This window comes from Rosa rugosa, chromosome 7, assembly GCF_958449725.1.
Source record: "Rosa rugosa chromosome 7, drRosRugo1.1, whole genome shotgun sequence".
Taxonomy (NCBI): domain Eukaryota; kingdom Viridiplantae; phylum Streptophyta; class Magnoliopsida; order Rosales; family Rosaceae; genus Rosa; species Rosa rugosa.
Genome location: NC_084826.1, coordinates 22,001,443 through 22,064,014, shown reverse-complemented (window position 1 = coordinate 22,064,014; position 62,572 = coordinate 22,001,443). Strand labels below are relative to the sequence as shown.

At 38.5% G+C, this 62,572-nt stretch overlaps 6 protein-coding genes, 3 long non-coding RNA genes and 1 pseudogene across 11 annotated transcripts; 1 reads left to right on the top strand and 9 right to left on the bottom strand.

The window, feature by feature from the left end:
* Window positions 1-6,590: 6,590 nt before the first annotated feature.
* LOC133720302 (uncharacterized) lies at window positions 6,591-7,770 on the bottom strand. The gene is made up of 3 exons (XR_009851794.1): window positions 7,541-7,770; window positions 7,380-7,408; window positions 6,591-6,804 (listed from the first exon to the last, which is right to left on the bottom strand). It is a non-coding gene; the product is annotated as an uncharacterized LOC133720302 (long non-coding RNA).
* Window positions 7,771-8,615: 845 nt separating this feature from the next.
* LOC133723050 (uncharacterized) lies at window positions 8,616-11,127 on the top strand (annotated as a pseudogene).
* A 307-nt stretch (window positions 11,128-11,434) lies between these two features.
* On the bottom strand, window positions 11,435-15,030 carry LOC133721866 (uncharacterized). Its single transcript, XR_009852369.1, has 3 exons — window positions 14,683-15,030; window positions 12,485-13,667; window positions 11,435-11,449 (listed from the first exon to the last, which is right to left on the bottom strand). It is a non-coding gene; the product is annotated as an uncharacterized LOC133721866 (long non-coding RNA).
* Window positions 15,031-23,025: 7,995 nt separating this feature from the next.
* Window positions 23,026-25,407, bottom strand: LOC133721865 (transcription termination factor MTEF18, mitochondrial-like). The gene has a single exon (XM_062148609.1). It carries the CDS (start codon window positions 25,381-25,383, stop codon window positions 23,611-23,613), a length of 1,773 nt encoding a protein of 590 aa, XP_062004593.1. The 5' UTR covers window positions 25,384-25,407; the 3' UTR covers window positions 23,026-23,610.
* A 4,728-nt stretch (window positions 25,408-30,135) lies between these two features.
* On the bottom strand, window positions 30,136-31,897 carry LOC133720213 (uncharacterized). The gene is made up of 3 exons (XR_009851758.1): window positions 31,796-31,897; window positions 31,471-31,553; window positions 30,136-30,395 (listed from the first exon to the last, which is right to left on the bottom strand). It is a non-coding gene; the product is annotated as an uncharacterized LOC133720213 (long non-coding RNA).
* A 5,342-nt stretch (window positions 31,898-37,239) lies between these two features.
* Window positions 37,240-40,732, bottom strand: LOC133723846 (transcription termination factor MTEF18, mitochondrial-like). The gene is made up of 2 exons (XM_062150713.1): window positions 40,579-40,732; window positions 37,240-40,494 (listed from the first exon to the last, which is right to left on the bottom strand). Exon 2 carries the CDS (start codon window positions 40,464-40,466, stop codon window positions 38,706-38,708), a length of 1,761 nt encoding a protein of 586 aa, XP_062006697.1. The 5' UTR covers window positions 40,467-40,494; window positions 40,579-40,732; the 3' UTR covers window positions 37,240-38,705.
* Window positions 40,733-42,744: 2,012 nt separating this feature from the next.
* On the bottom strand, window positions 42,745-44,778 carry LOC133721235 (transcription termination factor MTEF18, mitochondrial-like). Its single transcript, XM_062147791.1, has one exon. The coding sequence runs from the start codon at window positions 44,505-44,507 to the stop codon at window positions 42,759-42,761; it is 1,749 nt and encodes a 582-aa protein (XP_062003775.1). The 5' UTR covers window positions 44,508-44,778; the 3' UTR covers window positions 42,745-42,758.
* Window positions 44,779-45,188: 410 nt separating this feature from the next.
* LOC133721398 (uncharacterized) lies at window positions 45,189-47,757 on the bottom strand. The gene is made up of 8 exons (XM_062148000.1): window positions 47,601-47,757; window positions 47,025-47,180; window positions 46,662-46,765; window positions 46,469-46,513; window positions 46,290-46,377; window positions 45,874-45,970; window positions 45,676-45,785; window positions 45,189-45,566 (listed from the first exon to the last, which is right to left on the bottom strand). Exons 2-8 carry the CDS (start codon window positions 47,153-47,155, stop codon window positions 45,443-45,445), a joined length of 699 nt encoding a protein of 232 aa, XP_062003984.1. The 5' UTR covers window positions 47,156-47,180; window positions 47,601-47,757; the 3' UTR covers window positions 45,189-45,442.
* A 726-nt stretch (window positions 47,758-48,483) lies between these two features.
* Window positions 48,484-52,904, bottom strand: LOC133721397 (UBP1-associated protein 2C-like). 3 transcript variants are annotated; one of them, XR_009852184.1, is made up of 8 exons: window positions 52,719-52,904; window positions 52,424-52,544; window positions 52,119-52,262; window positions 50,588-50,784; window positions 50,401-50,476; window positions 49,305-49,598; window positions 49,047-49,214; window positions 48,484-48,844 (listed from the first exon to the last, which is right to left on the bottom strand). XR_009852184.1 is itself a non-coding variant. In XM_062147999.1 (7 exons), the coding sequence occupies exons 1-6, from the start codon at window positions 52,841-52,843 to the stop codon at window positions 49,332-49,334; spliced, it is 930 nt and encodes a 309-aa protein (XP_062003983.1). In that variant the 5' UTR covers window positions 52,844-52,904; the 3' UTR covers window positions 48,484-48,844; window positions 49,305-49,331. The 3 variants fall into 3 exon arrangements, 2 of the variants coding, with proteins under 2 accessions (XP_062003983.1, XP_062003982.1); XM_062147999.1 differs by lacking the exon at window positions 49,047-49,214; XM_062147998.1 differs by lacking the exon at window positions 48,484-48,844 and having other exon boundaries at window positions 48,869-49,214.
* A 763-nt stretch (window positions 52,905-53,667) lies between these two features.
* LOC133723049 (uncharacterized) lies at window positions 53,668-54,906 on the bottom strand. The gene is made up of 4 exons (XM_062149885.1): window positions 54,834-54,906; window positions 53,979-54,745; window positions 53,803-53,880; window positions 53,668-53,724 (listed from the first exon to the last, which is right to left on the bottom strand). The coding sequence occupies exons 1-4, from the start codon at window positions 54,904-54,906 to the stop codon at window positions 53,668-53,670; spliced, it is 975 nt and encodes a 324-aa protein (XP_062005869.1).
* Window positions 54,907-62,572: the final 7,666 nt, after the last annotated feature.

Genomic DNA, 62,572 nt, shown 5'->3' with positions numbered 1-62,572 from the left:
AAAATTTCCTTTATGAAAGTCGTAGAGCACGTCGATACGAGTTCGTGGATATGTGGAACGCAGAAATCGGAGTTTGTATGTGAAAGTTATGGTCATTGGAAGTTTCTGCCATTTTTGGAAAACCACTATAAATAGAAATTTCTATTTTTGAAAATTTACTATTTTCATTTTGGAAGTTTCCTTTTCCTGAAAATTAAAAACCTCCCTTCTCTCTCGTAAAACGCGACTGACCCGACTCGTATTCGGGTTTCAGACCCGATCCGAATTCCATTTTCTGGCGACCTCTACTAGTGATACCAACCCAGATCGTTTCGCCCCTTCCTTCCGGTCCTCCCTACGGTGGTCTCTCTCTAGAGACGATTCTCACCCACGGTGGCGCAGCAAGGCAGCGGAGATTGGTGTTGTCGGACCCAACTGGTTCTCACAGCTCCGGCGACGGCAAGACTTGAAACCAAGTTGGTTGAACTCGCAGAAGTCTCCTCCGTCGATCCTTGGTGGTGGCTTTGAGCGATTTTCACCGAAGAAAGATCAACTCACTATGAACAATGCGTGGGAGCTTGCGACGACCATCGGCGGCGATCTAGGCCGAGTTGGCTTGAATCCCAGGTATTAAATTTGCTCTACTTGGTATTCTTGACATTTAGAACGGATGGATTGTGGTGGTTTTAAGTTTGGCCTGCGGCGGTGTGCCACCGTCTGTGGTGGCGCTTGGCGGCGTTTCCGGCCATGTTAGGGACAGCTTCTGGTTTTATATATCATCTATTCGTCAATACGAACGTTTTGATATATAATACGTAATTTTTGGAGATCGTATGAAATTGTTAGGGTTTTTACAGTTTTTGATTGTCTCGGTTTTCTATCCGTGAGGATCCAATCATTCGATTGACTTGTAGCTTTGGCATATCGATCGTAGGAGTGTTCTGAAGACTTTGGATGGTCTCGGATGAGGTTTTGCCTCGTTTGGTGTTACTTTCGGGTTATAGTTTGATTGGGGGTTTCGAACTTTAATCACTTTGTGATTCGTGTACTGAATCGAGATTGTATTTTCCTTAGGTGCTTGACAGAGTGCGTTATGTAAGTTATCTAGTTGTGTGAAGACACAGCAGGAATATCAAGGTGAGGATCCAATCATTCGATTGACTTGTAGCTTTGGCATATCGATCGTAGGAGTGTTGTAAAGACTTTGGATGGTCTCGGATGAGGTTTTGCCTCGTTTGGTGTTACTTTCGGGTTGTAGTTTGATTGGGGGTTTCGAACTTTAATCACTTTGTGATTCGTGTACTGAATCAAGATTGTATTTTCCTTAGGTGCTTGACAGAGTGCGTTATGTAAGTTATCTAGTTGTGTGAAGACACAGCAGGAATATCAAGGTGAGTAATCTCACAATGTTCATTTACGAACAAAGTTATCTTTATTGTTTTGAGAGTTATTTAGTTAACTCCAAACTATAGATGATATTAGTGGCATTCCTGAGCGAATGACTACGTGTGTGTGTGTGTGTGTATATATATATATATATTTACGTGAAATATATATATCCTTGTGAGTGTGATGAAACAATATGCATGATTATGTTCATATTATTGTTTGAATGTGACTTTTTGAAAAACAATATTATAGAAAAAGACGCTTTCTATTGTTTGAAAAGTGAGGAGTTTGATGTTACATTTTTGAGTCAAGCGTGACTTATTTTAAATATATTGGTTTTTGTACCAAGAGTCACAGATGGTGATTAGGGAAGGGGAAATCTTTTAGGAGATTTATGTAACATTTTTAGGTCGAGTGCGACATATTTAAATGTTTGATTCGAAGATCTGATGGGTTTGAAAATCATAAGTCACAGATGGTGACCAAGGAAAAAAATCGGGAACCACGCCTTTGGCCGGGTGAGTGGTTACAATCAGTTAGAGCTTTAGTCTGTCTGCCATTATAGCTTATGGGAGTAACGGTCGAGGTTGCTCGAGATTCATAAGTGTGTAGTTAAAAGAGAGTCTCGAGAGTATTTTTTTTTTATTGTCCATGTGGGACTTGAATGTTCATATTGATTTGTTGAGTTATCAATTAATATGTTTTTGTCACGGTGGTGACTTATGTTGTCCCTATGGTGGAAATGACATGGAATGTTGGAAGGAGTCATGGTGGTGTTGTTCCTTAAGTTGATTGGTGTGAGTTGTTGATTGATGTTTTTGAGTTACTCATACAAGCTTTCATAAGCTTACTAGGTTTGTTGTGGAGCAACCTGGTACACTATTCGAAGGTGTAGGGATTAATCCTGCAAATCAGGGTAACCATGGCTGAAGCTGAGGTAGCTTGTTGGCAGCAGTACGGGTAGGAAGCAAATTTTGTTGGCTTTGTCATTGTTATGACTTCCGCTATGTAGTATGTTTTGAGGAGCATTTACGTTTATTTTGTTGTGACAATTTAATTCGTACACTTGTGTAATATATGACTCTGCAGAGCGAGTATATATTGACATTGTGGGTTCAGGGCATCAGTATGTACTTGGGTTAAAAGGAAAAAGTTTTCCAGATATTTTGTATTGATAGCTGAACCATCACGCATGTATAATTATGAGATTATATATTGATTTTTAATTGTGTTTAAAAAAATCGGGACCTGACAAACCAAGTCTTGATGAACTATGCAAAAAACATAAACAAAAAATCTCAACCTTAAACAAAAACCAATCCATAAACCCAGGAAAAAAAAAAACAGAAAAGCATAAACATGAAATTGATCACAATTCTTACTAGCTCAGGCTACCGACTCCAAATTAATCAAAATTCTTAGCAGATCAAGCTATCTAGACACCAAATCTTTAAAATAATTACAACCCATAAACAAATCATCTATTGTAGATAGAGAAAGAAGAAAGTAGAGGGTTGAAGGGGAGATTGAAAAATAATCACTGTAAGAGAGAGAGAGAGAGCACGACATTGAACCCAAAGAAGAGCTGTTGAAGGAGGCTGAAGCAAAAGAATGGCACGACGTGAGAGAGAATGGTGAGGTTGAGGCGAAGAGCATGACCAGCAAGAATAGGTTTCAGCATTTATAACACCAGCTTCCACAATCCTATGATTTTTGGCATCGCTCTCGTAGAAGGTGTTGGTTGTGTTTTGGGAATTGTAGAGTCTCATTTAACATAGTCTCAGTTGTTGCCAAACACAGATTCCCTCATGTTATAGTACCCAGTCCTATTCAATCCCGTCCAATCCCCTCGTAACAAACACACCCTAAGTGATCCCGAAAAAACAAAAAAAAAAATTTGCCGACATGATTTAATTATCCTTATATATATATACAGTCCTGATCACCTGGTCAGCAACTGACCAGGGATCATTTGCTCAATCACCGTCCGATTTCAATCGGACGGTTCACAGCTAAGTGATGAGAGAGAATAAGAGAGTTGTGAACCGTCCGATTTCAATCGGACGGTGATTGAGCAAATGATCCCTGATCAGTTGCTGACCAAGTGATCAGGATCATATATATATATATATATAATGAAGACAATTTCATTAATGTAGAAAGAAAAGTTACTAGCAAGATTATAATGAAAAGCAAAAGTGATAATGACCCACTTCTAACTCAAAGTTATATCAACGGACCTGAATGGCTAGACATTCCTCCTAGGTCTAATAATATATATAAAAATAAAATAAAAAATAAAAAAAGGGAGTTAAAGGTCTCCAGTACACCGTGATTTAATTATCCTTATATTTACCGGTAGGTCAGCATTTAAACCCTCTGCAATTAAACCCACACAAATTTTCGTCGCGAGTTTTACACTTATACTAGAAATTAAGAACATCAAAAGTTACAACATTCCTCATTCTTGAGTTGAGTGTATATACAGTAACCCCATAAATCTGCAAGTTTACTGGTGACTTACTCAACTGTCTCTTTGAGTATTATTCCATTTGAACCTTGACATTCATTGGAATCTGAAGATCGAGTTAGAGCTGGAGTCGAGAAGGAAGGATGTGACCTTCATGGGTGCGGGCATGTGAGACACACAGTACTTTTGATTCTGTTTAAGATTTCATAATATTCTGGAGACAGATACAACAGTACGTACCTGCTTCTTTTGCATATTTCATGGCAAGAACAAGAATCTTACTCTGCACCAACACCATGATGATTTTGTTAGATATTGTTCTCTCCTGAATTGTTTGATTATCCTTTTGCAGTGACAGATTACTTGAAACAAGAAAGTATAGGGTTTGGAAAAGTGGAAACTTGATGGCCTAAAAGGGGTAACTGTGGTTGCAGTTCCAACACTTCGGTTACAATCTATTGGTTGGATTTGAAACTAAGGAAATGAGTGAATAACCTCAACCCATTAATGAATTCTCTTCTGTTTCCGTTAAAAGAAGGTTTCCGTTAAAAGAAGAAAAAGTTTTAAAAAAGCTACCAGAGTCATCATCAGAAAAAATGACCCACCTCAACTCAAGTTTCACCTTCTGGTTTATATGAGGCTATGAGTCAGCTACCTTGTTTGTTTCACTTTCACGTACCTAAAAAGTAAAAGCTAGCTAGGTTAGCTGGTGACTTTTTGGTTTTGCATTAGTGGTGGCTAACTTTCACTCAACACTGCAGTAATGACTATCCTTGCAGGTCATGGACCTTAGCCTATTAGGGTAATAAATATGATAGCAGAATTATTAGTCCCTTGACTCCCTTCTATTATCAGCGCAGTTAATAAGCAGGCCTCCATTAATTAACTTTTTCTTTTCTTTATTCACATAATTTTTTTATTATTGTACAGCGATTCGAATTGCGCAATAATTAATATAGGAGAAAAATTCATCTACCGTCTCCAAACTATTCTACCAATGTCAATTTGATACCCGAACTCTCAAAAGTATCAATGTGATACCCAAAGACCTAAATTAACATCAACGTGATACTTCCGTCCAAAATTTTTTACGGCGCCGTTTGTTTGCTGACGTGGTAAGCACGTGGGTAAAAAAAAAAAAAGTGAAATGACCCATTTACCCTTCTTTTTTTTGGAGAAAAATTCAGCTATCGTCCTCAAACTATTCTGCCAAGGCCAATTTGATACCCGAACTCTCAAAAGTATCAATATGATACCCAATGACCTAAATTGGCATCAATGTGATACTTCCGTCTAAAATTTCTGACGGCACCGTTTGTGTTGTTGACGTGGCAAGCACGTGGGTCAAAAAAAAAAGGTGAAATGACCCATTTACCCAAATCGAGCAATTGACAGTGTGTGGGAGAAGCCAAAGGTACCAAGTACCAGCTGCCAAGTCTTTTTCTTGATCTAATTGTGCTCAAATGCTATCTGGGTTGGTTTTGCTTTTTTGGTTTATGCTGGGTTTGTTTTTAGTTCTTGTATACATGAATTCATTGTTATATGTTGCTTTGACCTTGTGATTGTGATTTTGATCGGAGTATCTGATATCTGTTGTTACTGACATGACGGTGGAGGAAGATGACGCTGAGATTGTGGCGGTGGAGGAGGGTGTTTGATGAACGGAGGTTCTATTAGCGAATGGGTGACGGTCTTTGCGAAGAAAGAAGATGGTTGGTGGAGCTAAGGTTCACCAGAATTTGGTGTGCAGCGAACCAGTTTCCCAGTTGGTTGTCCCGAAAGAGGAAAGTTGCTGGGCGGAGAAGAAGGAAATCGGTTTTGGCGGAGAAGAAGACATGGGCGTCTCTGGGTGCCCAGAGCAGTTTTCTGGGTGCAGAAAGATTTGATTTTTTTTTTTTTTGGTTAATCGTGTCACCCAACTTTGGTTTTGGGTCCGTCCGCTGAGAGTTGAGTGCGAAGAACATGAATTTGTAGCAAGAATTGGAGAGGATGATGGCAGTGTTGGTGATGGTTTGGGCGGAGGGGAAGGAGATGAGAAAGAAGAGGAGGCGAGAGAAGAAGAAGAGGACTGAGGTTGAAGAAGAAGCATAAGACATTTTTCTTTGATTCTTGGGTGGAGGAGAAGGAGCGGAGCTTGCGGCGGTTTGGCTAGAACAATATCCCAGAAGAACAAGAACAAGAAGAAGAAAAATAAATGAAAAGAAAAAAAAAAGAATTAACAAAAAAAAGAAGGGTAAGTTGGTCATTTCACTTTTTTTAAGGGCCCACGTGCTTGCCACGTTAGTAAACAGATACCGCCGTTAGAGATTTTTGACGGAAGTATCACGTTGATGTCAAAATACGTCTTTGGGTATCACATTGATATTTTTGAGAGTTCGGGTATCAAATTGGCCTTGGCACCATAGTTTGGGAACGGTAGCTGAAATTTTTTCAAAAAAAAAAAAAAAAAATTAACAAAAAAAGAGTAAAAAGTAGGGCTGGGCACGGGCTGGGCCCAACTATAATTTTACTGGGCCCGGACCCGGCCCGTTTTTCATTAGGCCCGGACCCGGCCCGTGTTGACAAAAACAGGGACCGGCCCGGAACCGGCCCGTTTCATTTCGGGCCGGGCTTGCGGGCTTTCGAGCCCAAAAACCTGTATTTGACCATTTGCTTATGCCTATATATATATATATCCAGATTTCATTCATATATAGCTGCAAATTTCAAGCTGTTGAAGATTTGAATCAAAACACAATATCAAGATACAAAGTTCAAGCTGCAAATTCGAATTCAAAGTGTCCACATTCAAATACTCATCAAGAACAATTGAAGGTACAATTCAAATTCAAAGTGTCCAGATTCAAATACAAATATCCAATGAAATATAAAGTCCTAATTCAGATGCAGTAATTTAGCAAGCCATTTTTCCAGTCTCCTATCCAGCAGCAATGCGGCCATCCATCAATTGGCTTCCATAGTTTTCCCTACAATAGCCATCATAAATAGATTTAGATAACAAAGAACCATTCAAGCTGCAACTTTACCATTAATAGCACTACACAGAGAACCTACTTCAATAACAAAGAACCATTCAAGAGCCAAAACTTTACTCAACTAGGAGTACACACAGAAGCTACTTCATACCAATATTCAAGATTATCAACAAGTCAATATACAAAAATACCAGAAACTGCAAATCTCTTAATATATAAACAAATACCAAAAACTGCAACTCAACATAATCAACTTTACTCATTCATTTCAGAAACTGCAGGTAGCAAATAAAATAGCAATATGCAGCAAGCAAGTAAAAATTAATGCAGTAGACAATAAATCAAATACCAGGAACCACAACTCACAAGCATATTTGCAGTCACTAAAAATCAAAAATTTAAATTTAGGATGCAACAATTCCATCACATTTCAGCCTCATTTTATCAGCAAACATAAACTGACAAACACAAACACAATAACTCAATCAGACGCAAAAACAATCACTGTATCAGAATATCACAACAACTGAACAAAGAGTTGCAAAAACCCAGAAAAAGAAACTCACAGATCGTTGTGTTCAGCAGTGGTACAAGCCTACAATCACCTAGTACAAGCTACATTAAAACCCATTTTCAGGAACCACAACTCACAAGCATATAAGCACATAAAGAGATCAAATTTATCAATAAACTGAGGAACCCATGAAGCTAAAACGAGATGGCAGACCTGAAGAACAACGAGCTCCTATTTTGGTGTCTCGGCCTCACAGCTATGGCGGAGGAGAGGGAGAAACTGAGAGACGGAGGCGGCCTCTGGTGCGATGTGAACTCTCCGGTGAAGGAGGCGGCCGACTCTCGGGCCTACAGCTCCGCAGGTGAAGTAGGGAGAGAGAGAGAGAGAGAGAGCAGCGGCGGGGGTCTGAGCGTCTCAGCGGAGGAGAAGGAGGTGGCCGCCTCTCATTGCTATTTGGTTCAGATCGGGCTACACGAAGGAAATGAAGGCTGAGGAGTGAGGAATGAGGATTAGGTTTAGGTTATTAGGTATTTGAGTGAGAATGCAATCCTGTGTGTATGATCCTATTATAAAAATTTTGAGGCTTATATGAGGACCAATACTACGTGAACATCTGTCCTCTTTAATATATGACGGGCCTGACGGGCTTTGACAGCTTTGAAATACAAGGCCCGGCCCGAACCGTTTGTCTGAAGATCAAGGCCCGGGCCCGAACCGTTTGGTTAAAAAAAAAATTGGGCCCGGCCCGTTCGGGTCGGGCTTTGACGGTTCGGTCTGGGTTTACAGGTTTTCGGGCTTAAATGCCCAGCCCTAGTAAAAAGTCAATTTTGCCCCCTTTTTTTTTTACCCACGTGCTTGTCACGTCAGCAAACAAACGACGCCGTTAGAAATTTTGGACGGAAGTATCACGTTGATGCCAATTTAGGTCTTTAGATATCACATCGATACTTTTGAGAGTTCGGGTATTAAATTGACCTTGGCTAAATAGTTTGGGGACGGTAGCTGAACTTTTCTCATTTTTTTTTATTTAATCTTCTCTCAAAATTATCTAATGTAATTGGATTGTCATTGTTCGCCTTAAGTCTCAATTGTTCCCTTTAATTGAAGTCGTCAATCTATATGGCAGAATATAGATAAAATCCAGCCTATATATGCAAAATTAAATGAGTTTAAACAATGTCAATTAATCTCTCCAGCTGCTTGCTTGCTTTGTGTACAAGTAGAGTTGATTTTTATGTGTGTATACGGAATTAAATACAGATTGGTGCCAAGTTGAGAGAAATCAGAAATGGATCAGCTTCAACATTTCAATCACGTCCATCCATTGATGTTTAAGGAAGGGAAGCAGAAAAATCAAGACGGTGCAGCAGTAGTTTGCTCTGCATGTGGAGACCCAGTGCTTGGTCCTAGCTACAGTTGCAGCCAGTGTTCCAAATTATTCATTCTCCACAAGTCATGCGCGGAGCTTCCCCGTGAGATGCACCACCCAATACACCGCAAACATCCACTTATTCTCCTCTCAGGTAGATATTATAGTTGTGATGTATGTCGCAAATCTCATTCCGGCTTATTCTCTTACAATTGTAAGCCATGTGACTTTGACATTGACCTCCAATGTGCTTCCAATTTGAGCAATATAAAATGCTTGGAACACTTCAGTCATGAGCATGAACTGATCTTTATGGAAGAGCCTAAAAGGAAAGGCAAGGATTCACTAGTTGTTTGTGATGGGTGCCGAGAGCAAGTGTTTGGTCCAAGCTACTGTTGCAGCCATTATCATTGCTACTACACTTTGCACAAGTCATGCACGGAGCTTCCCCAGGAGTTTCGTCACCCGATGCATACCCAACATCCACTTATTCTAAACAAAGATAGAGGACGAGAATACCAATGTGATGCGTGTAACCAAGATTGCAGCGGCAGATTCACTTATAGTTGCTTCCAATGTGACTTTAACCTAGACCAAAACTGTGCTTTCAATTGGACCGGTTTTAAGCATTTCAGCCATGATCATCCATTATTGTTCGAAAAAGAACCAAAAAAGGAATACATTGGTCTTCTACTCTGTGATGGCTGCCAAGACCCAATACTCGGCCCTAGTTACACATGCATCAATACCTTCCGACGTCGCAAATGTGGCTTCAATCTCCATCAAAAATGTGCACAGCTGCCCCATGAAATTGAGCACCCGATGCACCGTCAACACCCGCTTTTTCTCCTCAGCATAATTCAAGATATCAGGGTACGCTGCCTTTGTAACGCCTGCAAGCAACTTTGCAAATTCCGATACAACTGTTCCATATGTGACTTCAACCTCCACCTCAAGTGTGCCTCTGATTGGCAAAATATTATTGCAAGTGACTCTCACGAGCATCAGTTCACAATTCTCCGGAAGGAAATGTCTGACCTCCAAGTTAACTGTGACGTTTGTGGTGAGTACTGGACTGGCACCGTCTACTACATGTGTAGCATTTGCCAGCTCTTGGTTCATAAGGAATGCACTTCATTACCACGTAACATCAAAATACGTGGCCACCAACACCACCTGAAGCTGACTTGGTTCCTTGAAGACATTTACCCCAACCGTCTGTCATGGAAAGTCTGCTCTATAAGCATTGATAAATGTCGCGCTGTTTACTGTTGCAGTGAATGTAGCAGTTATGTTGCCCATGTTGCATGTACGACAGGTGAGTACTCTCGAGAAGAAAGCTTTTTGGACATAGCCCTGAATGATGATGAGTCTGTTGATGCTCCAGAGATCAAACACTTCAGTCACCAACATTTATTAGCCGCTAATGATCCTTGTGAGGTAGTTAAATATGATCACAGAGAAATTACTTGTAAGGGATGCATCCGCCCCATAACTGCCATCAAAGATTCCTTTTACAGCTGCACCAAACAAGAAGACGAGTTATGCACTTTCTTTCTCCATAAGATATGTGCTCAATTACCAAAAAAGATGCTTCTCCCTCTACTTCACCAACACCAGTTCACACTCGTCGCAAGGGCACTTCTATTGGTGGCGTGTTCCAGTGTTATATGTGTGGCACTTTTAACCAAGGCTTTACATATACTTGTGAGGAATGTGCCTTACCAACAGGTGAAACTGTTTTCTACCTTGACCTTCAATGCAGTACTTACTGGGAAAACAAGGCTCTTAAACATGAGTCTCATGTTCACCGACTCCTCCTCAACACAGAATGGGAGGACGTCTACTGCAACAGTTGTGGGTGTGATATATTTTTCTGCTTTAGTTGTAAGAGATGTGAATTTCATCTCTGTATACCATGTGTCAGATTACCTCTTACTGCTATGCACCGATACGACGATCATCCTCTCAAGCTCACATATGCTAGTGTTGAAGATGAGCTGGGTTACTATTGTGAAATATGCGAAGGAAAACGAGATCCAACACATTGGTTCTACCGCTGCAACGATTGTGACTTTGATTGCCATACTCATTGCATTTTGGGGAGGTATCAGCAAGTCAAGCTAGGGAGTACTTACAAGCACGATGCTCATGGTCAACACCTCGTCACCCTTGTTGATAAGTCAAAGAGCCCCATTCCTTTCGATAAGAGAGAAAACATTCTTCCCTGCCAGAAGTGTGGAAAACCTTGTGAAGGATTGGTGTTTGAATGTGAAGAGTGCAATATAAATATCCACCGAGAAGGATGTTGTCAGGTAACAGATTTGGAGAGTTCTGTCAAGTCTCCAAAGAAGAGCTCAGGCAAATGATTCATTCTGATTTCGTACACGTCAATTCACTAGTACGAGAATGTGATCGACCGATTACATGTTCTGCAATCCAATTTGTTTTGTTTTTCGTCTGTTTTCATTACTATTCTTTTCTCTGTCTATCTAATGTGTTGAAGTTTGTGGCTTCTGTTTGAACTGAAAGCTCATGTAACATGACTATTTCTGGCATCTATTTTCATTTGTACGTCTTGTGAAAATGAATGTTAAAATTCCACTAGTTGAAAACAAAACAGTCAACATATAATGCGAAGTGATACAACAGATCGAGTTCAATTTAATTTCATAATCTCCACCATATCCCTCTCAGTTGTTCGCCCTAGCTGTAAGAACCAGTAACTTTGTTCATATAGTCACATAGAGTGCCTGGATGTACAATTAAGTTAGTTCAGTTGGCTGGCCATGCAAAATTAGAGTTGATAAGTATTGATGCTATTGATAATGCATGGATAAACGACAGTGGTCTTATTGATCATATCATTAATAACAGAATATGAGTGCATATCAAGAAGACTCAAGGTATCACAAGTACTTTATCAAAAGGAAAAGGGAATTATATTCTCTTTCTCGGGCTAAAGCCAACTTCTCTCTACAAATGGAGAGAATGAAAAAGAACAAAAAGCAAATGAAGAAGTACAGTAATAGGTGAATAATAACTTAATACTTGCATAACTTGCATTAAAGAATATTGTCGGACAATAGATCTGGAAAATTCTCTCCAAGTCTCCACAGATGAGCTGGGTAGGTAACTGTCTATGAATTTTCAAATTGCTTCATTCTGACATACGTTTGAGATTGCGCTCCTAATGAAGAGAAGATCATGATGACTTCTGCCACCCTTTTTTCCTTTTTGCTATCTCTATATCTGTTATAATTTGTGTGTACAGTTTGGACTGATGGATTATTAAGATACGTGTGCTTGTTATAAAGTGATTAATTCTGGCATTAATTTTTAATAGTAATATGTATGTATGTATATATACAGATGTATAACTTGCAGATCAGGGCACTTACATCTGAATTCTATAATGAACTAAAAGAAGAGACAAACACAGATTTGGTGACTCAAAACTGAAACCCATGAAATCTCTCAGTGCATGTGGTCTGATTTGCAAAGTTTTATACGTACACGCTCGGAGATATACATAATTAAGGACCATAAAGCATGGCTGAAGAAATCAAACAGGAAATGCATGTACTAGTTATCTACTTAACCAACCTTCAATTGTTTACAAAAGGCAAGCATATATATTCTAGGAGAAATGGTAGTTGCAACATATGCATCAAAAGATATTTTGAACCATCTCCACCAAGCAAATTTCATTCATGAATCTAGTGCTAGCACCGTAACTGCGAAGAGTTAGCATGGAACTGAAGTCTGTAATCCAGAGCATAACTTACCTGCTTAACTTTTGTTGAGTATTTGAGTACCTTGATTATCAACTGCAATAACTGCCAATACCCAAACACCTCTGTTCACATGCTGATAACAAGTTTTCAGTGTCTGATAATATTCAGATGATGTTAAAGAGTTCAAGATCATACCAGGTAAATCAATTATGAGGACAAAATCTTTAGTTCACATATTCAAGGAATGTTTTAAAAGGAAAAAAAAAATACATTCAAGAATTGTAATGCATTTCCAGTCTATTCACAGCTATAAGTCTCTGTTTCATTCTTTGAGCAGCCTGCCATTACAAATGCACTGCTGCTTGATTTTGGATAAATATGGGTCCCTATTATAAATTCCTCCCTCCCTAGCTATTAATCTAACCAAGCATATGCTCACATTCATCAGATATGTGATTAAGCTACGGGAAAACATATGCCTTTTGGGAACGAAAAATAATGAACACAAAAACAAGAAAAATTGAAGGGATTTCATCTAAATTTGAGTAAGCTAAGGCAAAACATGTCTGGCAACTAATAAAATAAAGAGAACGATACAAGAAATAATTTTCCAAAACCTCACTACCAAGGAAAGTAACTCAGAAATTACTGGTAAAACAAAACATATACCAAACAAAATTTAAGGGATGATAGGTGAACCAGAAAGGCCTCTCTTATGCTTTTGAATTAGCCTCATTGATGGAAACGAAGGTAGGCAAGCATCAGAATAGCTAAACTGAACTATTTGCACTGAACACCAGCTTCAGCAGCTCGGTGAGGCTTGTTTTTCCGCCTACTCCCACTTTGTCGGAATCCAACAGACTCTGTAGGATCATCAAGGCTTGACTTTATTTCCATGCTGTTCTCCTCTTGGATGGAGTTCAAATTTTCATTGACATGAGCGTCTCTCTTCCTTTTTGTGCCATTCTCTATACTAGAGTGGTCTTTCACGTCTTCGCGAGAAATATGACTTTTCTCATCCTCATCTTGTATCTTCTGAGTTTTTCCGTCTCCAATATCATCCTTCAAAGGCTTTTGTGGCCTTCCTCTTCTCCTGTTTGGTGGAATCTTATGCGCTTCTGAGCTCCCAGGATCCTCACGAGCAGTGATAATGTTTTGTTTCTTCCCTTTTACTCTACCTCTAACCATAGTGAAAAAATTGTATCAAAAGTTTTTTGAAAACCTAAAGAAACTTCTGCAAAAAGAAAAAAAAGACTTCAGAAGTAAGAATTGATTAACTGAATGAGATCCACAATGCAACCTGCGAAGTCAATAACGCAGAACCATATAAGGCATATCCACAAGCAGAAGAAGTTGGAGCATATGCATATCAGACCAATGATGTAAGAAGGAGAAAAAAAACACCAGTTTAGATATATGAAAAGTGAAAACTTTAAGGAACAGGACACAAATCTTAGACCTTACTACGAAAAGCAAGAACTACAAACAAAACAAAGCCAAAAAGATAAAAACGAACATCCAAAGCTTCAAAGCTTTCATTCCTTACACTCAATTTGGTTTTTAGGAATTCAACTGAGAAGAAACGAAAATTCAGGTTCAAATCCTTTGGCTCTATAGTTTTCAATAACACAATAATGCATCTTAACCATACCAACAGATTCTAGTATGAAGTGGGTGTACTGACTCAATTATTACATAAATTGATCAAATCAGTACAAAGAATTGAAAATTCAAATCAAAGGATACAGAACAATACGAAGTGGTCGTATGAGGCAAATACCAAAAGTAATAGTAAAAAATAAAATAAAAACTAGTATGATATCAGTATTACAAACCAGATATACCCATTTGTACACAATTTTTCAAACTAAAGATCTGCAGAGAAATAAGAAACACCAATCTGTTTGGCAAGTAAAACCAAAGGAAAACAATTGTGCCTACACTTGTACAATATCTCCAAGTTTGGGTGCTCAAAGCATGCAAGAAACAAACCAAAAAGATAAATTTGAATCTTAGAATTCATGAAGTTTTCAGATATGGTGAACTAATCCAACCAAACTCTCATTGAAGTAAGCACTTTGATTTTTCATGTCTCAGACATTGAGAAATCCATGACTGCAAAAGCAACTTAAATCATTTTCCAACCATTTCGTTTCACAAAACTAAAAGGCAGTAATACGAGAAAACAAAGCATTACAGAGTAGATGTGCAACAAAAGTAAGAGAGCAGCAAAGAAAACTGAAGCTGACCTCGAAGTAAATATATACTTTCTGCATCTCATTGATAAAGCCCATTTCTCACCATCTGATCAGACCTATCAAGAAACTGACAGAAACCCAAGAACCAACTGAGCTTGTTTCTGTAATACTGGTTTCCAACAGTGAAGTAGCAGAGGCCAAAAAAAAAATAAAAACAAATTGAGAACTATGATCTGAATAAGAAATAATGAAGAAACAGATCAGAAAATGACGAGATTAAAGAGAAACGCTAGCATAAAGTTTGGGACCTCAAGAGCTTCATCAAAAGAAATACTAAGCTCTTGAGTCTTGAGAGCTTAGCTAAAGTGAGGAGGCAGAGAGAAACAACTTGAATGGAGGATGGGAGGAGAAGGGAATTGGTCAGAAATATATTAGTGTTTATGTTTTTTTTACCTCCTGTTAAAAAGGGTTGTATGGGAAATTAACAAATTGGTAATTTTTTTTTTTTATCAAGAAGAACTTCATTAATAATGAATTGCTAACTGCTTACAACGAGTTTTAGACAACATTTCTAACACAGAAATGACAACATTTCTAACAAATTGGTAATTATGTGTTCAGTAATAAATCATGAATGATAATGAGTAGATTTTTAAAAATAACCTAACTATTTTGGATTATTTAGCCATTTTCTTGTGATCTATAGTTAGAACCTCAAGAGCAACGAGAGTCATTATAAGTATGCCCCCATACTAATAACAACTACAAGAGGTTTATGGTTTGATAATTCGATATGGTTGCAACAGTTGTAACTCAAGTTCGATTTCACCGACTCTAAAATGGTTAATTCTTGTGCTGCTACTACGGATTGCGTGAGGGTTCAAAGTAAGAGGGGGAATTTATCTTCTACATCCAAAGAGAATGCTGAAATGAGAAGAAAGTTCACCTAATACAAAGTTTACACATCAATGTTAAGCTACTGTCAAAATTAGACTTGACATTTATCGGATCCATTTATTTGTTGGTAGAACAAAAGCTTGCCCCCTTTTTAACCTCTACTGTCACTCAAAACTCTTCTCAACTACCATGTAGTTTCTTGTTATGGTAACACTGACAGCAGAAACAAAGATAAAGGCGACAACGTTTATAAATGACAAAAAAAAAAACCATCTTTTTGAAGTGTTTGTTTTGGAGTTGGAAGGCGCCCTTTAGGTTTGAGCTTAATTCCAATGCCACTGACCTCTTTCCTTTGTCAAATCTCAGATTCAGGCTTTGAGCTTCAAGTCAAGTTGGGTCACAAGGCCATATAAATAAGAGTGGCCACTGTCATGGATTGCTCTTAATCCAATGGGAAGTTATGGAACAAAATAGAGATGACACAACTGATAAGAAGATACGAATGCTTAAAATTGTTGCGAGTGTTGTAATTATTATGTTGGCCATATCATGTTAATAGGTTGTTGTAATGAGTTGTATGCAGATCTAGATCTAGATCGGAATGATTATGTCTACTAACAACCAATCTACAACTAGGGCTAATGATTCAGTGAGCTGTATGCTCTACCTTTGTAATCCTATTTATACTTCAATGTAATATGAATATAGAGAGACTACACTCCTTCTCTGCATCTAATCTCTCTCTCTCTCAAGTTCTTTGAAGCATAGCTCTCTCCATTTTCTGAAACATTTTTATGTTCGTTTTACAACACGTTATCAGCACGAATAGCTCTACGATTTGGATTGCAGATTGACAAGAGGAGAGGTGAATAACTATTGGGTTGCAGAGAAGAGGCAGTTCATCATTCAATCAACTTCACTCTACCAGCTCTACAACCAAGTAGGTTTTTCCAAACAAAAACCGATTTTGCTGTTTCATTTTACCTACTGTTCTCTGTGTTCCAGTATTTATTTGAAATAGTAAATCAACTCCAAAACTCACCAAATTTTGTATGCTGGAGCCCCTGTGTGTTTACTGCATCTCTGTAAATTTTCATATTTTTCTGGGTAGTTTTGCTTAGTGTTTCAGTTCGTCTTTCGACTGTTGTTCAGTAGGAACTGCATTCATGATTTATGACTTTTGTTGAAGCATCTAGTTTAACCTAATCCTCTATGAGAGATACTTATTTCTCTTGCACTAATTGGCATAATTGAATGAGAAAAAGGAAAATCAGTAGCTTTTAATTTAGCTATCAACTTCTTCAGTTCATGTATATTGTGGCAAATATTTATATATACTTGTTTGGACTTTGTGATAATGATACATCTTTCCTTCATTATTTATTATGATAATGTTTTGTGGTGTTACCTGCTCATATTAAATTTAAATATTTTACCCGCTTAAATTCTTTGCATTAGAATATATATGTGCGGAATGCAGGTACTTAATGAACCAGAAGTTCACACATAACTATTGAACCAGAAGTTCACACATAACTATTGAACCAGAAGTTCATACATAAATATTGAACCAGAAGTTCACACGTATCGAACCCGTAGTTTTGATAACATTGAAAGGTTATGAATCTTTCCAAGTAGGCGCACCCAATTCGATGCGATGTCTAGGCAAGATACAATGAGGCTGTGTACTTAAGAGAGCCTCGCTCCACCCAAACCTCATACTCTTACCTAGTCGTATTTAATTGGAGTTACCAAAAGGGTTGAGTAATAACTTTTCATTCATTGGCAGACCAGCTTGAGCCCAGCAGGCCCACTCTCCCTCTGCGGGACCTAGCAGCCCAGCAGGCCTCATACACCATTTGAATTACGCATGAAAGGCCGGGTCACAAGCCCGCAGACTAAGCTCGATAGGCTTCACTATCAAGCCCACTCCTTTGGTCCAACAGAATCAAATAAAAAGGAAAAATGATTTGATATTGTAAATAGATTCACCATATTTAATGTGTAATTAATTGCCATTTATTCACATAATTGTGTGATAATTAATATGCTATTTTACTAGCATGCAATTAATATCTCAATTGATTTGTGATTTTTATTTATCCAATTTGTGAGATTATTTCAATTTGCTCAATTCAATATTATTGTGTTACTTGTCTAAATTTTTGCACTAGAATATATGTGTAGAAAATGCAGGTACCCAATGAACTAGAAGTTCTAAATGAACCAGTAGTTCATACATATATCGAACTTGTAGTTTCGATAAGTTTCGATAATGCCGTTTACGAAACTTGAAGTTTCCTTCATAAATTCACTACACACGATAAAACCAGTAGATTTTACATGTCTAATCCAATTTTTCATATCATGTTATAGAACCTGAAGTTCTCATTACTTGCTTATGGATGATATTACCCAAAGCACTAATATTATTTGTTCCTTTCCTGTAAGAAAGGTCAAATCTCAACATGTTTGACTTTGTTGCTTTGGAGGTCTCCAGAAGAAACTATCTAAAGTGAATCTGATTGCAAAGAAGATGAGATCAACAATCAATGCTAACAATGTCGTCATTGAGGCTTTTAATATGAGTGCCATAATTTTCAAAGGAAACATAGGGAGAAAACACTCCAAGTTGAGTATCCGATGAAGAGGATACACAGACTCTTTGGGTCGCTCTAGAAGAGCACTTTCACCATCAAATGACCATTTTCTTGCTTGAAGCAAGACATGATTGGCAGAACGAAATTAGCCCAAGAGGCCATGTAATCAGGCTCCACGTGGCCAAGGCCCACGTGGTAGGAACCATGATGTCATAACTCAGCAAGCCCGAGTTGAAAGGAACACTGGTTCGGCCCACTACCACCAGAATCAGCATGATCTTTGTTATCAATGTGGAGGAATTGACTGCTGGTCCCGCACCTGTTGTGCGATAGCCTAAGCAGTAGATGAGTATTACGCCGGTCGCGGAACTCGAAATACCAACTTTATTAAAAGGTCATTTCCTATCGATTCCACACTAGAGATCACAGATTTTCAGGCAGTTACTGAACATACCGAGGATTAGAACTCGAAGACATGGGTATAATTGGCCCCTTGTGCCATATCTATTTCATCTTAATGAATGAAACATTTTTGGATTTTGGTGATTTATGTTTTCAATTATTTTGGATTATAGAAATGTGGTTATGTTCGAATATATTTAATTCAATAAACTTATTCATACATGTGATCCATTGAATTAAATAAATGAATAGGCATATTCTGTGGGGAAGTTTGTTGTCTGGTTAAAAATGCTATTACGCACACCATACTCCCAGATCGGAGATGTTTTTCAAACTTATTGTCTATTCATACCTCTGTGACAACCGTATCAGGCCAATCCAACCTGATACAGGGTTATGGCAAAACCCACTATATGTTGTCCAATGGTACTGAACCTACCATTAATGAGGCCTTATAATCTCCACGTTCCAGAAGAACGTTATTGAGTATTAAGGATATTCGAACCAACGGTTATCACGCTGAAACCACTGAGAAAAATGAGTGTAATATCTTTGCATAACCTCCAAAGTGTGTGGCCAGAAGCGTACATTGGAGAAATTGGAATCTGTTAGCTAGAAGCTAACTAATTCAAGCAACTACTTGCTATGGCATGACCGTTTGGGACACCCAGGTCAAAGTATGATGCACCGTATCCTCAATTCATCGCAGGGCATCCCCTTCTGAATAAGGGACTTGTATATAATGACACGCTATGCCATAGTAGACCATCATATGCAAAGACTAGTACATACACCACCATTTTTCTGCACAGAATGCAAGGGAAATTTGTGGACATATATATCCAACCACCATGTGGACCAGTTAAATATTAATGGTTTTGGTTGATGCATGTATCGACAAAGTGATCACATGTTACACTATTGTCCACAAGAAAACGCTGCTTTTGCTAAACTCTCACCCAGATCATGAAATTGAGGGTTCACCACTCGGATTATCCCATAAAGTCTATAAGACTTGATAATACCGGAGAGTTTACATCGAAGTCTTTCGATAATTATTGCATATCCCTTGGGATTGATGCTGAACATATAGTTCCCTATGTTCACACCCAAGATGGTCTCGCAAATAGAATCTTGGTAATGCGCACCAAGCTTCTAGTTTTTGCGTGGGGCTATGCAATCTTGCATGCAGCTATGTTGGTCCCGTTGAGGCCCACTGCTACCCAACCTTACTCCGCGTTACAGTTGGCGACTGGGTACGAACCTGATGTTTCGCACTTACGCGCGTTTGAGTATGCAGTCCGCGTGCCAATTGTGCCGTCACAACGTACAAAATTGGGTCCTCAACAAAGGATGGGCATGTATGTCGATTATGAATCCCATCCATTATGTCCTCTTTAGAGCCCTTGACAGGCGATCTCTTTACCGCTAGATTTGAGGATTGTCACTTTGATGAGATAGTCTTCCCGCCGTTAGGGGGAGATATAAGAACGTCACCGTTCCTGATGAACGGCGTGAATTAACATGGAATGTCCCCACAATGTCTCATCTTGATCCCCAAACCGCATGAAAATACTGAAGTGCGGACAATTCTAGGTCTATAGAGACACTTTCTCTGATCTAGCTAAAGTGACGAGATCACATATACCTGCTGCAAATGTGCCTGCAAGGATAGATGTCCCTGTAGGACGCGTCGCCCCAGATGGACGAGGTACGACCATGGCGGCTAACCAGTCACATGTCCCTGCCCAGAAGCGAGGTAGACCACTAGGTTCGAAGGATTCTTATCCCCGGAAGAGGGTAAAACTGGCACCAACGAATCCACTAGACATCGCGATCTCAACTGATCCATCTCACGAGACAATTCCGGATTATGGGTCCGTCCTAGAAGAGACGACGTTGGGGGACGCTCCAACGTCTGAACCCACTCCCGAGAATAGAGAAATCTCGGTAAATTATGCATGCTTAAGTGAGATCTGGAATCGGAATGAGATTATCATTGATGATATATTTTTATTCGCAGTAGCTACCGAAATTATAAATAGCGATGACATCGAACCTCGCTCCGTTGATGAATGTCAACGTAGAGACGACTAGCCAAAATGGAAAAAAGCAATCCAGGTCGAATTAGATTCCTTGACAAAGAGAAAGGTGTTTGGGCCTGTCGTTCCCACATCTCCCCATGTTAAACCTGTAGAATTTGAATGGATATTTGTAAGGAAGCGTAATGAGAAAAACGAGATTGTGATACACAAGGCTCGTCTAGTGGCGCAAGAATTTTCTCAACTCCCTGTGATTGATTACGAGGAGGCGTATTCTCCCGTAATGGACGTCATAACGTTCCGCTACCTTATCAGTTTGGTAGTTTCCGAAAAACTGAATATGCAGCTTATGAATGTGGTCACAGCTTATCTCTATGGGGATCACGATACAGAGATATACATAAAAGTTCCTGAAGGACTTAATATACCCGATGCAAATAAGTTCTAGACCACGGAACACGCTCTTCATTAGTTTTGCAGCGTTCACTTGATGGATTGAAACAATCTAGACGGAGGTGGTATAACCGTCTAAGTGAATATTTGGTCGGGATGAGATATGTGAATAATAAACTATGCCCATGCGTGTTTATTAAGGAAGCAAGTTCCTCGTTTGGAATTGTGGCGGTCTATGTCAATGACATAAATTTGACTGATACTCCTGAAGAGATCAAGGAAACCGCAAAACACCTGAAGTCGGAATTTGAGATGAAAGGCCTTGGGAAACAAATTATTGTCTCGACCTGAAGTCTGAGGACAGTGCAGATGAAATTTTGGTCCATCAACCAAATTACATCTAGAAGATGTTAAGATGCTTTAATGAAGATAAAAGCAAGCACACCCATGGTCGTCTGAAGTCTAGAGAGAACCGTATCGTCCTGCAGATGATAACGAATAGATATTGGTGCCAGAAGTCTCATATCTAAGTGCAATAGGCGCATTATTGTACTTGGCTCAATGCCCTAGATAGGACATCTCATTTAAAGTGAACTTGTTAGCTAGATATAGCTCTGCGCCAACATGCCGCCACTGGAATGGCATAAAAGACATTTTTCGCTACCTTAGAGGTACGGCGGATATGAGCTTATCCTATCCCTACGCATCAAGGAATGGATCACCCCCTTGATCCTCAGAATGATGCTTACCTTGTTGGATATGCTGATATAGACTATCTATCAGACCCGCACAAGGCACGTTCCCAAACTGGTTATGTCTTTACCATTGGGAATACCGCAATTTCTTGGAGGTCTACAAAACAGACCCTTGTTGCTACCTCTTCGAATCATGCTGAGATTCTAGCTCTTCACGAAGCAGTACGTGAATGTATATGGTTGAGAGCCATCACAAAGCATGTTTAAAGCACATGTGGCCTGCATTCCACCACTGATGAACCAACCACTATCCACGAGGATAATGCTGCTTGCATCGAGCAAATGAAGACAGGTTTCATCAAAGGAGACAACACCAAACATATTGCACCAAAGTTTTTCTTCAATCAGCAACAACAAGAGCATCAGAAGATTGAGGTCAAGCAGATTCGATCTGAAGACAATCGTGCAGACCTCTTCACTAAGTCACTACCAAAGTCTACATTCCAGAAGCATGTACAAGGTATTGGTCTACGTAAATTATCTGAATTACCTAACATGTAATTTTCAGGGGGAGTTGAAATCAGGGGGAGTATCCAGAAGCATACCCACTTGACCATCGTGTACTCTTTTGTCCTTCGTCCAGGGTTATTTTGTCCCACTGGGTTTTATTACCTGGCAAGGTTTTAACGAGGCACATCTTTAGCATGGTCGCTCCATCCTGAAGATGTTTTTGATTCAACATATATGCATTTGCTCATCTTTTCCCTTCGACCACGGGTTTTTCCCACTGGGTTTACCGGGCAAGGTTTTGGTGTAGCAAATCTAAATGCATCCCTCTCGTAGACATACTACCTACTTATGATGCTGATAAGAAGACTCCACTTATCTCCGAAGCTATGATATTGCTACTCCACACTCATGCGCGTTGTGCTCTTTTTCTCCTTCGACCAAGGTTGTTTTTCCCACAGAGTTTTTATTACTTGGCAAGGTTTTTGACGAGACAACTTAAAAGCACACAGCCTAGGCAACACTATTGACATAAAATATCCAAGGGGGAGTGTTGTAATTATTATGTTGGCCATATCATGTTAATAGGTTGTTGTAATGAGTTGTATGCAGATCTAGATCTAGATCGGAATGATTATGTCTACTAACAACCAATCTACAACTAGGGCTAATGATTCAGTGAGCTGTATGCTCTACCTTTGTAATCCTATTTATACTTCAATGTAATATGAATATAGAGAGACTACACTCCTTCTCTGCATCTAATCTCTCTCTCTCTCAAGTTCTTTGAAGCATAGCTCTCTCCATTTTCTGAAACATTTTTATGTTCGTTTTACAACAGCGAGGCAATATAATAGGAGGAACAGCAAGGTTATTGTAGTGCTTCATCCATACCTTTCCATCTTATTCTAGTCAATTACCCTGGAATAAAGTTTCAGCAAGAGCAAGAGCACATAAGCAAGGTCATTGCTTTACCTTTTCATCTGCTTTGCATCAATTTCCAGAATTCTTCAACATTCTCTGGCAACTCATGGCCGAAGAAAAACAAAGGTGCTGAGTAACTTGACTGATAATAGCTGATATGTGATTCTAACAATGCATCTTGTTTCCATTACTCAGAAAATATTTCTTTAGGCAAAAACCTTGGGTGAAAACGGCGCAACTTATATCAGTGTTTTTCAAGTTAAATCAGATAATGTCATGCTATGATACACAGGTCAATTATGTATTAAGTTATAGATAAAACTATCATTTTTCTCATTATAAGAAAAAGAGACTCTTCTATAACATGGTGTTAACTGAACCTTGCTTCTTTGTACTCTTTATGTGTGATCTTGCCTGTTATCCAAATCTTGTCATGTAAAAGAAACTTGAAAAAGTAGGTTAGTGCCAACTTAGGAAATGCAGCAGTGCAGACATTTAAAAGGAGAAGCAACTAATGTTTTAGCAATTGAATTCAATTTCATTCTTCAGATCGTGCCAAACTTGAGGACCAGCAGGATGACGATGTACATAAGTCTTTATAAAATAACTATCTGAGCAAGAAATAAGAGTGCTCAAGGAAAGCCCAGGAGCAGCTATTCCATGATCTTTGAGCCAATTGAACATGCGTACCCTAAGCTTCACCCTTTCCATTTTATGGGAAAGATATCTTGTGGCAGTCAACAAGGATGATATGGGATAACCCAATTCATTTACAAGACAGTCGATCTTCATTTCAATCACATCTGTTGTCTGGTTAAGATTTTGAGGGCATGATTGAATCAGTTCACAGACATCCTTCCAATCCAAACCAGCTTTTACTATACAATCAAATCTTTCCTGAAGCTCCTCTCCATTGCCTCGACATGCCTTCAGCGCTGCTTTCATTTTGCTGGAGTTTTCTACAAATCCTATGTCTAGCAAGAACTTAGTCTTTTCAGCCTTTGATCTAACTTCATCTCCTGAATCTGGAAATGACTCAATTTTTCTACCCCAAACCCAATTCTTTAATTCTTGTGGGTTCTCCTGGATGTACTGAGACAATCGTTTCTTCCCGACATTCAAAGTACAAAGTAAGCTGCTAGTTTTTTTCAAAGAGCACGAACCCAGTAGCAGGGGGTGAGAATGAACAATCTTCCCAATCTCTGCAGCCTTCATGTCAATCTCATCCAGGAACAAAATGCACCGTCTCAAATTTGCAACAAATTTTGCTACTGGAATCTGCGGAAATTGTAGAAACATTGAACATAACTCTCTCTTCGTAAATCCAAATTTTTGTAACAACCCAATCAGTGAAACTGTCATTTCCCCCGAACTTTCAAATAAAATATCTGGGTTGTGACGAAGTAGCTTGCCCAACTGCTCATCACTGCAACCCATCTCACTAAACAAACTCAAAACTTCAAGCATCCGGCTCCAATAATAAGTGTTATCTTCCCATAAATTCCCCTCAATCCTATTGGTTTCAAATCCAATACTCTTCAATTTTTCCAATACTGAAACAAATGCTGCATTGACATCCCCAACCAAAAGATAAGGACTACCAACAACATAGCGAACTAAAGCAGAACGGCTAAGACCTAGTTCTTCATAAGCTTGAAGTTTAGATGCCAAAACCTGAAAATCATATTGAAAGACCTCTGTTGCTTCCCTGTAAATCTTTCCTATCTTATTCGGCGGAATCCCATAATTAGATAAAACAGTATAATTATGAAGCAACAACTCATCATCAGTCAAATACATCAAATTGCGTGGAAGAAGAGAAACATACTCGGAAGGTTTCAAACCCAAGCTCTCAAAGAAGGGTTCAAATTCATTAATAGGGTGGTACCGCAAGAACCGAGCAATCGACCGCCTAATCTCTCTCTCACAATCAGCCCTTTGAAAAAGCTTGTCTAGAAAATGTGGGCAGTTTTTACTAATATTCTCAGCATCAGTGAAATGTAAGCCTCTAGTACTGTGCAAATACTCCAACAATGCAGCCTGCGTTTCTTTTTTAATGTAACGAAGAGTTCGAGTAGCTCTTCTGCCCTTAGCAGTCGAAGTTTCAACCAAAACTTCATGGTTTTCAATTTCAGGGGCCATTTTTGTGCTGTAAACTCTAGGGATTTGGACATTGGGGAAAACCCCAATTGGCTGAAATAGGGTTCTTGGTGATCTAAGGTGATTTTCATGAAAAATAGAAGAAACCCAGCCGGGAATAGATGCTATCCTGAGTTTTTGCAAATGGGTCATGACCAGTTTGATGAGATTGCCAAGTGATTAGAAGTAGAAAATCTAAAAGGGCACGGATTCAGCGGAAGAGAAATGAGTATCTAAGTCTCAGGATGAAATGTTACCTTTGGGACTGAACAGACGAGACCCAGAAAGAGTTGGACTTCGGCTGCAGGAGTTCCTCGTACTGATGCTTATTGAGTAGCTGCCTTTCAGAGAAAACGTTTGGTAGTCGTCCATGTGCGACAAGGGTTTTACAGCTTGTCGATTCATTCTATCGGGGTTTAAGATAAACGCTTTACATTCGGACCAAATGCTTTGGTAGTCGGACCATGGCATTAGAGTAGAGGTGGCAAACGGGCCACTAAGCACGAGCACGGCACGGGCCCGGCACGCTTAAAGGCGGCCCGGCACGGCCCAAGCCCGTTAGTGGCCCGGCCCGGCCCGAGTCCGTAATGGGCCCGGCACGGCCCGAACACGACATATTGTGGGCCGGCCCGTTACAAACACAAAATTTCATTTTGTTTTTAAAAATATTAAAAAACTACAATGATGAGATTTGAATATGAGACATTTTTATTTAAAATCTCATGAGAATTCCACCAATGCTTTCTTTTATATTGTCAAAATAATGAAACAAAACATTATATCCTTGTTTTGACACAAGTATTTTTTCTAAATATTAAATATATGTTTATTAATAAAGACTAATCTCATAATAATACAACTATAGAATGAAGGAAAAAATAATAGATACTAAATCTTCATTATATTAATAAAGATTAATCTCACAATAATATACTAAAAACAATATATTTTGAGTTTTTTTTTTCTTTCTTTCTTATAGTGGAATATAAAAAATTATTAGAAATCTAATCTTAAAAAGCTAAGATTAAGAAAAACGTTGTAGAACTTAATTTATGGGACAATGATAAAAGAGGTTATTTTAAAGTACCTTATGATAATCCAGTCACCATAAATATCCTCATGATAATGAAGGTCACTTATTAACAACTTGCCACTAAGGTTAAGTTTAATTACCAAAGCTGCCACAGCTCTCTCTCTCTCTCTCTCTTCCCTTTCCTTTACCCAAGCCCGTCTGAATCCATTCGGACTCGACCCTAACCAAAATCTCTCTCTCTCTCTCTCTCTCTCTCTCCCCCCCCATGCCGTCCAGCACGTCCGGTCCGCTACTACGTCGTTTCTGCATTCTTCACCGGAGCGGGAGCTTTGAATCGGCTCTGTGGAGTTGGAGAGATTTGGTAGCGGCGGCGCGTATTTCCGGGAGTTCCTCAGGTCCGGTTTCGTTTTTGAGCTTTTCAAGATCTAGCGTGAATTTGATGGAGTTTAAGGAATCAATTGCGTGAGGGGCTATTTTTTTTTTCGCGTCGGCCGCTATGGGTGGCGGTCTGGCAGAAGCCTATTTCCCTCTGGTGGAGATTCGTCTTCTTCTTCATCTTCATCTTCATCTTCATCTTGGTGCCGTCATCGTCTTCCTTGGCTTCGATTTCAGTTTCCTCTTATTCAATATTGATCTCAAATGGCCACCGTCTTCGGAGCCACTTCCGCCGCCATATCCTCCTGGAAACTGCACCTCCATTCCCGTAGATCCCTTCCAGGTCTACCCACTTTGCTCTAATAACAATAAAGCTCGAGTTTTTTATTTAATTGATTAATTAGTTAATCAAGTTTCTGCCTTTTGGTTTGATTCTGGGAGGAAGACTTGCTTTCTAATATTAAAACACATGAATGTCATATGATCGAAGCCATATGTATCTCTCTAACTGCATCCCTGATTTTTCCACCAAAAAAGCTATAGGCTATAGCTTTAATTATCATTTTCTTATTGATATTCTTGATAACTTGATAATCGACCAGCAGTGTAGTATGAGATGACAAACTTGCTGATGAATTGCTCAGTTTAATGGATTTATAAGAGTTTGTTTGGAGTTATAGGTAGACAAAGGAAAATTATGTGTGTGGTATTGGCCTACATATGGAGATCGAGGCCTTGTTACTTGTTCTTCTTCAATGGTTATCTGTTTGGCTCTCTGCCTCTGTAATTTATGAAGCACAACTCAAGCTAATTCTCTCAATATCTTACTCAATATCTTTGCTGTTGATTTGATTTTGTTTTTTGTAGTGGATTGGTTTATGTGTAGACAAAAGTTGCTGCTCCTGGGTATGTCTATGTGAAGTTTTTAACTTTTTATTGTTATGCTTCTGTTGTTTTTGCTAAATTTGATTCTGCTATAGTTTTGGCATCACAGTTTATGGAGATGGTAAACTGTGTGGTAGTCAATGTTAAGAATTTATGGTTGTATGATTTCTAGCGTAGCATTGAGATAGAATTTACACCTAACTACTATTTTCAGTGTAGTGTCTGAAACATTCGTGTAAAATTTATTGAATTAAGAGCTTAACTCGGGCTACCATGGACTTGCTTAATCAAAGTGAATTGATAGTGAGAATCAGGTGTTAGAGGACAAATGGTAACTCTAATAGTAAAAACTACTGTATTTAAGCTGATATCACATTGTAGTTGTATTTCTTAGTTAATATACTGCTCAGTATGCTAAGTTGATAATTTTTTTAAGTCGTGTAAAGAGATACATTGCTATATACATGTATTGTATTGATAATTTTCAAGTTGACTTTATACATTGAGGTATGTATTGTATTTATGATTGAGTTTACTGGCCTACTTTTGTTTTTCCCTTTCCATTGAATTTGCTTGTCTGCATTACCACAATCATTTTTACCACCTGAATTGTCATTGTGGCATGCTGTAATCTCCTCGAGGTGAATCTAGGTGAGTAGAAATCTCTTCAAGAGGAATCTAGGTGAGGAGATATCCCCTCAAGGAAGATTTGGGTGAGGAGTAAAGTAATTCCCTAAAGGCTAATCTGTGTGAGAAGAAATCCTCTCAAGGCTAATATGGGTGAGGAGTAATCTGGGTAAGGAGTCCGCAAGGAAAATCTGGGTAAGGAGATATCCCCTCAAGGAAGATTTGGGTGAGGAGTAAAGTAATTCCTTAAAGGCTAATCTGTGTGAGAAGAAATCCTCTCAAGGCTAATATGGGTGAGGAGTAATCTGGGTAAGGAGTAAAGTAATTCCCTAAAGACGAATTTGTGTGAAGAGAAATCACCTCAAAGCCAATATGGGTGAGGACTAATCTCCTCGAGGTGAATCTAGGTGAGTAGAAATCTCCTTAAGAGGAATCTAGGTGAGGAGCAAGAATTAAACCAATTTACTTGTGAAAGTAATTTTGATCATGTCACCTAAGAATCTAAGATGAAGACCACAGAGCTAAAACAACCGGTCTTGGTGAACAAGGGGTATGACATAGAAGTTATTGATGTTAGGTCATTGAAACCATTTGATCTTCACACCATCAGAACCTAGTTAAGAAAATACAATATCTAAAATGGAACAAGAACTTGTCACTTGTCACTTGTCAGGTCATTATTAAATCCATGTCACTGACCCAAGTCACACTGCATGTCACTTACATATTTTGGAATTTTCAAGTCAATGTCTGGGCAACTATTAACCTCAAGTAACTAATTTTCAAGTCTCCATGATATATAAAGTTGTTGAGCAATATTGTAGCTGTAATGATGTACTTTCAGTTGCATTTGACATAATAATTGCTTTGCCAATAACTTCACTGGCCAGTAACTTGGTTAGTGACAGAGTCAATGACTTAACTAGTGACCTAAATTGGTGTGTATAATCACATGTCACTAACTAAGTAACTGACCATGTCACTAACGAAGTAACTGTCAGTAGCGAAGTCACAAGTTGATAGCCAAGTCACTGTTAATCACATGTCACTAACTAAGTAACTGACCATGTCACTGACCAAGTAACTGTCAGTAGCCAAGTCACAAGTTGATAGCCAAGTCACTGTTAATCACATGTCACTAACTAAGTAACTGACCATGTCACTGACCAAGTAACTGTCAGTAGCCAAGTCACAAGTTGATAGCCAAGTCACTGTTAATCACATGTCACTAACTAAGTAACTGACCATGTCACTGACCAAGTAACTGTCAGTAGCCAAGTCACAAGTTAATAGCCAAGTCACTGTTAATCACATGTCACTAACTAAGTAACTGACCAAGTAACTGTCAGTAGCCAAGTCACTGTTAATCACATGTCACTAACTAAGTAACTGACCATGTCACTGACCAAGTAACTGTCAGTAGCCAAGTCACAAGTTGATAACCAAGTCACTGTTAATCACATATTACTAACTAAGTAACTGACCATGTCACATTACATGTCACTGACAATGTCACTAGCCAAGTCACAAGTTGATAGCGAAGTCACTGTTAATCACATGTCACTAACTAAGTAACTGACCATGTCACATTACATGTCACTGACAGTTACAAGTTAATAGCCAAGTCACTGTTAATCACATGTCACTAACTAAGTAACTGACCATGTCACTGACCAAGTAACTGTCAGTAGCCAAGTCACAAGTTAATAGCCAAGTCACTGTTAATCACATGTCACTAACTAAGTAACTGACCATGTCACTGACCAAGTAACTGTCAGTAGCCAAGTCACTGTTAATCACATGTCACTAACTAAGTAACTGACCATGTCACTGACCAAGTAACTGTCAGTAGCCAAGTCACAAGTTAATAGCCAAGCCACTGTTAATCACATGTCACTAAGTAACTAACCATGTCACTAACCAAGTAACTATCAATAGCCAAATCACTGACAGTGACTTGAGGTTAACAATGATTTGGCAAGAAATCCTCTGTATGGGGACCAAGAATAAGAAATCATTGCCTTCAAACGAATGGTTCATAAACCTTAATGAGAATGACTATAGTGCATAGAGCACATGTAGCATAGACCATTATAAAACTTACATCATTGTACAAATCTTTCAACAAAGCTTCAAGCATAAAAAAAGTGAGATTGCACGGGACGAATATAATCTAGATGCCCGAGAAGAGTAAAAAGACATCTATGCATCTTGTAGTTCCAAACTTTAATCTTGTAATCGTCCCCTGCAAAAACCCAACACAGATCAATTAAAGGTGAAACATCTGTAAAACTCGAGCTCAAATCCGTAATGATTTTTGCAAGTACAAGTGCAATACACACATTGTAAAGGTGAAAAATATTCCTTAGTCCTTACTGACAAATGACACTAGCATAATGCATCATACTTGGCTGGCATTGCCTACAGGACAACTAGCAGAGAGTTTGGCTCCCAGTTTACAGTGCCGATCATAACTCTAACAGGGGAAGAAATTAAACAAGTACACAATGCTGATAAAAATGCTATCTAACTCGATACACGAATCCATTTGAACTACACAACTTGACAAAGATATGCAAGTGATGTGAAACTTTTAACATACTCTAAGAATTATCTCATTCTCCAAAGCAACTTCACAAACAATGTATATCACAATTCACAAAAGAAACTAAACCTGGATATCAATGTGTCATGGAAGATACATTAAGCCTGAACAACAAATTCCATAAGATGATTAGAAAGCCAAGCTCATGAGACAAAGTATTTCGGTTCAATTTCCCATCAAAACTTATCACATAGAACCAAATGCGGTAAAGCTCAATTTAGAGGTATGAGAAGCTGCCGATGAAGGACATGCTTAGAAGTTAGAAGCTAAACCTTGTTCAACTCATTAGCGACATTACTATTGAAATGCTACCTTCTGCTTCAAAATCTATGAATTCAGTCAACCAAAATTTTTCAATCCCATTCAACAAAAAAGACTTCTGCGTTCCAAAATTTCTCAACCAAAAAAAAAAACCCCAAATCAAAGTAAACAGCACAAAGTAAATAAAGCTGTCTACTTTGTGCAGTCCTTATAACCCATAACTTAGCAAAATGACTGCTTTTGAATTCTTTCCCAGATTTCAAATAAACTAAACAGGTCCTTAATTTCTTTACCGAATAAAAAAAAAAAAAAGGCATAAATCGATAATGACAGAGAGAGAGAGAGGGAATACCTTCAGGTAAGATGAGCGAACTTAATATAAGCAAACTTAAAGCAACACTCACAGATTCACAGGCAAATTGAATTGAGAAACGTATAACGAATCCAAACTCACCTATGTTGGTCTTTATTTTGGCATCAAGGCTACAATTGTGAAAGCTTATGAGCGCCACTGGGACATCCTTTTGGCACACATCGCTGCAAATTTATGATAATGAATTGATTAATCTAACAAATCTGGATACTCTACTCATATATAGTAAGACCCAGATCTATATGGTATGGAATAGAGTTCCACCTACCATTAAAGATCCAAATTGATTTAATATAAGCAGACGTAAAGCAGTAAAATCCCTGCTACTAAACCTTAAAGAATTATGAGGGTTCGTTCCTGGGAAATGAAAACTACAAAGAGAATGAATGGGAGAGATGACTAATACCATCTGACAAAGGAAGAGCTTTAAAAGCATTACAGATCAGATGAACAAAGATCGCTGAGTATAAAGGAAGAGTTCAGATATCTTCCGAAGCTTGTGGGCCTTACAGTACAACATCACAGCCTACTCATTGCAGAAATCGCAAGGAATACTTTCTCCGGTGGTCGCCGATTTCGAACTCACCATCTCCAGATTCGTACCAGATTCAACACAATCAGCATAATGGTCTCCGGCGAGTACTTGGTGAGTGGAGGGACGATCTTGCGGAAGAGAGCTACCAACCTGATTCTTCAGCCTTCCAAACATCACATGAACTCAACAAATCAAAACTGCGGATCCACAAGAACCGAAAACACTCACAATCTCAGTGAACCTGTCAATCTTTCCAAGGATCTGACTGATCGAAGGCTCCACCTCTCCAGATCCTGCGACGCTCATCTCGAACTCTTCCCTCTGTGTCATCTCCGAGTCTGAGACATCTCAAAATCAAAATCAAAACGCAAACCAATAACAACATCCAACAATTTCTTAATCCATATACCGACATAATCTTTAGAGGTAGCAGCCCTAATTCAAAATTGGCTGGAATAACAAAAATTTCAAATGCATACCAGAACCACAGAGAGAAAGATCTAGCAAAGAATGGAATAAAATTAAAGAGAACAAAAACAAGAAAGAAATTGAATGCGATGCGGAGAGATAAGGATAGAGGAGAAGCTGAAGAACACAAACCTTTGGTAGCGGAGAAGATCGGCGAGGGGAGGAGTTCTTGAGCGAGACTGACTTTTCCGTGGGCCATCATCAACGAATCAATTGCAGGAATTTGACTGAATTGAAATCGAAATTAGCTTTCTGCAAGCGAACACTTGCAGATTACGAGAATGACGAAGGGGAGAGCCAGACGGAGAGAGAGAGATTTCTAGGGTTTCGCGAAATGCAGGGTTTGCAAAATGAGAGACAAGGAGGGAGAGAGGGGTGAGGGTTTGGGTTGGTGAATCTATGTACGTATTGATCAGTTTTTAGGCTTCAAGGGCAGAATCGGAATCAAAAAAATTAAAAATTGACCTTTTTTAACATCACCTCATTATTCATAAGGACTAAATTAATATTATTAACAATTCATTATGGATCTTTTTATCAAGTGGGAAACTAGGTGACCTTTTTATCATTTCACTATCTAAAGTGACATTTTCCATCATTTCCCTTTAATTTATTTTAATTTTCTAAATAGTTAACTAAAATTAATTTTTATTTGTTCAAATTAAGATTTTTAAATCGTACTTTATAGTGGGTAGGCACGAGCACGGCTCGTTATTGACCCGGCACGAGCACGGCCCGGCACGATATGGGCTCGGGCCATGGGCCGGGCCGGGCTTAATGATTAGACCAAATGATACTTGATTGAATTTTTTTTTTAATTAAATTTTTGTCAAAAAAATATCTAATAAATTATTGTTTTATCACTTTTAAAATAATTCTACGTGAGTTTTCACTTTGTGAGTGAAATAGATAAAAGTTAAAATACACTGCAAAACATTTTTTAACAACGTAAAGAAAAAAAAAAAACACTACTGTGAGGTGGTATGGTTAGAGTTTTCTCTCTAAACTTGTCATTCTCAACATCCACGACTGTTCAACCATGGTCAAAGAAGTCTCTGCCCGCCTTAAGGCCACATTTGCCATCTCCGAGAAGGGGAAAACCTCATTTGATCCTGTTAGTGCCGCCACAATTTCAAATAACCATTATGTTGTTGGTTGTCTCTTGTTGGTGACGGGGAGGAAAAGGGTGGATACCAAAGCGTTCATGGGAACCATGGCCTCGATATGGGGTTATCATAACTGGCTATCTATAAGAGCAAGTCCACTGGTTTGCTCTTGACTGGTCATAGTCAAGAAAAATCTGATGTGGTGACCTTGAGATGGATTTTGCTACTTCCACCGGTGGTTTTTTGACTGGGCAAGTTCAACCCCTTCTTGACTACAGCCAAGAAAATAGTCATGGCCATGACTAAATCCATGACCCAGGCAAGAAATCGCCAGCTCGGCCCAGCAAGGAAACGTGGGCGACGTCAGCAAATGAGAGGAGAAGGAGACGCGCCAGCAACGGAAGTGAATGACAGCTGCTTGACGCGTGGCGCCGCAACTCCCACACGCGTTGCTTCAGTCGCTTGTCGCGTAGCGACATGGAAGGGGCCGGAGTAGGAGCACATGGAAGAGACCCGTTGGAGGGCTTTGAATTATGATCCCAACGGTCATGAAATCTCAGCCGTTGGTTTCAATTAATTTCCGGATCCAACGGCAAACAAGTATGAACAGTAAAAATGAGATCGTATCGAACTCCGAATATTATAGAAAATTAAATATTATAGAAAATTTATGCTATTTATAGAAAATTTTCAGATTTCAAAAATTCATAATAAATTCATACGAACTCCGAATATTGCGTTCCATGTATGCACGAGATTGTATCGACGATCTCTATAACTTTCATGAAGGGAGTTTTCCCAAATTATGTATGTGTAAAAAGTCGATTTTCGAGACCCCCTAAAATTATATAATAATGAACAGTGTTGACCGGGCAAGAAAAACAACAGGTGTAAACCCATGTCCAGTGGCAGTGAATAGTAACTTGACTGGTCGAATTCTTGACTTCTCGACTTTGCCTTTTCTTGACTACGGGTGCACTTGCTCTAAAGGAGCAGAAGGGGATGTTTGTTTTCTAGTTTTCAGTGGAGAAAGACTAGTGGCACCAGGTTGTCGATTGCGGCCTGTGGTTCTTAAGGAAGTCTATTTTGGCCATCTCGGACTACGACAATCTTAGCGATGTTTCTCAAGTCACGATCGATTCAATCCTAATCTGCGTGGAGATATTGGGACTCCCACCAGCGTTGACGATTGATGGAGCAGTGCCTATGGTCGGATCGATGTTGGGAAGGTTTTTACAATTGGATAAACTCGACATCTGTCTTGATGTAGCTAGGGTTCGAATCCAACACCTGATAAAAATTCTTGTGCAGCAAGCTTTCCCTCCTTGGGTGTTCAAGTTTACGATTGGGGTAGCGGCTACCATCAAATTTTGGTATGAACGCCTGGTTGGCTTCTTCCGGGTATGGGGGATGCTGGAGCATCCGTAATCGGGTTGTGTAGGTCCCCCCGACGATAGAAGAAGTTGTGTTGTAGACAAACCCTAACCCTAGGGTTAGGGTTTTTAAAAATAGTATTGTTACGACAGTTCATACCGGCTCGTCGTCCTTAGTTTCAGGATTGTTGACCTAAGCTCAACCACCCACTCTTTTCACTGCAGTGTCCAACACGTTTACCTTCTCAATTCCAGGGATCTCGGCGGAAGCTTCATCTAAGCAAATGTAGCGTTTTCAGGCCCAACCGGTGGCTCAGACCGGGCCGATTCGTGCAATCCAGACCACTAAGGTTGCACATGTTGTTGCTCTTTTCGTTAATTAAAAACATTTATTTTAAGTTGTTTTATATAATTGATAAATATATTTAAATTATTTTTTATTTATTTAAAAAATAATATAAATTCGGGATTAACTAAAATAGAGAGAACTGATGTAGACGTATATTAAAATTAGCTCGCCAAAATGATATTTTAGCTACTTTAGCTAAAATTTAACTAAAGAATGGCTAGTATTTGCTAATGAAGCTGACGCTAGTAGAGTTGCTAAAATTGCTAAAAGCTAAATACAATCTCCAAAAAAGTTAAGAATCTAAGATAAAGAGTCTCATAAAGATACTCTCGAGTCTTGTGCGATTGGTAAAATGGATAAAAAAAAAAAACTAAACATACTCACCAAAATAATTAAGGAGCTAAGATAGAGTGTGCACTGAACCAAATTATAAAAAAAAAATTTGATTTATATTTTGGATCAAAATCAAATTAAAAACTTTAACATGACTTTTGTCTCCTCGACCTTCCATGTCCTCATGGAATCTTAGTCGTCTCTCTCTCCCTGTCTCTTCAAAAGTATTTTTCTTCCCTGAGTTGCATGGCGTCCTACAGATTGATTGCAGTGAAGGTACGTCAATTCGCACTTGGTTGGCATCTTGTTTTGAAGTTCTCTCTAAAAAGAATATGGCCCTTTTACTGTTTATTGGATGGTTTGTATGGAAGGAGTGTAATCTGAGAGTGTGGTCAAATAGATTTGTTTCTTTGACCCACTTGCAGTTTCAAATCAGATCCTCCTTTATGTTGGTTCAGTCTCATTTGGTTACTACTCGGAGGACTTCTGGGAGGCTTAGGCCAAGTTGGTCCCCGCCTTCTTCAGGCTGGCTTTAAGGTCAATTGTGATGGTGCTTTTGATTTGTTATCTAAATTTGGTGGGATAGGAGTGGTTATACGTGATGCATTGGGTGACATTGTTGGCGGTGCATGCATCAAGGTTATGTTGCCTCTCCTGAAGCTATAGAAGCCATGGCTTGCAGGGTTGCTTGCTCCCTAGCAGTACAGTATCATCTTTCTCCCATTATCTTTGAGACTGATTGTCAGCACTTAGTCTCTTCTGTTGAGTCTGGGGGTGAAGAAACCTCACCCTTGGGTCGTGTTATTGAGGATATCAATTCATTTCTACAGGTGCTAGTTGGCTCTTCTTTGAGGCATGTGTACCGTGAGGTCAATACAGCTGCCCACAATTTAGCTAAACTTGCTCTACTTTCTTCTTTCAACTTATCTTGGAGTGGGCATGTCCCTCCAGATATTAGAAGCTTTATTGCTTCCCATTGTATCCATTGATTGGTCATTATAATCAGTTCGTTTTTCCCCTCAAAAAAGAAAAAAAGTACTCACTAAAACTTTTTTCCATGTTTTCATTGAATTATAGTATTTTGTATATCCTTGTATTCTTATTTATATGTTGTATAGTAAAGTTAAAATAGAAAAAAAAAAAAAAAAATATATATATATATATATATATATATATATATATATATATATATTTTTTTTTTTTTTTTTAGCTAGTAAAGCTTAAACACCTGCCTAGGTTTTAGGCTCATCCTCACCGCTTAATGATTTTTAGAACATCACACAAGTGATGGAGCGATATCCTCAGCAGTCTTCTCTCAAGGGCAATGGTAGTGCTGCGAGAAGGACTGTGACCTCCTTGGCTCCTTAAAGATTTGGGTGGTGGTCCTAAAAGTCGTCGGCGCCTAAGTTGGCAGTTTCAGCCTCCATGGCTCAAGATACTGGCATTAATCTTTACCGTAAGCGAAATCATTGACCTTGGGATTAAGCATTGTTCTGGTTATTCGTCCTCAAGCCAAGCCCTACACGTTGAGAGCTCGGGTTGGGATTAAGCATTGTTTTGGGTAGTTGGTTAGTTGCAAATCAACAATTGTAAATTGAATGTAAAGTGACAATTATAAACCAAATTCAGGGAGTGTTTTGACATTTATGCTTTCAAAAATTACATTCCCAAATATGGCTCAAAGAATGTACCTTTTAGAGTTCTAGTTTTCCATACAATAGCTATTTTGCTCAATAAGCTCAGGTCATAACATTTGTTCAAAAGCCAAGATTCAAGGTGGTCCTTTTCATAGATTTGCTACTTCTAGCGCAGACCCTGGATCATCTTTCTGGGAACAACCTCCTCACATCAAGTGCTTGGGCTGCTGTCGCTCTCTATCCTAACTCCTAAGCCTCCAAAAGCATTTTGATTGGTAAAATTCACTAACGGATTCGGATGTTCATTCCAAAATGATTTCAGAAGGTGAAATTTGAAATAAACACTTGTTAAGTGCCCTGTATCCACATTCACAGTTAGCTATTATGCCGAGGTCGGCACAGATCCAGTCCCATCCTGCAGATCAAGCATGAACCAAATATGTGCAGCTTCTGTTTTCAAAACAGTAGAAGTTCTTCTGGAAACTGATGGGCGAGAAATTCAAAATCATTGAAAGAAAAAGGTGTATATCATAATAGCTGAAATTTTCTTTAAACTAGGCTAACGGTTGCTGTACTAAACGTTTATCCTTATACAGCAACATCAAAATAGAGTAAGGTCAATTCACTAGAGCCATTTATAACACTGTAACACAAGTTAAACCAGATTACTTCCAAGTCTTACAATGTCAAAAAGGGAATAAAGGATATGAAGAAAAAAAAAAAAAGTAGAAGTGGGGAATAAAGGATCAGAGGGTTATGAGGATAACTCAGTTTATCAAGTATGTGAAAATGCAATTTCCTATTTGCAAAGCTTAGCAAGACCAAGAGAAATGTGCACATCCAACAGAAACTCAACTGAGAATGTGTAAAAGAAGAAAAAAATTTGCATTATAGCAAAAATGACATTACTTAATCATTTATCTCTTTAATGTTCAGAGAATAAAATCCCAAATAGGGCATTGTCATCCACACAGGTATACATTCCAACCTATGCACTGATTGCCAATCAAGTTTGTATTGCATGCTCCAACTCTATCATGGTACCAGATCAGGTAAGTTATTTATGTTTGAAACTCAATATAACAACCCTGCTCCATGTCATTGTCAACTAATATATTGATCCACATATTTGGTTCAGTTACACAACACTTAGAAGGGATTCAGAATTGGCATTTAAAGCCATGTACACAAAATACTCAAAAATGTGGGAACTCTACCTAATTGTCAATTGGTTTTAGTCGGATGATTCAATATAACATTAGCATTCTGTGTAAAACTCAGATGGTCATTCAACTCAGGATAAAGATTATTAGACTTAAAAGTTGAAATAAATTGGTGTTAATACTTGCATATACTCTGTTTCTACTTATTCTTACGTGCCATATCACCCGAGAACTGTTAATCCTCAAAAGATGTCAACATGTAAGAGAAAAAGAAACAAATGTGTCAGTACCAACTCGGGATCGTCAGCAATGCAATTGTGCAGAACCACAGAAGGGGTGCAAAAATAGTTTATTATAAAGAATACATTTTACCCTTCAATTCCTGCCAAACTTGAGGACCACAAGGATGATGATTTACATATTGCGATATAAATGTTTTCTCTGCCATTGCAACGACAGTGCTCAAGGCAAGTGTAGGGGCTATTGTTCCTTGACCAGTGAGCCAATTGTACATGAATACTCTGAGCTTGACCCTTTGAGTTGTATAGGATAGATATGATGGGAAGTTCACCAAAGATGATACAGGATAACCCAGATGATTTACAAGAACATCAATCTTCATTTGTAACACATCCCTTTTCTGGTTAAGAATTTGAGGGGATACTTTAATCATTTTACAGACATCCTGGCGATTTAAACCAGCATTCACTATACAATCAAATCTGTCTTGAAGTTCCCCTCCCTTGCCTCGAAATAGCTTTAGTGCTTCTTTCATTTTGTTCGAGTTCTCTACAAATCCTATGTCTAACAAGAACTTAATTCTCTTTCCCTTTGAGTCCTCTTCCGAGTCTGGAAGTGGCTCAACTCTTCTACCTAGAACCCATTTCTTTAATGCTTCAGGGTTCTCCTGTATGTACCTAGACAGACGCTTCTTCCCAATCTTCAAGTAAGAAAGTAAGCTGTTAGTGCTTTTCAGAGCACACGAACCCAGTAGCAGGGGGTGTGAACAAACAATCATCTGAATCTCTGCAACCTCCATCTCAATCTCATTTAGGACCAAAACACATTTCCTCAAATTCAGAACAAATTGCATAATCTGAATTTGTGGAAACTGCAGAAACATTGAACATATTTGGCTCCTTGTGGATCCAAACTTCAGTAAGAACCCAATTAACAGCAGTGTCGTTTCTCCTGAACTCTCAAATAAAATATCCGGATGCTGGCCAAGTAATTCAACCAACTGCACGTTGCTGCAACCCATCTCATTAAACAACCTTAGCACTTCAAGCATCCGGCTCCAACTATAAATATTCTCTTCTGATAAATTCCTTTCAATCCAATAGGTCTCAAACCCCAAACTCTTCAACTTTTCTAGTACCTTAACAAATGGCACATTTACATCCCCAACTAAAATATAAGGGCTGCAAACAATAAACTTAACTAAAGCAAATTGGCTGAGACCTAGTTCTTCATAAGCCTGAAGTTTCGACAGCAACACCTCAAAATCATATCGAAACACTTCTGTTGCTTCTTTATAAATCTTTCCTATCTTGCTACGTGAAACCCCATAACTACACAAAACAGTATAATTGTGAAGCAACAAACCATCATCGGTCAAGAACATCAAATTCCGAGGAAGACGGGGGATATACTCTGATGGTTTTAATCCCAAGCTCTCAAAGAAAGGCTCAAATTCATTAATGGGGTGGTACCTCAAATACCGGGAAATCAACCCCCCAATTTCATTATCAGTTTCACCATCAACACTTCTTAAAAGCTTGTTGAGAAACTGCGGGGAGTTTTTACTCATATTCTCTGCATCCATGAACTGCAAGCCCCTAGTACAGTGCAAATACTCCAACAATGCAGCCTGGGCTTCTTTTCGAATAACTCTAGAAATCCCCCCTCCATTTTTTCCACTAGAAGTCGAAGTTATATCCAAGTTTTCAGCTTCAAGAGCTGTTTTGGTACTGTAAAGCCCGATGGCATGAGAATTGGAGAAAGACCCGATTGGCTGAAGTGGGGTTCTTGATGATCTAAGGTGGTTTTGAGCAATATTTGAAGAAACCCATTTGAGAATAGATGCATTTCTGAGGCTATACAAATGGGTCATGACCAGCTCTATGAGATTACACCCGACCCTAGAATTGAATTTTCAGAAAACCTAGAAGGCATTGGGATGAATAAATACATATATATGTGAACACTGAGACTTGGTATGTTACCTTATGATATTGATGGGTACGCGTGAGTGAGGTCACTGCTCAGAAAGAGTTCAAGCTTCCGCTGCAAATTTCCTAATACTTCTGCTGTTTGCTGATTGAGTGGCTGCCTCAACACTGTTTTGGTTGCTGCTCGAGTGAAGAGCCCAAAACAAGACCCCTCTTTAGTATTGATTCTCGAATTGGGTTTTATTTTATTAGGGGAGGTTAGTTTTAGAAAGTTAGCAACACACACACACCAGGGTATCCTAGCAGAGCCGGACTAATTCCTTCCGAACGCCACAGGGCATTAAGCACCCATTAGTTAGCCACTAAGGCCTTATGGGGATTCGAAAGCCAGACCAAAGAGTTTCAAACTGGGACCTTCTACCAACCACCATCCCTAGTGGTTGATTCTCGAATGGTTTTGAATTAATAATCAAGATTAGTTATAAATATATAATGAAAATTATATATATAAAAAAAAATATGCGTGTTCACTCTTGAGTAGTTTTAGAAGCATTTAAAATGATTTTGAGAAGTGCTTCTAAATATGAAAGCAATTTTGTCATATTAGAGAAGTGCTTTTAGGTTTTTCAGAATCAAATTTTAAACAGGCTTTAGTTTCAAACTCAGCTATTTACACGTAAGTGTAAAATTAGTGCGGCATAAGAGTCGTAGTTGTCTGTTAGTACTACTTAGTTGTTGTACAATGAATTCGATATTAGGCTTATCTGAGGACATTATTGGAAGTTATGAGAGAGAGAGAGAGAAAGGAGAAATTTTTGCAAATGTAGTAATCCTTCATGACTAATTCTCGGACTTTGTTGTGTCTAAAGTCAGAGGTTGAGGGCCATCAACAACAAGCACATTCCTACAAGCTTGCTTGAGGTTAGAAGCTTTAATACATTGGTCTTTTTTTATATGATTTATATTCCTATCTTCAACACTAGTGTTGCTCCTGTAACATATTGTATGAAGGCCTGGTGTGATGAAGCTACAAAGGTATTTCAGTTGATCACAGCAAAAGTCGACCACTGCTTCAGCTCTTTAGGATAGGGGCAGTGTCGTCAAGAAGGCAATCCAATGAGAAGGGGTGGGAATCAAAGCTCAACTTTAGTACCTGTCATGTAAAGTTTATGCAGTGTTGCAGGCCTAGAAGCACTGGAGTTCATACATAAAGTTTTGTGCTGTTCTTTTGTCACTCTCACATATCAATGCACAAGATGAGCTCTCAATATATCCAACATTCCGATGGGGCATTGTACTTGCTCACTTCACCTTTTCACTTGAGAACAAAATCGGAATCCCTGAAGCGGATGCTCTCAATTAGAAGACTAGTCTTCTCACCACCATGAAGATTTAGGTGATGGGTTTTGTTTGTTTCAGTAATCACTGGCTACTGAAGTATATTGCTACTATTGCGAGAGTAAGTGGAAGCAGATTTTAGTGGTGTGTGAGAACTTGAAGACTTGGACCAGAAACTGTGCCACCTTTAACCGGTCAGTTGACAATAACACCAGAATTAGCCCTTTCTATGTCAGTTATGGCCACAATCCAGGATCGTTAGTTGAGCTTTCTCCAATTCTTGGTTCCAAGGAGATTAGTGCAAATACTGAGAATTTCATGACTCAAAGTTAATGGGGTCAGTTGGCTTTTATGCAGAAAGCAGTATAAACCAAGTGATTCAGTCCTGTCAAGTTATATCAAACATGAAAAACTTATGCAGGTTCTTGTTTCTCTTTCCTTCATTTTGATATCCGTTTTCTTAAGTAGAGAAATAAAATGTTGGACAGCATTTATCCAAACTATTCATGCTGTTGCTCATTTACCTAAAAATTTGCGATTTGCCTATGCAGCTGCATCAAATTAGATCCACAATTTATAACCAGAAACCCAAGCTGAAAAGATATCAAAATAAAGTAGACAGATTTCCAGGACCATGAAGATAAACCATTGTCAATATCACAAGTTACTCGCTTCACAGTGAAAAAGACAGTAAAAGACTTCTTGGCTAAAATGGAGATGCTGTGATGATTAACTAGTTTGGTTGTTTTTATTCTTATGTGCCATATCACCTTCCAACAGTTAATCCTCAATAAATATCTCAGTTTGTTAAAACAAGAAAAAACAAAAAAAAGGAACTAATAGCATTAACAGAGAACAGTGTAGAATCTTGAAAGTGGGAAGCAGTGAGAAATGTTTTACTCTGAATAAATTTTATTCTTCAAATCCTGCCAAACTTCAAGACCACAAGGATGATGATTTACAAACTTCCTCAGAAAACATAGATCTGAGGGATATAAAATAGTGCTCAAGGCAGAACCAGGTTCAACTGTTCCTTGATCTTTGAGCCAATTGTACATGAATACCCTATGCTTGACCCTTTTAATTCCACAGGTAAGATATCTTGGGAAGGACAGCACAGTTGATAAGGGATAACACAAATGATTTACAAGGAGATCAATCTTCATTTCTAGAAGTTTCTTTGACTGACAAAGAACTAGAGGATATCTTTTAATCAGTTTACAGACTTCATCACGATCTAAACCAGCTTCCACAATGCAATCAAATCTTTCCTGAAGCTCCCATCCATTGCCTTGAAACTGATTTACCGCTTCTGTTATTTTGTTAGGGTTCTCTACAAATCCTATATCTAACAAAAACTTCATCTTGTGTGTCTTTGATCTGAGGTTCTCTCCCAGCTCTAATGGCCTAAGTGTTCTACCAAATACCCAATTCTTCATTTCTTGCGGGTTCTCCTGGATGTATCTAGACAGCTCCTTCTTCCCGATCTTTAAGTGAAGAAGTAAGGTGTTGGTACTTTTCAATGCAATGGAACCCAGTAGCAGGGGTTGAGAATGCACAATCTTCCCTATCTCTGTAAACTCCATTTTTATTTCATGCAGGATCAAAAAGCATCTCCTCATATTCGAAACAAATTTCGTAACTTCAATTTGCGGAAACTGCAGAAACATTGAACATATCTGGCTCATTGAGCATCCAAATTTCAGAAAGATCCCAATTAGTAAAAATGTCCTTCCCCCTGAAGCCTCAAACACAAAATCTGGATGCTGGCCAAGTAATACACCCAACTGCTTGTTGCTGCAACCACTATCACTAAGAAAACTCAGAACTCCAAGCATATGTCTCCAATTATAAGAATCCGATTCCGATAAGTTCCCCTGAACCCAACTGGTTTCAAATCCAAGGCTCCTCAATTTCTCCAATACCTCAACAAATGCCACATCTACATCCCCAACTAACAAATAAGGAGCAGCAACAATAAACTTAACTAAAGCATATCGACTGAGACCCAGTTCTTCATAGGCTCGAAGTTTTGATTGCAAAACCTTAAAATCATATCGAAAAACTTCTGTAGCTTCCTTGTAAATCTTCCCTATCCTATTACGCGCAACCCCAAACTGACACAAAACAGCATAATTGTGGAGCAACAGACTCTCATCGATCAAGAACATGGAATTAGGTGGAAGAAAATGAACATACTCTGAAGGTTTCAAACCCAAACTCTCAAAGAAAGGCTCAAACTCATTAACAGGGTGGTAAAGCAAGTACCGGGAAACCGACTGCCGGATTTCCTTATCATTACCAACGCAATTCAAAAGCTTGTTGAGAAAATGCGGTGAGTTTTTGCTCATATTCTCTGCATCCGCAAAGTGCAAGCCTCTAGTACCATACAAATAGTCCAACAATGCAGCTTGCGCTTCTCGTCGAACAGCACGAGAAACTCGACCAGCATTTTCAGGCGAAGTAATTTCACAGCTTTCAGTTACAGGGTTCCTTTTAGTTCTGTAGAGTCTAGGGGTTTGGGCACTGGGGAAAGACCCAATTGGCCGAGCTGGGGTTCCTAACAGTCTGAAGTGGTTTTCATCAAAATTTGAGGAGACCCATTTGAGAATGGATGCTGTTCTCAATTTGTGCAGATGGGTCATGCTCAAATTGATGAGATTTTCACCACCTGTGATTGATTATCCAGAGAACCTGAAGCTGAATGGAAATGAACCTAAAATATTTGGGATTGAAAAACATTACCTGGATTCTGTGATTAATGTCCGAGAGAATCAGCAAGTTTCCGGCAGTGGTGCTGATTGAAACTGTTTTAGTTGCCAGTTCTGAGTTCTGAGTTCTGAGTTCTCTCTCAACAAAAATAGGTTTATGACTGAGGAAACCCTGCTTTTCCGGGTCGGGTACGAGCCCAACGGACGGGGCATTGCCCATCAGAAGAAGTCTTAAAAATTCATCAACTATCTTATATTTTGGTAACGATGAAAACAAAAACAAAAATACCATATTTATTCACTGATTGTTTTGTTTCCTTTTGATTCGTTCATAGTCTAAGTTGCTCACTAATGATTTAAAAGCCTAAATCAATCAAACAAGTATATGCCAGATCAATTTTTATGGAATTCATAACAAGTGTTTGGTGTACTCATATCGAATTGGCTTTTAGTTTACCAATCCCATTTTATAAGCTTCAAACCAATCTACAATCTCACTAACGGAAACTGAAGGAAACAGAAATTCATTGGTCAAGACACTGAGTAAGCAGTGGCCAGGGTTGTCACACAATCACTTGCTGGATCATTATGCTATAACAGTTCCCAACAAAGCACTGCAGAAATAAAATGCCAAACCAATAGCATCGCTACATTCAGAACACAATCTGGTCCTGCCAACTTCGGAGACAGGAAACAACATTCAACATAAATATCCAGCTTTACATCTCTTTTTCTCACATTAGAAGCTTAATGGCATCCAGAACAGTGCATTAAATTGAAACATTAAGGTACATACAATCCTTAACAGAAGTGTCCTTTTGACTTCATTACTTGGGGTACTATCTTGAAAGTAGGATTCATTTATGACATTACTTCATGTATTTATGCAGAAATTTGCGGTGAAAGTCGTTCCTCACTGTGTCATTGATGAAGCGCTTAGGAGTCTTGGTTTCACCACGGGCCTGATTTTTGAACACCACATCATCATCCCATCTGAGCCCAAAACAAAAAAAATGCAAATGAGCATTGCAATTTAGGACAGTTACCAAAATGAATATTCTAACTTGACTACAGAACCGATCAAGGAAAGATCTTTACTAACCTTCTTTTCACACTGAAGGAAGAAGCGGTTATTGGATTATTAAGTAATGGGTTTCCTCGGAGAAGCTCTGCTTCCTTGACTTTAAGCTCTTCCGCCACCTGTTGTTCTTCCTGAGGAAGCATACAGTATATTGGTTACAAACAATGATACATCAAAGCTTTGTAATGTCAATGTCACATCACTTAATAAAAAGCTCACCTTTCGACGCTTCTCCTCTGCTCTTTCCCTCTTTATTTGTTCAAGCTCAGCCAAAAGAGCTTCTGTGTCATCCTCATCATCATCGTCATCTTCATCACTATGACCAAAACAATTATATTAGCAAAACAAAAGGATGCAAAAGTACAGACACAAAGTTTAGTACAGAGCCCTAGCAACAATTGGAAAAGCTGGAACACCCGGAGACGCACTAATCTAGTTCAACATATGCATATACATATACACGACTAATCAGCAGTGCTTTCTTAATCTTAACATTTAAACCTCAACATTTAAAAATTGATATTGAAAGCTTGCAAGGAAAACTGTGGTAAAACTGTGATGATTTAATATCAAAGCTAAGAATTCACGGGGAAACATGTGTAAAGTCTGATTCACATATATCTGGTAATACTAACCTGTCATCATCACTTTTGACTTCCAAATCAGAATCATCAGCATCTACATTACGTGGTACAATGCGGTCTTCAGTGTCCCTTCTTGTCCCTATTTAATAACAATTTTAATATTATTAGACTGAGCAATAACTTGCAGGAATTTTTACATTAAAATATGATTATGGAGCTGGGATACACACCTTCCAACAAAAGCTGGCTCCCTCTCCTGCTGCGATCTCTGTCATCTGCACAATGCACATAACAATTAGAAAGAATGAAGAAATAACATCACATCCTAATAGAATTGAACTGACACCAAACCCTGTCTAAAGGGTTGAGATCAAAATCCATGACTTCAATAAAAATAAAAAAGGTAAGGGAAAGATATCATACAACTATATTTATCCTTTGATGAAAAATGCCTCCTCTCACGGTCTTCCAACTCCTCGTGGAGGTTCCTCTTCTGCAGTTCTTCCTCGGTGTCCTGCCCGTCCTTTCTGTTTGTACAAACCATATAAAAAAGAAAGGTTCACAACTCAGCGTCCAAGGACAACTTACTTGCACAAAAGTTAATAAACGAACTGGAAGAAAGATGACATTTCAGACAGAATATCGCAATATTGAAAAAAGAAAGAAGAATAAATATATTCAGCGTTGCATATAGTTTAGCAAACATGGCCTTCAAAATTGTATGTAGTGCCTCCTCAAAATTTACAATGATACACACCAATGCTGACAAGAACAACAAAAACTAACCTGGGTTTTAGAGTTGTATGGGATGCAATGTCCCTTGATGAGTACTTTTGGGATGGGCCAAAAATCCGAGTACCACCTTGTTCATTACCACCTTTTGCAGGAGCCCACGTGGGTCGAGCTGCGGTCGTCATGTCTTCTCACTATCTGTTTAGATACCTGTCAACCAATCCATAAACATAAAATCAACAATCCATACAATTCCCAAGGATCCTTATCCCAACAGTTTATATAAACTTGAGAATAAAAATATATAATCTTCATCGTCTTTTATGATCTTATGAGCAAACAATACACATTTTGTCAACATTTACAAAAATATAAACCATAAAGACAATACGTGAATTCGAGAGTATTGAAATTGAAGTCTATTTACAACTCTGAGGTACTCAGGTCAACCCTAAATCAATTTCACTTCTTGTTCCTGATAATTTCAATGGAGCCGATTAACAGAAGAAGCCGCACTAATTAAAGAGCAGAAGAATTCGTGTGAATACAACCCTAGAATTTCAACTAGTCTTACGTTTCTGAGCAAAAGAATTTCAGGAAAAGATTAGAGAGAGGAAAGAGATAACTTACCGCCGGTGACTGGCGCGATGAAGGCGTTCCTTCGCCGGAGATAGCGTCGGTGAGGGAGAAGCTAGGGTTGGTCGCTTTGATTTCCCTAAACGAATCGATTTGATTTTGCATTCGTCCTTGGTTTGGTACACATATAAAGTACCCGGATTGGGTTTTCCGGGTCGGTTTGGTATACAAAATCATTGGCCCATTGGGAATTTTTTTTTTTTTTTTTTTTTTGGCTTGAGATTGAAACTACGCCTTTTTGTCATTTTCTTTCTACGTGACTTTTCTTTTTGTTTTTGTGCATAATTTCAACCAATTGACTGTGACTGTGTGAACATTACATTATGAATAGTTGAATACAGTCACCAAGTGACCAAAGCTTTTACAAATTGGACTAAATTTCAAGGATTATGATTGAATCACTTAAAAGAATATATCGACCCTTAATATTAAATATTACAGTGAGTGAGTGATTCTAAAATTCTTAATCACCTGGTGACTGCATGAACATTACTTTGTCAAGACAATGATGAACACAGTGCTGTCAAATGGTTAAAACTTTTGAAATGTATTAGATTTACTAACAGTTTTTAAAATAATTTAAACTCTCACAAACTATGCCTTAAAATTTCCTCTAAATATGAAGTAAACAGTGCCTAAAAGACTTGATCTCTAGAAGTGTCACATAGTTCAGATTGGTAATAATAACTTGGCTTTTATGGTATATATCTGGTATATATTACTCAACAGGGACCATTTGTAACTGAAGTTTCTGAAAATTCAGATTACTCCAGTTATCCGCCTGGAGTAATTAGAAATTTTCCTAAATTGAAAAGGATGCAATGGAAAGAACAAGTTTGTAAATCCTAGCTCATGGAGACAATATAGCTTTCTTAGATAACAATAACTTTGCCGAGCTCAAAGATTTCCTGGAAGTATACTTTCCTTCAGTTTGACAAATCTTTGTCAAGATGAAAACAGCCCAGACTACATATATGTATCTCCCCATACTAAGAACTAGCTACAGTTTTCCTATCTCAACTGGTCTTACAGTTCGAAACAGGCATTTAGCCATACTAGATCAGTTACTCCACTCGAGACTGAAATCATCGCCTCCAAAACCCAACTTCCAAACCCGGCATCACTTGATGTAATTTACAACGCAAAAAGAAATTATACATGGAGTACTCTTGCATGCAAAGTGTTGCAATTAGTTGCAGAATTGGGTAGGTTAAGTGTTCGTCAGGTTTATCTCCAACCTGGAAGTGTAATCAACGGGGGAATTCATCAATGCCTGAGCATCTCTTTTATAGAATCAAGCAACAAAAGTACAAGAAGAAGAAAAACATGTGACAAGCAAATAAATTTTTTGTGAAAACAGCTTTGGGTTTAGTCTAACAAGTCTCCATCGCAACAAAGGAAAATGTTACCCTAGTCCTAACAACATGGTAAAAACTCTACCTACAACAACTGGAAGGTTTCGACTACACCATGTTAATAGTACAACAAGAGCAAAATTCCAGTGCAGAAACATAGCTTCTATGGGACATAAGATTTCAACCCAACTCACAATCTCCCTAAATCATCTACCAGATGTGCAATCATCTACTAGATTAGAGGCCTGCAAAACTGAGCACATAGAGAATGAGGAAAGCAATCATAATTGACAACAGTTATGCTATTAAACCATGTACCAAATGAAAAATAAAGGGCACTTACCATATGCTGAAAACTGTCTATCATCAATTATTGTTTGCCAATGTAATATGGATACGGAATTTGTGACTGTGGTGGGTATGGAGCTGTGGGAGGACTTGAATAAGTATTATCATGGTACAGTCCCACAGCTGGAGGGTAACCATAGCCATGAGGGGCGGTGCTTGGATGGGCTTTTCCAGGTTGTGCATATCCAGGCGCTAAAGGTAACGGCATTTGAACCATTGGTGTCGGTAACTGTGTTTGAATTGTTCTGCCTTTGTGGGAATCAGCAAGTTTCACAATGACATTTCTCCCCTGCAACCGAACAAGAACATTAGACAATTGCTGCCATATGATTTTTTTACCAATAGTATGTAACCATTATGAAATATGAGTAGCAATGCTCTCAGAACTTTCTTAGATAAGCACAATGCAAAGTATGTAAAAGCTGCACTACGTTATCTTGAATTTTATCATAGATGAAAAATTAATGCAAGAAAACATCAACTATCTTTGCACAAGTACACGAACAAAACTATTGGTAAAACATGATGGTTAACTCTTTTCTCATGCTCAATCAAGACAAGTTAAACCAGGAAGTCCCTAACATGCTGCTTAGACAAATAGCCTCATAGTGATGTCGAAATCTGCTCCTATCATTTAAATTAAACACTCAAACAACATGGTTCAGAATTCTACTACAACAAACAACCATCTAATAGAATAAATTTCTTGCAGTCGTTTCAGTTTTTCCATGGTTTGTGTTACTGGTCAATTACACATAGATTTGGGCATAATGCTAGGGATGAGTAACAACCGGTGATGGCAATGGCAATGGTCGAATTTGGGATGGGTTCTCCCTTATGTGTTTTTTGTTCATTTGTTTTTACTTTTAGTCCTAAGATAAATAATTAAATACTGTGAAATTATTGAACTGTAGATCCCCATTTCTAAAATTATATTGATGTATTAATGCAACTACAACCCCGGAAAACACATGGACATAAAGACCTTCAGGCCTTTGTATGTTTGACCTTCAGCTGACTTTGTTCAAATGATTTTGCATTTAGAAAGATAAACTGAACACTAAAAATGCAAACAAGGGTTCTTCACTAACCCCAAGGGTCTTTTGTGGATCGTCTATGGCCTTCTTTGCAGCCTCCACTGTCTTGAATGTTACAAAGCCAAACCCACTACACAAAAAGTAAAAGATACAAAATTGCAGGTTATAGCAAGAATCTTGTTAAGGATAAGGAGATATATTATTCTCCACATGCAGTACATGATGATAAACTTTTCCATACCGTGACTCATTTGTGTCCTTGTCATATGCAACTGAACCTTCTTCTATATCACCGTGCCTGCCAAAGAAGTGGAGGAGCATCTCACTAGTGACATTTGGTGATAAGCCCCCAATGTAGAGTTTCCTCTGGGTAAGATCATGGGTAGAACTTGAACCAGTTAACCCCTCACATGCTAAATTACAAACAGCCATGCGACCCTGGAAAAAAAACAATCAAGTAACTGAAATACATTTAAAAATGGAAAGTTAACTATTCACAATTTACAAACAGAGGTGCAAACATTTTGTCTGTTCAGTTCATCTTATGCAATAGGACATATGAAGAAATTACACGTAAACTTGCAAATAGAGTCCATCCAAAGGAACACTATCTAGCCAACCCATTCCCAGCTCACAGCCTCACTGCTACCTGGTCACTCATACAACACTCACCCTTAGTCTAGCCACTCCCCATCACAGTTCACAAAAAGTCATGGAACAAGGTAACCAACCATGTCAACTGATAAAATACACCTGTATGTCTGAATACTCCTACCATGTATAATAAGTTTGCACCTCCCTATTAAAGTACATGGCTTTCAAAATAAATTGTTCTCCTTATTTTCTAGCTGCCCCCATTCAGAACAAAAAGGAGAGGAAACAAAAAGATTCCAGCTAGCCCCCATCCCAGTTCACAAAAGCAGTCATGAAACAGGATCGAATCCCATCTGCGGAAAAGAGACCCCTATGTGCATGAATACTCCAAAGTATATAGGTGTTATTTGAAATATGTGTAATAACACTTGTACCTTTTGTAATTAAAACTACAAGGTTTTCAAAATCAATTATTTCCTCTTTCATTTCTCATTAACTCTGCCTCATCCCCTTTTTTTACAGAAAGCCAAGGCCTTTACAAATCTTGGCTAAGCATCTCTCCCTTGTAGATAACTGGAGTTGACTTCAAATTGAATTTACGTAAAGAACAGATATGTAATTACCATTCAAGAAATTGTGCAAATTATGCATTTGCTTAAAAAATGTATATTTTAAAACTTCAAAAACGGACAATCTATGAATCTCCACAATCGCTACTTTCTGTAAGAGGCATTTTTTTATTTGATGATGGAACCAACAGAGCACCAAGGTTGGTACAACAAATTCATCTTATAACAGATATTCTAAGTATAATAAAAAATAGATACTCTATTATTCACACGAAACTACAGAGTATGGAGGGAGAACTGACAACTCTGAAACTGCATAGCAGCTATTTTGCATAACTTGGAACTATCATAAGAAGCCAGTATCTTGTAACAGAAGGCCGAAAAGTAACAACCAAAAGATGTTTCTTCAACCACCGACATTAATAAGATTGCCAATCACATACAATTCAACAGCAAAATATAAGTAAATAATGCCAATAAATTTCATTCGTTTTCCTCAGTCAACGTGTCGAACTCAAAATGTATATCAGGCCTAGTTTGTGTAGATGGTCAAAGAGTGAAATAAAATAAAAAAAATTGAATTAGACTTGCAACGAGGCAAACGCTTACATCAATTAACTTGCTAGGAGCTCTGAGCGCATGGTGAGTTGACTCCATATGTTTGTAAGTGATGAAACCATATCCCCGCGATTTTCCACTGGCTTTGTCATAGATGACAGCTCCCTCCTCAATTTCTCCATGCTCACTAAATGCCTGGAACACATACCATATCTTAGCTAGTTAAGATCAATGCAACACGGCCCGAGTGATCACACACATATTTGGTCCACAAATTAAGGGTTCTAAGTCAAAATGATGTACAAACAAATATGAGAATATGATAACATGCAAAACACCACAAACAATGCACTCACAGCACACAAAGTATCGGAAGAGGTATTCCAGGCCAACCCACGAACAAAAAGCTTGCGGTGAACAGGATCTGCTGTGGCTATACCCTTAATTTCCTCTGCAATTGAAGGATATTGGGAACCCCTTTATGCCTCAAACATGCAACCAAACACAGGGTCAATCACACACACCATTCTCACATGCAACATGGGGGGTTCAAGATTCAAGTACCAATTGTTGGAGTAATTAGGGGGGCGTGACAATTGGAAATTAGAGACTGAATTGGAAAAGAGGAGAGTATAAGAAAGTGAAACGCACAGTTTAGCTAGGAGATCGACGAGCTGGGGCTTAGCGAGAGGGTCAAGAAGGGCGCGCAAGTCTTCCTCTGAATGTGGTGAGATTCCTTCACTGTTGTCCAGCTTTCTCTTCTTTATGTCCTCCATGATTCTAAATTCCTTCTCACCCTGTCGCTCAGGACTGCGCGTGTGTTTATTTTCACGCCAGGGCATTCTTTGATTTTTTTTTTTTCAGCTTTAATTTCGTCATATATATATTTTTTTTTTAATTTTTTTTCTCTCTGATTTTATGAAAAATGACTAAATTCAATTTGTTTCCTCTAATTTTGAGTTAATCCATAATATTTTTTTTAATTATGATGATCCTTGCACTTTCATTTTCCATCAAACGCATCCAAAATTCAAATTTAGCTCGAAAAGTGACGTCAGATACTAAGCTGGACCAGACATCATGACCCATTTATCGTCTTTTAAATCCCCTAAAAAAGTAAAACGGACATTTCTCGATTTTGCCTCTAAAATTTAAATTATATATAATCTAATCCTTTTTTAACCATAAAATGGGATCCAAACCTCCAAATTAACCAGCTGAAGAACAAAACATCAACAAAACCAAAACTTGAAAATTAGCAGAAAATGTAACACATAAATTACCAGAAAATTGTTGTTGCAACCAAATAGATGCATCAATTTGTTTTACATCCTAACTAACCAAAAATATAGCTTGGATCGAGTTGCACAAAATTATACCTCTAATCATCTAAACAAAATATTAGACCTAGCAACCATGTGACACAGCATAAGATTGCACAAAAAAATTGCAACATGCATCTCTAAATCATAACCTATCCTTGGTTACTAACCCCATTCTTTGCATTTTCCCTGATCCTTGCAAATGACCTTGATGAAGCCTGTGCAAAAGTAGCTGGTCTACCCTTACTTAAAGCAGCTTTTGGAGGTCTACCCTTGCTTTAAGCAGCTGTAGCTGTTGATGTTTTTGCTACTGTCTTCTTTTGATCCCTTTTTTTCTACAGTAATGAGATGAATAATAACTTAGAGAACCAAACAATAACACAAAAATAAAACAAGTGTGAGCATCAGTTTACCTTCTGTTGTTTAGTTCTTAGCTTTGCCTTTGCTCTAAGCTCATTCTTTGACTTTGGCTGCTTTTTGGTACCTTTAGTCTGCACCAAGTAATGTGGTCAGTGTGGCTACACCTATATCAATTGCATTTTCTATTAATAACCAAACTTTGCACAAAATACCTAGTTTGAGTTGATGCCTCTTTTGTGTCTAGTTTCCTCTTCTTTGCTGCTTTTTCCTTAGGTGGAAGGTGCATATGACAAGTCTTCACATTGTGACCCAATGTGCCATAGTTGCTACACTTTAAGGATTTTTGAACCCTTTCAAGCTTGGAACCCTCAGTCTCCTTTTCAAATGCATCTTTCATCTTTTTGGTTCTTGGCCTACCAAGCTGCCTATTGTACTGTGGTGGGAGGATGGTAGGTTCATCGGAAGGGATCCACAAGTCCATCCCATTCACTGGCTTTACTGTGTTGGAGTAAACAGCTATGTAAGTCTTAGTGAGGTAGCAAGCATCCACATAGTCTTCTGACTTGTATCTCATGAAGTTGATAGTAGATATGGCATGCTTGCATGGTATACCAGTCAGATTCCATCTCCTACATGCATATGTCCTTCTGGTCAGATCAACCACATTTCTACTTCCTCCAAAACTTTCTACCTCTATTTGGGGGCTGCCAGAACCATATGGCATGCAATCTGTTGCAAATTTAACTTTATTCTTCTCCATAATTTCTCTAGGCTTGGGGCAGATAAGGTCCACAAATTTGCTTGTCTTGTCTCTTCTCATTGCAATCCTCTTCATCATCTTAACCACAATATCCTCAAAGCATGAAATGACAGGCTTGGATCTAGCAGGTAAAATGAAAGCATTGAAATTTTCACACAAATTATTGAGAAGCACATCACATTTCAGTGTGCTGCTAAAGTGAGCTCTAAACCAGTGCTTAGGTGGCCTTCTAGGATCTACAAAATGAAATACCAGCCCTCATTAATGCATATCATCATTCTAAACAACAACAAACATTTATAGATTAATGAGTTTAGGTCTTACCCGTTAACCAGTCATAATAAGCTGTAGGGTCCATTTGCTTCATCAGAATCAACTCTTTGGTGTAGTAAGCCATGGTTGTTGATTTTGAAATCACCCAAACCTGATCCTTCAAAACTTTCCCAGGAAACAACTATTGAAGTTGGTCCACACTATGCCAAAAAACCTATCAGACCACAGAATGGTCATTTTCTGTCGTCTGAGTTTTTCAGACGACACATAAATTAAATGTGTTGTCTGAATACAATGAGAAACCATATGGTCAGATTCAGACAACACTTAAATGTTGTCTGAAAAGATGAAAATTTTCTATACTGAACCCTAGCAGAAATTTTAGATTTCCCTCCAACAAGTTTAAGTCTTTTCCCTCTCAAATGTCCAAACCCTATAGTAGACTAGTCAATGGGGTGATATTCAGACAACACATTTAAGAAATTGCATGTGTTGTCTGAATAAGGTGAGTTTGACCTTTTTTTTTGTTTCAAGTCTCTTTTGGCTTAACACTCATTCACTATTTTCCATCTTTGCTCACACGCTCTCCCTCTCTTTTTCTCCTTCATCGACATAATCCTCCTTATGCTCAATTTCTCTGTGTCCTTGTTCAAATCCGATCACAGTTAGTGGAGCCAACGCCGTCCTCCTCCTTGCTTTCCATATTCGAGAAGAAGACCACCCAAATCGATCTCTACTGCCATCCCTCTCTCTCTCTCTCTCAAACCCTGTTCCTATCTTAACCTAAATTTCCCGATTCTCTCTCTCAGCCTTAGTCGTGCCTCAAACCCATATCTCATCTCTCAAAGGATTAATTATAATTGGAAGGACCAAAGGATGTAGAAAGGGGATCTTGGTAGCAAAGGGGACCTCGCTCTGTCCCTAGCATCTGTCAATCCCGAAGGTCAGTTTGCTATCTCCGGCTCCAAGGACGGTGAGCTTCGTCTCTAGAAGATGGAAGCCTTCACCAAATCTTAGGTTTCTTCTTCAATCCAAGAAAACCAAAGGAGGAGAAATTATGCAGTTCCGCGACTCTTCTGGTATTGCCAAACCCAAAGACGATGAGCTAGGTTGCTTGGGATGGCGACGAGCCCAGTTGCTGGAAGCATGTGGATGAGGCCGAGGTACCGAATCAATATGAATCTATGCTTGATTCGATTCGATTTGAGTTTGTAATTTTGTGATATAGTTTACACATTCTTGTTAAATTATACTTGGTTTTCTCTGTGGTATGTTTTCAGGTTTGGTGTCTGATGCATTTCATTTAACTTTTGGGTGTGGCTTGTTGACATTTTCGATGTTCGCAATGGCAGCTTCTCAAAAGAAGCCTGATGGAATCTACACTTAGGGGTAAAATTGTTATGTCTATGTCACTGAAAATGGTGAATTGCTTTGGTGATAAACTTTTGGATTTGAGAATCGTGTGAGTTGTGTTTTCCTTTTGTTCTTTAAATTAGGTGCAAGAGGCTTGAAGTTTTGTCAGCTTTTACTAATGTTGTAAGTATTTCACATTTCCTTTCTCTTGTCCTCCACTTTTCTGATAATTCTGGGAACTTTGTTTTTGCATTGTAGTTTCTCTAGTTTAGGTAATGATGCATCTATTAGTATTCGGATAATGAAAGGTTGGATTAGTTTCTATCACTCCCGTCGTACTACATTCTTGACATTGGCAGTTATCCTATATTTAATTCTTCTGGTACTGATTCTTCCACCTAAAGAGCTCCTATTTGTTTTAATTCATTCTTGATACACTTTTTTTATTCATACTTATGAATATTGCACATCTTCCTCTTACATGGCTGTTTACTTTTGTAAGCTCACCTTTTTAGGCATTGTCTCATTTTCAAAGGTTCATAGTATAATCTCTTAACAACCAATAATTAGTCAAATTTCATAACTTGCAATGATATTGCCATTATTTTAACTTGATTAAGATGTTTTCCTGGTCAAATTTAGATGGAAGCTTTTTCTTTGATCCACATTTTTTATGTCAGTCAATCATTTTTACTTATTTAGAGGTTTATAAATTTTTATTCTCTTTGGCTGGACTGCAGAAATTATAGACAGGCTTATTGTTGAAGGTGTTCTATCACAGTTAAACAATTAACAGGAGAAGGTCTTTTCCTCTGATCTTGGGACGGGGGAGCTGTGGAAGGATGCAAACAAGAGTCCAAAGAAGGGGCCGAGTTATTTTGACCTTCTGAATCCTTTAAAAAGCAGTGGTTTATCTAGAGATGTACTTACTAAGGTATGAATGTTATATCCGAGTTCTGAGTAGGACAAAGTAAGCCACAAAAAAGTTGATTTGTTATGTTCCTTTGTTGCTACAATTGATCTTTCGTAGTACATAATAGCTTTCTCTTTTTGGTCTCATAGCTTTTTGAACCTATATATGCATTACTTGGCTAACACATATGATTGCGTTGCAAGAGGTGAATACTGGACTGCAATTTTAGGTCTTCTTCCTTGAACTTTTTAATCATTGGTCAATTGTGATATATTTCTCCATCAAAATTTGGGTTTTTTTTTGGTACATTGATCCGAGAAAGGTGTAAACTTTCCAAACTTGTGCGAGGCTTTTGCTGTAAAGGGAGTCTTTGAGGTTCTTATTGCTATTTGGAATATGAGATTTAATGGGTTTTGTTGCTTATGATGATGTTGTGGAAAGAACCTTTTCTACTATATACCGAAGGTAATTATGTGTATTTGATTTCCAACTTGGGCACATAGACTGCATATTAGACAATTATGAATCATGGTAATTATGATTCCACCAAAAACTTTCATGGGCATACGTGGATGATCAATTCAACATAGAATCATAACAATCTTTGGATCAAATATTGCGATGATGAGGCCAAGCGGCATAAAGCTTTAAACTTCCTTTTTAATCGAATAAGTCTTACATTATGTAGTTCAGCAAATGAAAAAATCTTCTTAATGGCCAAGGAGAGCGCTCTCTCTCAAAACCCTAGCGCTGCCTCCTTTGGGCTGCTTTTAGGGGGGTTCCTGTTACCTCCACCATTTTCATCTCGATGATCGTGCCCAGAGGCTGATCATTTCGTTCCTCGCTTCGCAGGATCGCGGGTTGCATTGAGACCACGGCTGGGACGTTCCCGTGGTCAGGGAAGGAGATCCGGCTTTCGGCTCGGGCAGCGACTTCCTTCCTATAAGGATTGGCGGATTTTCGATGATGGAACTAGACTGTTGGTGGCGCTGGTGCAGAGCGGTGGCTGGGTCTTGATCTGGTGTTTGGGATTGATGCTGGCGAAGTCGTTGATGTGCCCAGCGATGGTGGCCAACGATGGTGGTTCGGAGTCAATAACCGCAGAGTCATTGCAGAATGGTGCCGGAGCCTTGCTTTGGTGGCCGGAACGTTAGGATCATGTGGTTATTGTGGGTGCAGATCGTCGGTGGCGACGGGATTGGTCAAGCATTGAGTCTGGGTGCCTTGTTCTTGGGTGTCCAGATCAGTGTGATGGGGTACTTACGAGATTTATGGAAGATCTGGGTTTGGGACCCAGGAATTCATGATCTGCCCGTTTGTCTTGCCGAATTTTGGTGGTGTTCCTCCACCGGGAGAGTAATCTCCGGTCATATTCAAGGGCAAGGAGGAGAGGATCGAGCTTGGGTCATTTGGGCCTTAGTTCAAATATGGTGGTTTACTCAAGTGCAAGCTCAGGATAGTGGACTGGTGGCTTGGACTTGTTTTCAACAAACCATATCTCGTGACCTGCTGGATTTTACATTTGTGAGAGACTCTTTGCAATCTACTAGTATTTTCGTACATCAATTGAGGTCTCTAGGCGAACTTACTTGTTGTTCAGTTGTGTCGAGTCATGTGTCTTTCACTAGGTTACGATTTTCTCTTGTTTGTCGCTTGTCTAATTGTGTGCATTTGTTTACAATGAGGGTCACCTGTCATATGTTTGGCGGCTTGTGCCATCTAGAACTTTTGGTATGAGACAATCTATGATGTACGTGCCTTCTGGTCATGGATAAGTAATGAAGTTATCTATTTTCTAAAAAAATCATGTTCATTGCGCTCCCATTTTATTAGTTCTCCTTTCTCATGGCAGCTATAATTCCCTTTTCCCTTTTCTTCCTTTTCATCCAGCAAAAAAAGTAACACTTAACCAATATAAACAGATAAAGCCAACCCTTCTTCTAGATTGACAAAGACATGTAACTATTACTTATTAATAAAAGGAAAACAATCATTGTTTGTCTTATGTATATTTCTATGGTATGATATTTATATAGTTTTAAATCAACCACTACTACCTAAGTAGCCCAGATCAAGATCAGATATGGGTGTCTCCAATTCCAATAGCTCTTTGCTAGCTTTGGTGCTTCTTCTAGTTAGAGAAGTCTTTAGCTATTGAAGCTAGGCCACTTTCCCTCTTTTCACAACAAGCTAAGAACTATGGCTCTAATTAAGCAACCTGAAATCTCTGCAAATCTTTTTGAATTACGATGCAATGGAATATCTGCATACTTGTCTGCAAATGTTTTTGAAATGTATCCTATATTGCTCTCTGACTTTGTACATTGAACGGGATGTGGACAACATTGAGCCCTAAACCAAGTCAAATCATACAATTGGTAAGAAAGCACAAGTTCTTCTATAGCTTGTCGATGCCATCCATTTTGTCTTGATATACTGCTAATTGTTCTTCATTTCACTCATGGTGTGAACTGAGGTGAAGTGTATACAACTTGTTTTGTGCATACGGCTCTATTATTCTTTCTAATGTTTTATGCCTGGTATAGCAATTCCTTCAAATAAACAGCTATATACATTTAGCTAGATATGCATAACATCTGGAGTAGCAACTTTGGTGTATTTAGCCTTCTACATCAGGGTAAGATATTATCAAGGAAAATTTATGGATAATGTAGAGTAGCCACTTTTGCTTAACTAATATTATAGATTGTAGAGCATGCAGACGTGCCATAGTGCATTGTGATTTTGTAACATAGTTCGTATGCAGAATGCACAGCACTTGGAGTCCAGCTTTGTGTAAAGTTTGCACCAAGGATGCAACCTTTATTGTGAGGTAGAAACAATGTGAGCAGACATTATTTGGAGAACAATGTGAGCAGGCAGATTCTGCTATATGCCTAGTATAAGTTTGAATGGGTGATTCAACCATAGAAGATAGAGGGGAAAGTATGCAGAAGTAGAATATTATACAAGGTAGCTTTCTAATAGGGAAATACATAAAGACCTGTTCTTTTTTTTTTTTAATAAAGGGCTGGTGTGGCTGCCCTCAAGCCTTGATTAATGAAACTGTGGAATACAAGGGGAAGGGGGGGGGGACATTGAGCCTAAACCCCTGATTACAATAAGCATCTAGAGAATGTCCTGAAATAATATCAAGAGTCTCTACCAAACAAATGTATTCAACTAGGCACCAACTAGCAAAGAGTGCTCTACTAGCGACTCTATTTGCTTTAACATAGCGGTGACATAACGGAAAGATAACTCGATATGTAACTTGATTACAACGTAGCATAATTACCAAAAGCACAGCTTTCCTACAATGTTGCCGCCGGAAGATAAATCTGACGACACTTAGCTTCACCCTGCCACTAGGTGGTAGCGACCATTTGACGAAGCAAGGAACTCGCCACCTACCCAGAGCAGACAAGGCACACAAAATGTGCAGCTCGGGACACAGCCCACGTCGCCCAGAGTAGACCTGTTCTTAGAGGTCACTTTTGTATAGATGCTTTAGGTAGTAATTTTTTGCCTTGTGAGTTTATTGAACTGATGCTCATTATGTTTATGTATGGAACAATTAAGGATGTATTTGTTGGCTACAATAACAGATTGAATAATATATAACATTTGTGTAGTTTTCTAGAGTACATCCTAATTGTCCCACAATATGAATACAAATGTATCATCTGAAATACCAGGCAACCACTAAATCAAAACCAAAATATGTTGCTGGAGCTACTTACGAACAACATAATTAAGGAAAAATCTATTGTTATTTTTTCACTCAAACAATAGAAAATTGTAGTCTTATAATAAAAAAAAAGACAAAGATACGTAAAATTTTGTTGACTCAAAACGAAAACAACAACACAAAATTGTGGTCCTAGTAATATAGTATCAACAGCGATAACGAAAACTCTATGGTTAGAAATATATTCAAACGACATATAACTGTATTTTAAATGTATGTACAACAACAAATAATTGTCCTTGTGTTGGTAGTTTAACTGACATGTAACTATTATTAGAATATGAAATAAACGACAGCAAACTGTTATTGTAAGTCATTTCAAACAATAGATCACTGTCGTCTGAATTCATCTAACAGATGTCTTGGGTTTAATCAGACAACAGACGACTTGAAAACTTTCTGTCGTCTAAAAAATCAGACGACAAATATGCTCTGTTGTCTTATGGTGCCAAGAGACGGCACCGTACTAGACAATAGAATTTTCTTCGATTAGACGACAGACGAAGTCCTCTATCGTCTGATACCTTTTCTGGTATAGTGCCACAAGTGTCTCACACAGAACTTATATTCTGCAAGTGGCACCACAGCTTCACATACAGGTAGCAGACCCTTCTGGTTGTCTGATATCAAAGTTCAACCATTGCCTTCACCAAATAAGAACAATTTGGTTGGAATATGAAGATTTGCTTTCTTATTTTAATTATGATATTAATATGTTATCTGATGATGAAATAATATCTTTAGAATCTAATGATGATTAAAATAACAAGTCATAATGAAACAGATAAAGAAGAAAACACTTCTGAACCTTAAAAGAAAAGAAAGGCCAAAAAATCTCTTCCTGAGTTTGTAAATCAAGAAGCTTTTGAAGAGTACTTGAGAACAACTCAAGATGAAACAAATAGAGATTTCATTAAAACAACAGAACATTCATCAGCTTCTGGAATAAAAACTATACATTTCACAAAATTTTATAATTTCTTTTCTTTCTTTTTCTTTTTCATAGTTTGTTCCTAACATTATAGGGATTTGCACTTGTTTTAGTGCAATTGCCCCTTCTTTGTCTTCCTCATTTTTTGTTTTTGAGTCACTGTTTATGACTATAGGGCCTTGTTTGGTTGACCAGAATCATATGATGGGAAATTGAATTAATAACCTTTCCTTAACTACAAAGGAATGGAATGGATTTTGACATTTCCATTTGCGTGTTTGGTGTGCGACGGAATTGATAGTCATAAAGAGTTTGACAATTGTGGAAATAGGATAAAAGTGTCACTTGTTTCCAATAATACCCTTTTGTTGTATGTAGCAGAATGAAGAGGTATTGATTTTTATGGCCATCACCAGAGAAAAGTCTATGAACCAAAGATCCCAAAGAATACAAAATAAAAAAGAAAAGAAAAAAACATGTTGCGACCTTGTAGCTATGGAAAGGAACACGTTGCAAACTAGCTAGCTCGTCTTCTTAATATATTTTTTATAGCCCTTACAATTGCTAGCTTTTTGTTCTTCTGAATCTCCATAACCGATCATCAGCACTATGTAAATAAGGAGATGAAAATTATATTCAGGGATTTTTTCACTTCGAAGAGTTATGGGGTTATCCCCAAGAGCTTCGATCATTCATTCATGGAGAGTATCTACCAAAGAAAATCGCAGTCAAATATATGGGAGAGTAAATCAATACTAATCCATTGGAGAAAAATAATCGATATATCTGGTAAAGTCTAACAGCCTTGATGGCTCTGATGACCGGGATGGTGATGACAATAT

Bases quoted from the DNA above. Each gene is read 5' to 3' on its own strand.
- LOC133721865 (XM_062148609.1), bottom strand. From the start codon at position 25,383: ATGACCCATTTGCAAAAACTCAGGATAGCATCTATTCCCGGCTGGGTT.
- LOC133721397 (XM_062147999.1), bottom strand. From the start codon at position 52,843: ATGGAGGACATAAAGAAGAGAAAGCTGGACAACAGTGAAGGAATCTCA. The intron at 52,263-52,423 runs GTGAGTGCATTG...TATGTGTTCCAG, and splicing joins CTTCCGATACTTTGTGTGCT to GCATTTAGTGAGCATGGAGA. The intron at 50,477-50,587 runs GTATGGAAAAGT...CTTTTTGTGTAG, and splicing joins AAGGACACAAATGAGTCACG to TGGGTTTGGCTTTGTAACAT.
- LOC133723846 (XM_062150713.1), bottom strand. From the start codon at position 40,466: ATGACCCATTTGTATAGCCTCAGAAATGCATCTATTCTCAAATGGGTT.
- LOC133723049 (XM_062149885.1), bottom strand. From the start codon at position 54,906: ATGGCTTACTACACCAAAGAGTTGATTCTGATGAAGCAAATGGACCCT. The intron at 54,746-54,833 runs GTAAGACCTAAA...TTCATTTTGTAG, and splicing joins TTATTATGACTGGTTAACGG to ATCCTAGAAGGCCACCTAAG. The intron at 53,725-53,802 runs GTAAACTGATGC...TCATTACTGTAG, and splicing joins TAAGAACTAAACAACAGAAG to AAAAAAAGGGATCAAAAGAA.
- LOC133721235 (XM_062147791.1), bottom strand. From the start codon at position 44,507: ATGACCCATCTGCACAAATTGAGAACAGCATCCATTCTCAAATGGGTC.
- LOC133721398 (XM_062148000.1), bottom strand. From the start codon at position 47,155: ATGACGACCGCAGCTCGACCCACGTGGGCTCCTGCAAAAGGTGGTAAT. The intron at 46,766-47,024 runs GTTAGTTTTTGT...TTGTACAAACAG, and splicing joins CATACAACTCTAAAACCCAG to AAAGGACGGGCAGGACACCG. The intron at 45,786-45,873 runs GTGAGCTTTTTA...ATGCTTCCTCAG, and splicing joins CAGAGGAGAAGCGTCGAAAG to GAAGAACAACAGGTGGCGGA.